We start from the raw sequence: 68581 nt of genomic DNA, 5'->3' as shown, positions 1-68581 counted from the left end.
CGTTGCTAAATGAAACCACCGTAGACTCAAAGTACAAGGCAAGCAGTTCATAGAAATACTCGACACTTGTTCCACATGAACTCCTAAACGCGGTTTCTCCCGAACTCTCAATGTACTTTTTACAGTGGGAAATAGTAGTTCGTGCGGAATGGAGTAGGAAGAGATCTTCTACATCTATGGAAAAGGCAGAGCTATAGTCGAACCCTCTTTTCCTCACATCTTCTATGACCTCCTGTGAGTTCCGGACCAAGAAGAGATCCCTGAGCATGCATCACTTTGGACAGCTACCGCCATCTATGAGCAACGCCGACAACCATACAATCGGTTTGACGATTGTCCAGGTTGTCTGGTTGCCGCCGTCGGTCATAGATGGCGGCACATAATACAGCTCCGCTGTTGGGATGGCTACTGCGCTGCTTTTTTTTCTTCATCAAAGTGTAAAGGCTGAAAGTTCTTTTTTCTCTCCCATGGTCGTCCATCACGTTCGTTTCTTCGATGTCTTTGTTGAGCTACTCCTGCGGGTTGGGTCACGTTACAATAAGGCGAGAGGAACATACATGAACAACGCTAGACGCCAGTAGGTTTTCGAACGTCGAGGGTCGGAAGTTCAAATCTCGAGTGAGATCGAGCACATTTAGGAATACAACACGACCGTCTTCTCGACAAGAATTTCGTTGTGTTCATTCCAAAATGCGCTCGATCTCACTCGAGCACATTTTGTACGGCATGATAGCACCGAACTAACCGAACCATCAAACTGCAACGAACGAAAACGTCTCGTTTGTTGCAGTTCGATGGTTCGGTTCGTTCGGTGCTATCATGCCGTACGGGAGGCACTCACTTGATCGAATGACGTTTTAGCGAACGCCCACGTTTCACCGAATGACACTTTAGCGAATAGTCGGACGCCGCGAAGCGGCGTTTTCGGGTGGGCCAAATGGGTTCATATTTTTGTAATAAGCCGCCGCACACTGTCGCCGCGAAGCGGCGTAAGCGCAACGCGGCGGATGGGTTAACGCGCGCCTCCGTTATTCGCTAAAACGTTAATTCGCTCAAATGTCGCTGTTCGCTAAAACGTCATTCGCTCATGCGATATGGACCCGTACTTAGGAGTGATTTGGTTGCCGACTGGAAACAGCGTGTTCAAACGCTTATATGCTTTAGTGGCTCTAGCAGTATTTTATGCACTGCGAGCGTTCGGTGCGCCGTGTTAGTTTCGCACCGCAGAAGTCGTAGTTCGAATAAACAAGTAAGTAGAACCCCGAAAATGGTGTTTAGCAGACGAATTTCGGATCTCACCGGGGCGCAAACTTCATCAATTCCTTTCGTAACGACAACGCAGCGAGGAATTTTATTACCAGATAGAGATTAACAAATGCATTTTACACTGCAGCGCGGTACAACACTTTGTATTTCTCTTTTAATTTAATTTTTGGGACGGTTAAAAGTGGAAACTTAAAAAATGGGCTTTTTTCTCGGAATTTGAGTAAAACAATAATGTTCGCAAAATCGAAAGATGTAATCCCACAAAGCTTTTAAGTTTTCTTTTTAATTATCTTTCAAAGGCAACCACTCCGCCACCAACAGGTTCAGTAGTTGCCGAAAATATAGGACCATAAAGTTGCCATAGGAAATGCATGGGCTCTTTTATGTTGATATCCTCTTAAGATGCTGGAGACAGGCGACGCTCTGCTTTTATTTTGCTGACAAGGACTATAGAATTTTCGTTTTTATCTGATTTCTGTCTAAGATCAGTGCCTGGCTCTGGTCCCCTGAATATTTTATTTTAATATTTAATAAAAGAAAGAAGACGTGGAAATGTGTTGCGCGCGAGCAGCTCGCTCCAGCAGCACGTTTTCTGAGTTCGACGTTTCTGCGAGCACTCGACTTCAAGAAGAAGCGATCTCGCCTTTCTCATGTTTCGCGAGCAGGGAACTCGTCACACGCAAGGTAGGCAAATGATCATCTCAGACGTTGAATACGTATAATTGTTTCTTCGGGACACTCACAACAGGGACACATGTAAGGCCGCAGGGGCATAAACCGCCTTCCAATTCTGCCTGACGTTTTCTTTTCCCCTATGTATTCTCGTCTCTCATGCACCTTCAAAGAGCGCTACTTTGTTGCTAATATTGATAAGCAAGCATCTGTACGAGAACTACTGATTGCTCGAGAAATAAAGTGACTAGAACCACTAAGTAGGAAGTATTCACTGGAGGCTATAGCCGAGTTCCTCGTTCCTCTAAAATTGCTTATCTTAGAAGCCTTTGAATGCGAGTTCGTTCCGAGAATGTGCAGTGAACAGCGCACGCAAATATGTCGTCCAGTGAGTACCTCCTATAAGCTACGCACGCCTCAGAATAACGACGCTTCAGCCATCCGATTGGATTGGATTGAATTATGGCGGCTGAACGTTTCGTCTTGAGCGATCGCAGTCTAACCGCTCATTCACACTGGAAGCGGATCCGCGTTCGCAAAGCGGTTGGGGACGCGGTTGTATAAAAATCCAGTACAATTGCACGCGCACTTGATGTCATCGGGTGCGCGTGCAATTGCACTGGATCTTTATACAACCGCGTTCGCAACCACTTTGCGAACGCGGATCCGCTTCCAGTGCGAATGAGCGGTAAAAGTCTATATTTATCTACATAAACAAAAAAATAAATTAAAAACAAAAATAAGTGTCCGAAACTTCCCATGGAATCGCAGTAAGCGGTTCTTGTGCCATCCATAAATCTTAAAATTGTACGTTTCAAAACAAAACGATCTCGCCAGCGCTTTTTTTTCAAATCGTAGCAATCGCCAACTTCGCCCGCTGCTCGCTGATCACCAAAATGGCGGTGCCTGTAAGAGAACGCGTTAATGGACTCTTAGCAGTTTATTTGGTGGCTCTATCTATAAAGGGTGTGCCAAGTCACCAGGCCCGATCTAAAATGGACCGTAAAAATCGACGCCTGCAAGTAGCAGTCTAAACTTCTCATCAAAGGTGTATTTCACAGGTCGGTTTTTCTTCAAAGGTGTATTTCATTGGTCGTTTTTCATGTAAAATCAGAAAGCGTAGCTCCCTTTGTGTAAAAATAGGTCCAAGAAACTTACCAGGGTCAACAGCGGGCGGCAACGCAGACAACCAAGTCGAGTTGCGGGGTGCGTTTGGCGCTCGTATGGATAGGTGGCGCTATCTCCTTATAGAGACTGCTCGAGACCACCGAGGTTGATTAAAATGAATATAATCTTTTTGTATTGTACTTTTGGCCAAAAAATAAATGAAAGAACAAAAACGTGATGGCAAAACATCGGCGTTCTTGCTGCCGACGGATTCCGTCTGCGGGTCGTCTGCTCTATTTTGCTGGTCGACTACACCTTCCAACGCTGCTCCCGGTGCCATCTATCAATGCGAGCGCCAAACGCGCCTCGCTTGGTCGTCTGTGTCGCCGCCCGCCGTTGACCCTAGCAAATTTCTTTGTCCCATTTGCTTTTTTTTTTTACAGAAAGGGAGTTACGCTTTGTAATTTCACAATCAAAAAACCTACCTGTGAAATACACCCTTGACGAAAAGTTCAGACTGCTACGTGCAGGCGTCGATTTTTACGGTTCATTTTAGATCGAGCGTGGTGACTTGAGACACCCTATATAAGCAGAGTAATGTGATAGAAAATGTCTAGTCTGGGACACGAAAGGACACAGTAAAAAATACAATGTACAAAACAAAAAGTACACAATTCGAATAGTATCCGTACGTATTGTTCCGTATTGTTCCGTACGTTGGTTTTGTTCGTGGTTTCAAATTCAAGGTGTTCTCGATAATGGTACTCGCTGTAAGATGAGCGGTAGGAAAAATCATCGGTGTTCACACATAAAGAGGGAGATTAAAATTTCATGAATAACTAGTTTAATGACAGAATTATACCGTTTGAAATTTTAACTAACTCCATTCCTTCGAAAATTGAGGCTTTATTGAAAATTTTAACGGTGGGCGACTAAAAAGAGCAGGTAGCCTCGACTGCTTTTGAACCAAGAATGATACAAACAACGCAACAAAACAAATGAGGCGGTGCAAACATTCTGCGCATTCGCTAGCTTTGAACTAGCGACGACCGTACGGCGTTCTGAATATATCTATATTTGAGTCGTTTACTCTATATATTAAGTTCGGAACCATCACACAAGTTTGTTTACCCATTTTGCACGAACTCCTGCTTCCAACAGAAGTGCAGCAGCAGCAGCAGCGAATGAAGTCTCTGCTGTCGCGTGTTCAAGCACGCCATGGCCGGACCTCGACACTTGATCCGACGTGGAGGCTGGTGGGGTCTCCCGCGGCTCCCACGTCCCCGACCGCCGCCGAGATCCACGGACCCGAACTGGCTGTGTCTCCAACGAACGCACCACAGCGCCTGGAACGCGAGAGCTACGCCGCCTACGATCTATCTCGACAGACCAACGACTTGCAGATATTCCGCGGAGCTCAGGAATCCGGTAACCGACAGCTTTGTCGCCAACGAATTGGGGCGTGATCAGGCAGTCGAGTTCGGCAGTTTCGCGATAGCGTGTGTCGCAGAAATGCCGGCTTCGGAGACGTTGTGACGGGAAAATCCTGATTGGTCGATAGGGTCATGATGTCATAGCCACATGACCTCGCGCGGAACTTTCAAACAGAGCGCAACGCTCACGCGAAACGTGGCGTCACGCGTGGAATAAAAGTGATTCAAACATCACATGGTAATGCGGATTAAAGGTGCGATGCAACAATTTTTGTACATTGCGCAAATACCGCTTAGAACGGATCCCTGACGCTGATGACCTATGAAAAACTCGTTCGTTTTTCACCCCCGCGCAATAGAAGTCCCGGAAAAAAATTATAGAAAAACGAGCAGCGTTCACCCCCTCAACTCGCAGCCAGAACAAGCGGCCACGTGATCTGGAGCCGATTATAGGCCGCTAGTGTTGATCATAGCCACGCGCCGGGGTTGGCAAAGCACAGGACACGTGCTGAGTTCCAGACATTGTTATGGCTCGGCTATTGTCGTCGTTGCAGCGATTGGACACGGGCGACTACCCGAATGCTTCTCGAGCTAGTAATTATCACGAGCCCAAATCAAGTGTCCACGCAATGCTCGGGTCAAGTCTATGAACCGCATTCAAATATCGTCATATGGGTGTACTGCGATCCCCACGTTACGTCATCAAATTTTGCCAAGGAGAGATTGAATGAAAATGACCACTTTTGTCCTTGAAATTACACCGCAACCAAGGCGTTTCTTGGGCAGTGGCGTTGCGTGCGAGTATCCTTGAGTCCCACTAGTGCCAGTAAGCTCGTGTAAAGTGAAAAACATTCCAATTGAATATCGTTGCACCGCTCCTTTAAAGGTCGCCTCATGTCTGAAATGGTTTCACTTTATAAAGTAATTGATTTAGCTTAAATAAAAATTTAAAGAATTTTTGGCGGGATCCGATCCCACGTGCACTTCGTTTGCGAGCCAGAAACGCTAATCACTAGGCCATGTACTCTGTACTTCCTGCTCCCTGGCAGGAGGAGCATGAGACGCGAATGAGAAGGCGATGCGAACGGGACCCGATAACGCTATATCCACTCTTAAGGCCCGTTCACACTCTTGCGATCGATTAAGACCGAGTGAGACCAGACCGGTTTTTAAACCTCTTGCGATCTTATAGGACCAACTCCGCCGCCGCGCATCCGGTCCTAAGAAGTCGCAAAAGGCTTAAAAACCGGTCTGGTGTCTCTCGGTCTTACTCGGTCGCAAGATTGTGAACGGCGCTTTAATGGCGAAGCTTAAGCGTCCTCCAAGGTTTTAAAGGGGCCATCCGCGGGTATTTTGAGCTACCTAGAAAATAGCCGCATATTTTTAATACTCTGGCATTATTCTTCCCGGTATGATATTTAGTACCTCTACATCGCGAATATAACTGGTGCGAAAAACGGTTAATGCCAAATTCTACGTTCAAATCTTCCCGCGTTTTCCAGTGAGGTGACGAAGTCAACAGTATGCAGTTAAAAAAAAAAAAAAAAACTTTTTTTTTTTTGGTGCTGTTGAGCGAGTGCATAAAGCGAGCTTCAAGATCATTCATTTAACATCACAAAACGCCACCTAAAGGAGCAAATGCGGGGCGCGGATTGGACACGAGAGTGGCGCCAGCGTTGGGCTGAGACTCGTCTTCCAATCAGCGAGGACTCAAGTCTGAGCCGAATGCTGACGAAGTGCTCGCATCCGGTCCGCGCCCTGCGTTGGCCCCTTTGTCTGACTTTGTAAATTCAGCCGTCCCGCCTTGTTATCTAGCAGGCGTTGCCTCCCCCACACGTTTTAGGATATTATATACTCCGTTTAACTTTAGGTCCGAGCGCAGCGGGCGCTACGAGACGATAGGGCCAACCAAGCAGCGACAAAAGCGTACTTTTTGCACGTGATTGGGTCGCCTGGTGATGCACTCCGTGACGTTGCACCTTTGCCGATCTTAGACTGGCTCTATCGTTTTGTAACACGCGCTGCGGTCGCACTTAAGGTGAAGCGGAGTCTAGTACACAATTCAGGTGGAAGGGGATGGATATGCCGAATTCCTTCCTCCGGCCACAACGCAGAAACTCACCACTGCACTGTAGGATATTTGTTGTTCACAATTAATTAAATGCAAAAAAGGTGCTCTAACACAAGCATTCTGACAAACCGGAAGTGGATCTTTCTCGAGACATGGTATGAACTTGATGCCGGTCTCGGTATCCCACAAAATCGAACAACCGAAATATCTCTCACGTTATCTCATAGCTGTCAAACTAAGCTTGTGGTGCGAAACACTTTTTCGACCTGTCACAGTAGTTGCATTGTCATTCGGTCAAAACAAAGTTGCTTTACCCTTTTTTTGTTTTCTTTTCATGTCCGCTTCTTCTTTTGGCAACAAGGCTCAGAAACAGACTCTGAACACTCCTTAGACATGGAGTAAGTATCGTGCGCATTTCTTATTATTCGAATATTGAAAGCATCATGTGAAGTGTGTGTCCGTTTGTAATTAACACTTGGAAATACACAGACAAAGAGAAATTTGTTGTAAACATTTTCATAAATGCTAAATTTTAAAAATATTATATTTTCTTCACGTGTTGATTGATCCCAGGACCTACCTGTTCTAAAGCACACTTCGGGGGAAGATGTAAAAACTAAAACGCGGTTGCAATAGCAACTATCAAAAATACGGCCACTAATTTCTTGGTAGCAATGAACAATTATTTTGTCCTGTTGCACAGATTTAGAACTATAGTTTTCTAGACCAGCGGACACTGCTACACTAAATTATCCTCAGTTCCAATATGGCAAAGCCTATTTGGAAAGCAAATACCTATTGTGTGTTTCGGTCTTGCATACTCTTTTTTTTTTTTTGCAGAATCGAACGTTAGTTTTGTAGAACTTCCCTTACTGCTACGCGTCTCGCAAAATGAGACAACGCACTGGTTCAACGACATTTAGACATTTAATGACCGTAATCGCCCGTGCCGCCATCCCAAGAAGCCCGGCACATACGCTGCGATGACCCTGCAGATCGCAGCTTGCGTGGCCAGTTCTTGCACTTGGATCCCTCACGGTGGAAAGGACTATAGACGATTTGGCATGCGGGCCAGCTGGTCCAAAGCTCTGGATTCTCAGCTGGTCCAGTAGTTCTTAAAGGGGCCATACAACAATTTGTAAACTTCTTCCTCCTTAAGTTTCCTCCTCAACTCAATAGCGAAAGGAGAAATCGCGCGGTCGTGACGTGCTTGGGCACCGGTACGATGACTCCAAGCTTCCATCATCCTTTTTAAGCACACCATGGAAGTTGTCATTCACAAGCGATGATAAGTGCCGTCACGGCATTTATTGACAATGAACGCAAAATCAAATATTCGTCGACAGATTGATCGTTGACGGGCGCATTGGCTCGAGTGATAAAGTGCTCGCGTCCAATGCGTTCGTATGCTGACGTGCTTTGCTTTTGGTACCGCGGATGTATCATGGTAAAAAGGCGGAAAGCCATCGAAGGGAAGGAGCTTGGAGGTACGAAATAGGCTACTTTATGTTCAAATTTTTGTACGGAAAAGCAGGCTTTTGGCTTTCTACCCTGTTTCTTTTGGTCCGCTATAAGATTTGGGATTAGTAAGATTCCAATCTAAAATTATTTATTCCAGCCCAAAATTAATTTTATTTTAAAGGGATACTACACATAAATTTCGGCGCCTATTTCTTGATCTATTTGTGTTCAAGGGAGCAGTATCACATCAGACACACCAATCTCTCGTCGAAAAAGATACGAAACGGAATTTAAAGCGAATTAAACTATTAGTAAAGAGCACCTGGTGGATGTCGCTAACGCCTTGTTTGTAGTGACACTATTAACCTTGACATGAAGTGACGGTAACACTCTCGCCTCTGGCCACTACGAGAGAAATGGAAGGAGGAACTTCTCTTTCCCCGAGACTCTTTTTTGCGCGTCTCGGACGTCGCTATCGTCCCTCTGCAAGGCTATAAATAGTTAAAGGCCGGCCCGCAAGCAGAGAGAAGGAACCCGACCCTCACTTTCCTTCTCGCCACTGTGAAAGGAGGAAATCGCCTCTCGTTTCCTTCTCGCCATTTTCCGATTTATTATTATTATTTTTTTTTTTGCCAGCTGCCTGTTTTTTTTTTTACAAGTTTGAACTTTGGAGTGGAGGAAATGAAAGCTTCGAGGATTTGAAAATATTATCCAGAAGCCAGCCCGCACACCTGCGACGAGGAGCTGAACCAACCGAGGAGCTGTTTCGAGCGAGCTTGGCACTTGCTCTTCCCAACGAGCTGCATTGGCTCTTTTTTAGCATTGGTTTGGAAGACGATTCTTTGCTGTTGTGAGAGCACAAATGCCTTGTTCTGCTCAAAGAAGTAGTCATTGAAGTATCAATTTTAATATAAATATCTGATTTGGCATCTTTCGTTGTTTAGGCGGATTCATGGCGACAACGGGAAGCACGAGCGGCGTTTTCTATATATCAGGGATGGCGCTCCATAGACCAGTGGTTCTGAATCATCATGGTCCGTAAACCGGCAGAGGTGACGGAGGATCCCATCCGTAGTGGGTCTAGTACTTTTCGGTGTAGAGCGTTTTGCTGCAGGGCATTTCGGTGCGGACTTTTTCGTGCACAGACATTTCAGTGTACGGAGTTTTTGCTGCAAAGACTTTTCGGTGTGGGACTTTTCGGTGCGCGGATATTTCGGTGTACGGACATTTTGATGCATGGACATTCGACGCTATGATTTGCTCGCCGGTATCTCTTTTCCAACGTACGCAGACACGCTTCACATCGTGTTTGTGCGTTGAATTGATAGATATAGTCTCCTCTATACACCAACTCAACTCTCCTACGTCATTCCGCGGTGGTGGCGCGCCGGACGCACTTCCGGTCTGGGGCGGTGGGCAGAAGTCGCCGTGCCAGACATGCATTCCTGTGTTCCTTTGGAAGAAACGAGACAAAAAAACCTGCCTTCTCGTCAAAATGCTGCGTGGGGGCTTTACAAAGAGTGTCTGGGAAGGTTTGAAGATCAGTTTTCATGTGTTTTTGCACCCTCCGTTCGTCCGAGAACGTCGATAGCAGCCGTGAAAAGGGCAAACCTGACGCTGTCGAACTACGATTGCGTGTGCGGGCCTCAATTTGTAGTCGCCAGATGTATTTGCTTTGTTCCAACATGACCGAGAGAAAACCCCCAAGTTGTCCGGACCACCCACGGATTCAGTGCGTCTTCAAATTCACACGGCCGCCTGATCGTTCGAACTTTCGTCTGCTCTTTCAAAGTTGTCTGCTTTTTGTCGTCTGCTCGTTCAAACAAAAGCGGCCCGTAGACCAAACTTTGACCCGGTGATTGCAATAAGAAGTAATTGCAGGCCTCAAAAGACTTAAGTAGGCTCGGTGTAAGCAGTAGATACAAGATGTTGATCATTGGTACCGGTGGCCATCACCGACTTGTTACGCTTTGTCTGTTCCCGCTTCCGATTTTCAGTATCGACGTCGATCATCGCCGCTACCTTCTACACTTTTGCAGCACGAGGGTCGTCGCGACCGAAAATAGCTAGAAGAGTCTCATCATGGTTTTGTACGTCCATTCTGCGGCGGTCATGCAAATACATCGCCGCACGTCAAATTATCTATGCAAAGTTTAGCAGCGTAACGAGCCTTGATGATTTCGCTCAGGCGATTAAAGTGGTAAGACATTGCGATGAGGACGTAGAATCGACAACTCCAACGCGAAAAAGAGTATGCAGACTCACACAGACGCCGACAACGTGACATTCGATTGGTTTGTTGACGCGGGACGCGGTGCTTCTTGCCCGTACTCCATTGCGCGTGCGTTCCAACTGTCGTCTGCTCTTTCAAACTTGGCTGCTTTTTGTCGTCAGTTCGTTCAAACGACAGCGGCTCGTAAACCAAACATTGACCCGGTAATTGCGATAAGAACTAAGTGCAGGCCTCAAAACACTTTTGAAGGTTGGTTGGGGTAAGTCGGCTAAGTGTAAACAGATACAAGAAGTTGTTGATCATTGTTACCAGCGGCCATCACCGACTTGTAATGCCCGATTCTACTTGAGGTTTTCAGTATCGATGTCCACCATCTCAGCTACGGTCCACGCTTTTGCAGTCCGAGCGACGTCGCGACTGAAAATAGCGAGCAGAATCTCGACGTGGGAGTCAGGCTTTAGCGCCCATTCTGCGGCGTCCACGTGAAATGAATCGCCGCAAGTCACATTATTCACGCAAAGTTTTGCCTCGATAGTTTTGCTGAAGCCGCTCAAGTAGTCAGACATTGTTAGGAGGACGTAGAATCAACAATTCCAACGCGAAAAAGAGCACGGGGACTCCCACCGACGCCGACAACAACGCAATTCAATGGTTTGTTTATGGGCGACGGCGGGCTTCTTGCCCACCATCCACGGCGCATGCGCGGCGCCGGTGACGTCCGCTAGGGGCGCTCCGGTTTGTTTGTAAACATGAGTTGGTGTATAAGGTTTTGACTTTATTATTGGTCCTGCGTGTAGGAAACGACCCAAACAGCAAGACGTTTGAAGTTGTTTGTGTATTCAGAACAATTTTGAATATCTTCAAATGCTCCTCCTCCGCGTAATCGCATAGCTCCGATTGTTAATAATAAATTGTGATGACCTCGCACGACAAAAAAAAAACAAAAACAAAAACAAAAAACAATGTAATTATCACTTGTAACTCATTAGGGAATAAAGTAGGCGTGTGCGGGTACAAAATAAGTGTAATCAAATCAAATATCGATTTGAATGAAGTAAACAAGCCGAATTAGGTGAATGCTAAATCTATTTTATTTGGTATCAATTGTTTGCTCATTCTGGTACAAAAAAAAAAAACAGTGACCACAGATCATACACAGAGTATGATCTGTGGTCAACGTCTCCTTCCATGCCGTAATGATGTCGCCGGACGTAAAGAACTGCCTAACAATCGTGCTTATACAGGGCGAGTTTTTTTTTAACGACTAAACATTTTTCTAAAAAAGACGTCAGAGTTACGCAATTGCGGTTTGTGCCTTATCTGTAGTCATCAAATACACCAAATCATTCATTTTTAAAGAGATGTAGTGGACGTGAAGTGGCTCACGGCGTCCTAAACAGTGTTGTACGGAACGGCGTTCCAAGGAACGGCGTTCCTGGAACGCGTTCCTTTTAGGAGGAACGAAGGAACGCCGCCGTTCCATTTTGCATCTCTGGAACTGGAACGGGAACGCGTTACATTTTTACTAGAACGGAAAGAGTAACGGCGTTCCTTTTTTCGCCCAGTGGGGTAATTTTTATTTTATTCCTAACGAAAATTTTGAAAGTACATTTTGAAAGTACAAAAATGTATTTTTACGAAGTGCCGGATCTCGTCAACTTTTTGGCTACTAATCTTATGGATTCTTTTGTGTGGTCATCGCTTGCTAACAGTTTCGAATGCAGAAGAGCTGGTGGACATTGATTCTTTTTTGAGTGCCCGAAACTGCGGTACAAAAAGCAAAACTTTTAGTCCTAGAAAAACACAAAGAAAAAGGGTCGTTTCAAACTCAGCTACTTTCTTTGGTTCCACGAATCCTCATACACCCCAAAATTTAAGGCCGACCTCAGCCATTTCTGAACTTCATAACGAGACCTACAGTTACAACAAAAACACAGGTTGCCAGAAATCGAATGCACCCTTGTATCCCGAACATTGGTCATTTAAAAGATACACACAAAAAAAGTTTTTATTCATTCTCTTGTCCCCCACCTTCAAACTGAACAAGTTCAACGTTAACAAAGAAGTATTTGTAGTTTTCAAGACTGACCTTCCAAAAGCCCCACACTCTCCTTCAGTTGCTCGTCTTGCGACAGCAACATCGAGAAGCAACTCTCGTTTAATTCTAACAAGGGACTTTGTTAAATTGAAGCGTTTGAGGTTGTTGTAAAATGCTCGTGAAATGTGGGGTAAAGGTACATTCGGCTCGTCTGAATCGTCCCCTACAAACATGAATATGGTTAAAAACTGAGATTTTGAACTTAAATATATCAAGAAATAAAACCCTGCTTGCGCTTGTTTTCTTCTCCTGGTGCCTTTCCATCACGACATACAAACTCGTATGTTGCCTATTAATGGGATAGATAAAAAAAACTCTGCTTGATTTAACTAAATATGGTAATCAGCAAAATACAAATGTAACGTATATGCAATGGTACGTTCCATTTATTAAACTGTAACGGGAACGAGTTCCTTTTTCACAGATGGAACTTGTAACGGGAACGCGTTCCAAAAATTAGAAGGAACGAGGAACGAGCTTTCGTTCCTTTTTTCGAGGAACGTGTACAACACTGGTCCTAAAAAGCCTAATTTGGACACGAATCGTGTTACCGCAATCTTTTCGGCCACCGCACTCCTCGCCCCTCCTACAGTGGCGTTCTCACAGCTATGCACATGATTTGTCGCTTTGGCTTCATGGCCACTCACTCACTCAAAATTCGCACAAAAGCAGTTTTGGGGTCAGTTGCGGTGGCCCGATCGCTGGCATGCTTCGGCCGCTTCGGTGGCTAGAACGGCAAGGACATCCTCTCGACGTCATCCTCGCCGCAGCTTTGCTCGTCCTGAGACAACCTTCGTCACGATTAAGGCGGATGTCACGTGCTCTCCACTGGCTGCTCTCAAAGAGTTTGCCCCAGAGTGGGCTTTTTATAACAAAAATGCAGCCAGCAGGCTAAAAATACAAACATTTCATTGTCATTTACGGATATTCTGGATTATATTCAGCCTATTTCTGAACCCGACGGGTATATTTAAAATTTTGTTGAAATGTCCCTTTAAGGTAAATACGCTTCGCGTTCCCATAGGTGGTATTTGTGATCTGCTTTAGTCAGTTTTAAAAATAGATCGCAAATACCTGCAAGGCTCTAAATCATCTGGAGTATACCTTTATCACAATATATTCATTGTTGCGCCACAAATATATTAATTCCTACAATAACAAATCACCACAGTAGCGTCAGTGAAACTACCGCTTAACCATAAGGTTGGCAAAAACATACAGTGGCTCTTTTGGGCGCGTACCATCGACAACAGTATTTCTACTCGTCACCAACAATGCAAAAACAATAACGGTGTGCCGTCAGCGTCAGAAATTATCTCATTAATGCGTTGTGCCAGTTGTCTTATACATACATAATCTGCAGCGCCATTTATATCCGCATGCATATTTTTGGTGCGTAATTTGCGTACTTGGTTCAAAGAAACCGTAAATGCAAACCTCCAGCATTGCAACACTTGATATCTGGGCAATGTTTTTATAGGATGAGGCAATGAGTTTGGTGGTGCAACGGACGTTCGGTGTCTTGGGTTTCACCATGTTTGCGAACGCCATCTTGTGGGCACGACTGGTAGGTATTTTGAAAATCTAACAGCAGGAAGATATTAATTTATATGCAGTATACCGACAACGAGTTCTTCTATACTACTTCTAACCAAACTTAAATGTTGGGTTTGCGTTTTCAGCAGTAAATAACTCGTAAAATCCCTAAATATAAAGTACAACGTAGTATGCGGAAAAACCACTCTTAAAAATTAATGATGATTGAGGGATACCTCTTTCGTTTGGCAGGGTGCCGATATTCCGGTACGACGTCACCAACCAGAGAAGCACAACTATGGCGGCGGTGATGTGAGTTCACGAAACTGACATGGCACATGTTCGCTCCATGTGCTGGAATAACAGCAGACGAAGCTCATCGTGTCACAATTTTTCAAGCCCACGTGACCGCCGCCATAGTTGCGCTCCCATAACTGTGACGTCATCCTGAGATTTCGGCTCCCAGCAATCTTAGCCTTAACTATTAAATATAAGTAAAGCAATGCAAGGAATACAGCGCTTTGGCGTATTCTAGGGAGCTTTCCATGGTCAGTGACATATGCGCCATTTACAATGAAACGCAACCCTAAAATTTGATGTCTCTACTTTATTAAACTTATTTTATTTAGTACCTCTGCTTCTTCCGAACTTTTTTTTTTAATGGGCATAAAAGAACAGTATAGTAAAACATTTCGAACATTTTGTGACGCACTTATTGAAGAAAATAACACCTAAAACAAATACAAGCAATTTTCGTCCTTTAGCGCAATGTAATCAAAAAGCGCAGATGTATGCAAAAAAAAAAAAGAAAAAAAGTGATACTTTAGATTGCGAATGTATTACGTTCCTACGATTATGTCGTAGCCGACAAGCTGTTTGCTAAGATGTTTGCTGCTCTCGACACGACTGAGTATAGCAAATTTACACCGACCACAAGCGAGCAGGGCGTGAAGACCTCCCGGGTCAACTAAACCTGCGGCTTCGATCATAGCCCGAAATCCTCTTTCAGGGGCTTCTGGGAGCGCAGCACCCCGCTAGAGCAATGGCTGGTGGTCCTGTGCATGGCGGTGGTCATCGCCGTCTGCATCATGCTCACCTACACCTTCTACTACGCACGGGAGTACAGCAAGAGTAAGCACCCGTGAACGCGGAAGTTGTTTGGGAAGTTCTATCAGGAAGGAGACAGTCATTATTACTGCCTCGAAATATTAAAAAAAAAGACGAATATAGTCACCGGCAAGGTGAGGATTCCAAGGAGGAGCTTCAGTGGTCTTGCCTCCAGCGCGAGCCTGCTACCTTCGATAACGCTTAGAAGTTTCAGGCACCTCGAACTCGAGCGTGTTGGAGGCCGGGCGTTTGAAAGACGCGCCCATCCGTTCTCATTCTATCAGGGACTATAAACCGTTTTCGTGTGACGGTTGTCACGTTGAAATATGTAATTCGGTTGGGCGAAAAAAAAAAAAACGAAAAAACAAACAAACTAGAGTGAATAGTTTCATAACTACAGCATTGTAAACTAACTCTTTTTAAGGAAATTTAGGCGACTCTCAAAGTTCGGTTTCTCAACATATCGCGCTGCAATTTGCTACAGAGGTGCAAGCATGTGGTGGAAGTTTACACTGAAAAAAAAAGAAAGAAAGATTGAACCTCGTGTAAAAGAATAAGAATAAGTTCTGTTCTGGGCAATCTACGCCGCCACTTTGCAGACGATTCACGCGTAGTGAGACGTGATGCCGACAGAGGGCGCACGCCGCGTCGAGGGAGCTTCGGCCGATTCGGGTTCTTTTGCTCGATTGTCTGCGATCATAACCCGAATGGGCCGGCGTTCCCTTGAATCGGGATGCGTCATCTATCGGCAGCACTCCTCACTACGCGTGCATCGTCCGCGAAGTGGCGGCGTAGATTGCCCCAAAACATGTTTCTTTTTTTCTTTTGAAGAAGGTTTTGTTTTTTTATTCTTTCACTGTAAACTTTCATCACCCGCTTGCAGCTCCGTAGTAAACCGCAGCGCGATACGTTGAGAAACCGATTTTTGCGGCCGCCTAAAGTGTCTTAATAGCGTTAGATTACTTGTTGTAGAAAAAAGAAAGTATAGCTAAGAGAAAAGTATCACTATTGGCGCGAACCCATTGAATTCTAGCTGCAGCTACGTCAAAATTCACCATGGCGGCCGCCACGAAGAAACGGTCTGTAGTATTTTTGGTGACCCCTTCTCAAGTGCCGGGGACTTGCAAGCTGGTTCACTGTATTACTCTGGTGGCCCGAACTATTAGCGATGTGCGCAGCCAAAAGCGTCGCTGTGGTCAGCTTTCCACGATTGGCCAAACCATGGGCATATGAGCACTGTCAGATTGCCAATTTTGACGGTGTTAGTTTCGGATTGCGATGGCTCCTAGCTTCTACTTTGCTTTTTAAACACACCATCGAAATCGTCGTCGCACCCGATGGTAAGTAGCCAGGATAACAACTGGTGACATCACGGCGAGGCAAATCCCAGTTGTGACGTCACGGAGGGAAACCATAAGAGGGCGCCACCGAAACATCTCGGCGCTAATAGAGCCACCAAATAGACTACGCTTCGAGTATCGGCACCCGACTTTCCGGGCATTGCTAATGGGTGCTGCCATTTTGGTACTTAGCGCAGAGTGAAGCTCTATTTGCAATTGTTAGAATTACTAAACCTGAATTCCCGAGCTTTAGACGCAGCATCAGGAAGCTCGAGCGATATCGTTTTCATCTGTCTTGGACTGCTTTAACGACACCAAAGAATAAACAAAAAAAGTTTCCTGCGATTTTAGACGACGCTTCGGACAGTCATGTGCACGTTACTCACATCGGCAAACCTCACATCGCTGCCTCAAGCATGGTCGGCTCCCAATGTTCTACACCTGGGTGGTCCTGGCCCTCACCATTATATCTGAATTGCTATTAGCAGCGAGATCTTTTGTTGATGCCCTCCAAAAGTTCCCTCTCGTGACGTCATTACCTTGCGCACAACAAGTTTGATGGTGTTTGTAATGAACATGGTGGAAGCTTGAAGTCACAGCGCTCTGAAACCAGCACTGCCAGCACCGTCAAAATTAAAGTTCTTACACTACTATTATTTCCTGCGATGAGAAATCCTTTGCCCGACGTCATTGTCAGTATTCGGGTAATCGTGGAAGCCCGAATACAGCGAGGCTTTCGATCGCGCACGTCGCCAATAGAGAAAGGCTCGACTATAAGAAGCAAGGTAATAGACGGATCTCACCAAGCGTTTCACGCATGCGTGACGCCGTCATGACTTTAGCTCTCAAGGAGGCAGGCGACAGTGCACGAAACGGCTCGTGCCGTTATGTGCTCTGCCCCGGCAGAGCTCCAGCGAGGTTGTCCCACGAGCAGAAAGTCTAATGTTCCTTCGATGCATTACGACAGCGGTGGCGTAACGAAACTTGGTGGTGAGATCGGTCTATTGTCGCACTTGTTTTGGTTTCTGAACGTGTCAAAATGCCTATCCCATGCTAATGCGACTGCCACATCGGTCTTCTTTGGTCATTTAAAAGAGCGATGCAATAATTTTTCTACTTTCAGTAAATACCGATTAGAATTATTCCTCGACATTTACGACCTATGAAACACAGGTGTCTTTTCTTCTCTACGCAGCGGCAGTCTCAGAAAAAAGTCGAGAAAAACGAATACCATTTATTCTCTCAACTCGCAGCCAAAAAAAAAAAAAAAAAAAGCGGCCACGCGATTTGCAGCCGATTATATGCCGTCAATGTTTTCAACATAGCCACGCGCTGGGGTTGGCAGAGCACAGGGCGCGCGCTGAGTTCCAGGCATTGTTAAGGTTCGGCTATTCCCGTCATCCGAGTGATTAGGCACGAGCCACTACCCGAACGCTTGTCGAATTGTCGAAGAATTGATTATCACGAGCCAAAATCGAACGCAGACTTTGTGTCCACTGTATGGGCGGTCTTTAAATATCGCCACAGCGTGAATCGCAAAGCTTGGCGACGCGCTCCTGGGAATCGCATTGTTGTCTTTGTTCCCGCAGCTCCCTCATCAAATTTTGCGAAGATGAAACTGAAAGAAAATGTTAATTTTCTTTCAGTTTCGTCCTTGTGTTTTTTTTCGTCCTTGTGTATTTTTTGCGCGCTGTTTATTTTCGTTCTTGGAGTTGCACAGCGACGAATACGCATCTTGGTAAGTGGCGTTGAGTTCGAGTATTCTTGGGTCCTCCTAGTGCCAGTAAGCTAATGTAAAGCGAGAAACGTTCATATCCCAATATCGTTGCATAGCCCCTTTAAACGCAGAGAGGCACAGGCATCATTTACTGTTTCTATCACTTATTCGTTTCCATCCGTGAAAAATGGATTAACGTGATGCTTAGATGTGTATACATATTCAATTTCATATCTGAGAGAGGTCTATGATTTTTCTTTCAGCCGAACGACTGAAGCAGGTGGAAATCGAATATTACGAGTGTGGATCAGCCATATGCAACAACGCAGGTAACCGATACTTTTTTTTTTTTATACTTTTAAGTAGAAAAAAAAGCAGTCATGTTAAGATAAATGAAACCGATTTGTTTTTTAAACATTATAGTAAACTTATTGAAACAATGATTTTTAGCAATAAATCCCGATGATGTGGGAAATGTATAAGTAATAATGAGACCGACTGCAAGCGCAAGTGGGGAGCCGAGCTTAAATACGGGTTTACACCCAATTCCAAACAACTGCACAACATGACATGCCGTCGTCTAATTTCACCCCTGTTGCCGGGCGAGTCACCTCGCCAATGCACAGAATGAGAGAGGTAAATATAAAGTAATATCAAAGACAATGGCGATTATATGTATCCAGATTGGACGAGCTAGAGCTCGCCTTGTGGTGTGTTGAGATTTCCTTGATGCAACGGACGCCTCAACATATCCCCAAGATTCCAGGATACTCGCCCTCAACAAAGTACTGTAAACAATATTATTTCAGCTGAACAATCGCAAAACATTGCTATATTACCCGAAAGAAAAATGAAGGTCACTAATATGATATTATTTAAAACTAATTTGAATTTCAAGAACGTGTACACCAACGCGCGGCTCTGACGTCATAGGACACTGCGGTGGCGCTGCTGTCGGCGCGGCACATGCGCAGACGCTTTCCCTACGGCGAATGTGGTCTCGGTCCACGCATCTGTCTGTCTATGCTGGAAAAAGCGATGAAGAAACTTCATCGTGACGTCGCCGGTGGGAGGAGCCTAATCTCAATCGGCGGCGAACTCAACTGGCAGGGAACTTCATCGCGGCGCGTTGATGACGTCGACGGAGAGTGGCGATTGAGTTGAAACTTCATCGGGGTTTGTCCCCAAAATATGTCCCTAGAGGGAAATGCGCAACGCCGCATCGAAGGGTCTTGTGGGAGCAGCATTTTTAACTTCTGAAAATGTATAATGCGGTACAATCTAAATATAATTACCGGTGTCAAGTCTAGGTCGCATGAATCATGTCTTTTTACTTAAGTGAAACAATTTAGATGATCGCAATGCGTGAGCTGCATCGCGATCGTGATGAATCGTCATGGCCGACGGTGGATGTCGCACGTAAAGTGCTCGTGTGTCTGTACGAAGATTTGCCTCACTTTTGGAATTTTTGCTGTCAAGTCGGACTTTTTCACGTCGCGATTACCACTCGGCAGTCTGGTGGAGGACGTGAACCAAGTGTCCTCGCTGAACTCGAGGAGGAGGACAGAATCTTGGCCCATATGAGAATGGTTCCTCGCTAAGACACGGAAGAAGGCGCATGATTTCGAAGGCGGATGCGCCTCGTCCGTCGCCACACGGCATCTCGGCTGCAGTGTCGGTAAGTAAGTGCATGGCATCTCAATGGGCGATTTTAGCGTACCGTTGCCGTGCGCAGCGAAATTGCTACAGGGAGCTCGCGCTGTAACTTCGAAGCATGCTTTTCAGCGCTCTTAAAGCCTTACCAGCCAGTCGCACCGTGGCCACCGCAGAACACGGTAACGGTCTCCTAAAACTTGCTACTTGTAGTAAACAGACACTGTGTTGTTTTTGGTCTTATTGACTTTGCACGAGTGTGCTGTCTCGTGATGTTTCTTTGAAAGCTCGGATCGTAGCGCTCCAGCTGACGAGTTAATTTCTCTAGAGCTTTTCATGAGGCACTCCGATACCTGAATTCTAAAGTGTAGGCAATGGGCATTACATCAACGCGGAACCAGAAAGGCTGCCAATTTGTTGTGCGTTAACTTGTGTTTGATTTAATGATGCAGGACTCATCTGCTGTGGCCAAAGGTGCTAGTGAGGACCCAGCACAGATGGCAGCTCCACCACCACCAAATGGTAGGTACAAAAAACAGTCTGGATTCATCTCCGTAATACGTAGTTTGCGCCTGTGTCAGGACATGTATTATGCATGAGTGCCGTTGGTAGCCTCATGCTGGTGGCCATTGATGTTGTGGGGTTGCAGCTTTGCTACACTGTGATCATGGTGAACTGCGCTGGCTCCAGTGGCCCAAAGTGACAGCTTTTGCACCCATCTCAGCAATTGCACAAAAATGTGAACATGACCTGCACTGTGCATAACTATGTAGAAGATGCTGTCATTAACATATTGTGCCTGGTCGGTAGCTCCCAAGGTGACTGTAGGTCCAGCCGTGTTGATGTTTCTAGCAAGGTGACACCTCAGCAAGACTTACAAAAACTTAAGTGTACACATGGTGCAGAGACAATCCACACATGGTTACTTGAGTTTTGTGTCGGGCAAGACACAGATCCAGCTATGAGACTGTGTCAGGAAAAAGACGGTGACTCCGGTCCTGTTTCCCAACAGCTACCTGCTTCCACCAAACATTCCCGGCAGCACCACATCTACCCACTGCCCTGAAATTGACAAGGGAATGACACTAAGACAAAACTGGCTCACGAATTCCAAAACCGGTGTCTGCTATTTATATAAAAGGTCCACTTCTAAAAATATTTGCAGCAAAGGGCTGTGGAAGCAGAACGCACCTGGCTGGGCATTGTCTGTCGAACTCAGCAAAATCATCGGCGTGCAGTTTTGTATACTTCTCTTCATTTTTTGCACTCAGGTATTCACGTCCTCCACCTTTCGCTAGATATCACAATCTGTCACAGTTGAGAGTAAGTAGCAGATGGTTCTCGCCACTACACAGAGCAATATTTTCTGCGTACTGAACTGGACAAACACGGGCAAACTTTGTCATCATCACTTGACGGTTTATACTTCTGCCTAGGCTTAGCCCAAGTGCCTGCACTAGCACATATTTTCCCGCACGTCTCCGAGCAAGCGCGCCCGTGGCCGAATGGTTCTCGTACTTGGTTCCCACACAAAGGGCCAAGGTTCGATTTCTGGCCGCGCATGCACATTTTTGTTAATGTCCCGCACATCCACCAAAATTTCACGAATGACAGATGGTCAGGTGACGAATGAACAGAAACTAAACGTTTAATTTGGCAAACTTGTGCCGAAAACAAAAATACAAAGAGGTAGCATCACAGGCATCGAAGGTCGGCGGAGTGGCACGATCGAGCGCAAGAGCGAGACTCTCTCTGTATCGCCACGCAGAGCCCCTCATGTATATGCGTGGACTTCTGAATCAATCGGCATAGAAAGTTCGGAGCATAGAACATTCTGACTTTGAACAAGCAATGGGATTCTTGAATTAAACCAGAATGCAACATTTACAGAAATAACAAAAAAGTGCATGTGCGGCCAGGCATCATGCCTCAGCCCTTTGTGTGCAAGCTAAGCACAATAACCATTCGGCCACGGGCAAGCTTGCTCGGAGACGTGCATGGCAATATGAGCAGCCTCTGCCATTAACCACATCTGACATGTACCAAGTGGTTGTCACCAACACGGTGCCCTTGGAAGTACTCAAAGGTCTTGTCTTTTATACTGACATGACATTACCTGCAAACCATGTATGCATGCTACTGAAACTGTGTCATGTCAGCTGTGCACCAGTCATCAGGTAGAGCTGCAGCGGAAAAAGATAAGCACAAGCGACCAACGACCGGAGCAGCAAAATCGCGACACACGGTGGTGGCAAGCATTGTTTGGAGAACCGTCGAAAGAAAACCTGTGTCATATGGCACTAATGAATTATTCCAGGCCAAGTTTCTTCGTCCTTGCTTTATTGAGTTACACCCAGAGCAGCTTGGGCTCACAGTCTTTGTTGTTTGCTCAATGCAATGCGGAAGAGCTGGACTTCCACAACACCAAAAACATTGACGGGAACAACAGTTAACTTGTCATTGGGAATCAGTTATGACAGACAGTTATAGCATAAAGGAAAGTGAATGCAGGACTCTTCTGTTTTCGCTCCTTTTCATTTTCGGACCTTTGTTGTGTTTCGAAGTGAGTGATTTCCAACTTTTCGCTTTCCATTTTTCATGTGATGGACAGAGCAGGCCTGTCTGTTGCAAAGTAATTGGATCATGCTAGGTGCACATTGCTCAAGGCTGCTTGCTTCATAGGTTGCGTGTTGTACTGGAAGACCCACAGCATGAGCTTGCTGGTCTGAGCAGTTCCTTGGTTAGGGAGGTGCCCGCATAAACAAAATGCCTTACAGGAGTCTCGCATTCTTGATATTTCCAGCACTGCATAAGAGTTCTAAAAGAAGATAAAAGCAGTGGTATGCCATACACTACTGCTCACCACACCCCTGGGATTCTCTTGTTCTATGCAATTTCTGTAACATAGTCTTTAAAAATGCTTGTTTTTATAAACATTCACCCTTTTCGTGTACTTTGTTTGCAGGCTGTGGAGGGACAAGCAGCTGCAGATAGCCAGCAGTCATCTTCACTGACCACACTCGTGCTGCCCCTCATGGAGGTGCAGAATTTCCATGCACAATAAAACATGCTCCCTAGGCACCATTTTGCGTCTGTCATGATTTCAGTATAGCATGGAAAAAAGGTTTGCAGCACTACATTGGTCATACCCGACAAAATTGTCATACATCGAATACAAATTTTGGGTCAGGAAATCTCGGTGCAATTGTTTATGTGCCGGGACTCGTATCTCGACTGCAGATGTCGATGTATATTCCATATACAGGGAACCAGAAATTTCACAATTAACGGTGACACGGCGGTGCAAGTTCCATCGTCCAGATACCAGCAACCACAGTTAATTCACCTTTTCTTCCTCTATGCTTGGAACAATATACTGTTAGAGCCAGAATGCTTATGCAGTCAATGGGAAACAAGATGCCACCCATGAGGAGGCCCTCTTTTATTCTCTATTCTAATGCCTCGACGTTTCGCTTGTGCGGTTTGCATTTTTGCAAGGTTACCCTGCCAAAAACATTGTGTTAAAAAGCTTTTTCAGAAACATCAACTTATTACAAACTTCCATTTTTAGGTGCTTGAACCGTCTTTTAGGTAAACCACTCTGCAGCCAAAGGGACTTACCGTGTCTACTTGATTTGGCAAGTTACAAAGTATGACAAAACATTGCAAGCGGATACACACAAGTATATTTCGCAGATGTGACGAGAGACAAAGCTCGTAGTAGCCTCAACAGCTGCCAGGCTTCAAGTTTGAGCAGGGAGACCCTGGTAGGCAGCACATACTTGCAGAGGTGGCCACCTCTCAGATTTTCAGCACTGCACAGCGTGTCCTCTGCTGTCAAAGCTTACACCGTCCTCGAGATCGGACTCTTGGGGCTCAAGGGAGAGGCCCCAAAATAGAGCTATACAAGCCCGCATTGTGCAGAAAGTCAAATGATGTTGCTGTGCCTAGCACCTTTGCAACCACCGGAACCTGCTTTTCAGCATCCTATTCACTGCTCTACGACAGAATCCTAAGCAATGCTTTTTGTTAAGCTTGGCCTGAGAACAGCAGAGCATCCATTGGGGTTGCGAGGAATTGGTGTGCAAGCATGGCTTCAGGGTTTTGTCGCTGTCACCTGCACACAACAGTGAGGCGGTATCTGACATGAATGTTTCATAACCTTTTCAGTTGTCCAAAAGCACATCAAGACTAGATAGAAATTCTATATGCTAATGCAGCCTCTACTTGGAGATAGTAGTTGCATAGCATCCCAAAAAGGCTGAAAATGTAATAACAAAAAAGTTGGAAAAAAAAGTGGAGATATTCCACTTGTCTTGCACAATACCCAAAATTATGCCTTCAGAGCAAAGAGGTGTCAATTGAGTTTATAATCTCTTTATTTTCCTTTATATACAAAGGTGGGAGATGGGGCATATAATGTCAAACGTCAAGCTGCATGGCTTGCAGCTTGACGAGGCGCCCTACCCGGTGTGGCAGAAAAGCAGCAGAAACGTTTCAGACAACACAAGCAAAGAACAAGATACTGTACCAGTTTGAACCTGCAATCGTAAAATGAAAACGTACACAACGTGCTGCAGCAGAACAATTTCCAGATGTTGAGGCCCGAGACATTTGGATGATACACATGCAATCACGAGTAAGCTTGAATCCGTGCGACTATCTCACACGACACTCATCACGGCGAACGAGGCACCCGTTTTCTACCGAGAGCTCTCGTGCAAGCGCATTGAGAAAATGTGTATTGAGCACTTATCGACAACACCGCTGAATTCGCATCGCTGAACTTCTTGGTCGTCGTCTTTCCGTCTTCACTTGGCGCGCGAAGCCCACCCACCTTCAGGCCCGGGTTATCGATTATCGCCTCTGTAGCATCCAAAGAATGCGACTCGCAGCACACCGACGCACGGTGACGTCTTCGTCGCAGCAAAATGTGCCGCCAGCAACGCTCAAAGAGAGAGCACTTGCTGCTCGGCGGTCACCATATGGGGCCCCTCGCGACGCCGCCAAAGCTTCCACGGCAAATGTCAGCACCAGCGAGTGTCGGGCAGTATTCCCCGATTACGTCCCTCACGAACCTTGAACGGCGAACACATAAAAACGTAGCGATAGTCCGCTTTGGCCCGCCCCGCCCGCGAGCTTGAACGTCGCCATCTTCATTGACTTTGGCAACTTTTGCTGCCCAACTACTACAAAGTTATCTCCATCGCCAAACTCCATCGTGACGACATTTTGACGTCACCGCGAACTTCATTATTTCACCAGCATCGCTCGAACTCCATCGGAATCCGTAGGGAAAGACTCAATCGCAACGTCACATCACGTGACCAAAAGGGCAGCCAATCAGCGACCGATTGAGTTAACTTCATCGTTGAGTTTGCGATCTAGCATAGACAGACTGAACTAAAGTTTTATTGTCTTCATAAAAAAAGAAAGAAAAAACTTATTCCTCAGAAGAAAAAAAAAATAGAAATAAAAAATATCCCACAAGCTGGCCCGTAGTGGGAATAAGGTGCACGACATTGCAGACTTTAAAATCCAAATCCAAAAAAAGCAACAAAAAAAAACTAGACTTTTATTAATATTATTATTATTTTTTAGAGAACCTCCTAAAATAGTGTGCCGTACCGGCTGTAGTCACATCTTTTGAATTTTCGAATTACTTGTTTTTCGTGTGTGTGTGTGTTTTCACAAGGACGACATGCCGCACTTTTATATGCACAACGGTTGTAGTTGGTGTTATACGAAAATAATTGTTCTTGAAGAGAGAACTAGCTCGGTAAAAACCATGAGCGAAAATGGCAACGCTTGATGTAACACGGACGTTAAGCCCAAAATTTGTCTAGTTTGAGAAACGTTTTTTTTAAATTATAAGATCCCTGCAAAACGTATTCGACATATTCTTCGGGATAGTAACCGACATTAGTGAGATTTAGCCGGGCTTCCTTTCTGAACATATTTAACATGTTTCCGTGAGCTTCGTTCTTATACTGTTTGATGTTAGTTATTATACCCGCAATTCTGGCCGCCGTTTCAGCAGAGTGAAAAGTCCGGGTGTTCATCCAAGCTGGGACCAATTCCAGATGTCTCACTGATCGATGCAGTCTCCTTCGCGTGATAATGAGCTTTCAAAAAGGCTTTTTATGGTCGGTGAAAGATGTTCCGCTTCCACGCGAGTTTCCCACCTTTGATACACTTCGGTTGCAGGATATAAACATCTCCAACTTTCTTCGGCATCAACGCCTTGCGCCCTCTCTCGGCAATTCTGTGCTTAATGCACTAAAATTGGAATTTTGTCTGAACAACGACAATCATCGCAACGTTCCTCGGAAATATTTTAGATGACAGTCATAAACTATCAAGAAGGAGCAATTAAAATTTAGAACGCGTATAGGTTTTATTTCATGGCTCTATACACTTTTTCTGCAGCATTGAAAAAAAATTCTATAGGCCGCATTCTCAAACTTATTAATTTCTCCTTTGCTTGACAAAAGATCGTAGTGTTCCTTGAGAACTACTATTGCCTGGGCATCATGGAACACAATTAATCAAGTAGACTTTTGATATTTAATTAAATACTGCTTATTTCAGGACATGGCACTTTGGAAGCCGATCACTGAGATCTACGGTCTACGAACGACGAGGCTGGAAATATGTCTAAACCTAAAACGATAGTCTATACGCTGTGGCACTGAACATAGCGAAACGTCATGCCCGAAGTAACGGCAAAGACTTTTTTTGTTTAACGTAATTTATACCTCGCCATTCACTATAGAACTTAGCGCTCTTTCAAGTGCTTTGCAGGAGCAAAGACGCTCCTCATTTCTTAGAGTGTCAGCGACAATAGCTATCAAGCGCCTACATCCGGACGACAGGGTTAGGCAGCATCGCGATACATCGCTTTGTATCGCGATAGTATTTCAGAAATAGTTTAAGTATTTATATTTATGTATCGCGATACAATTGTTCAATCAGTATCTGTATTTTAGTGTCGGAATAAATGTTTGGTGTATTCCTTGTATCGCGATACAATCCCGGACCAATGTATCTCGTTACAATGTTCGAGAAATCAGTGACCTGCTAGCGAAAGCTCAAGAGATTGTTTCCTTTCTTCTTTTGTACCGTAAATAGGTATTTGAGACTTTGTTATCATGCAGACCAAGGTTTGTTTCGAACATTATGGCCCCGACATTGGTGACTCCCTTCCCCCTGTTTCGTACATAACATATGTCTTCGGGGGTGCTTCAGTTGGGCAACTATTTTTTCCAGGATTAAAACGTTGAAGGCACTGCGGCTACGAGCCTTATAACTGTACATTGCACCGAATCGATTGGTTCTTACAGCTTTATGTTAAAAGAAAAATTGGCAATCCTACGCGAGAATAATTTCGGGCTGAAGAACGTCCAAGTTCAACTTCAATAGTTTCCGTCCGGTTGGTATGAGTTTCCTTTTTCAACAAAGGAGAGCTTTTTCGTCTTAAAAGGACACAGCCTGTCAACGAAGCCTACTTATTAACGCCTCCAAGCGAGGTCTTCATACACCTAGGAAACCGTAAAAAAAATATTTGCATGTTTTAAGAATTTACTACTGTGAAACCGGTCTTTCTTCGTTTTAATATGATCCCTTTGACACCTGTGGGACGCTTAATCTCGTTCGCTGACGTGACTATTTGCCCAAATCGGCAGTGGCTGACCGACGAGATATTTAGAAAGCTACTTTTCCTCAAATGAAGTCAAATGTATCAGCAAAGTAGCATGTTTACTTTTATATTGCTTTCATAGGAAACGATAAAATATGTAACAAAATGTTTTATTTTTCTTTACAAATAGTAATTTTTGCGGGTAATAGAAGAGTGGACATCACAGAAAGCCCTTTAAAGAAAAATGTATGTGAGTGCCATTGCCCCGGCAAAATGTATTCCTGTATTTGAATTTCCAAATACTTTTCTATTTTTCAAATGTATTTCAGTACGTGCGACGATACTTTTGCGCGGATGTATTTCAGTATCAGTATTTTATCTGTCTTCGTCATGTATCCCTGTGTTTGTGTTTTTAAGCACATTTAAGAGCATCTCTGACCAACCGTGCCGGACGACACGAGCTATCATGCACCTCTACATTCGTACGTGCATGTGCGCGTGCAGTGATTGAGCTGAAGGAAACCCTGAACTTCGAGATGAGCCCGTGCAAGAACTTCTACGAGTACGTGTGCAGCCTCTGGCCCAGTCGCTACCCAATGCCCGACGACGCGGGGGTCTACTCGGCCAGGGACGACGTTCGAGAGCGGCAGCGGAAGAAACTCATCCGTGAGTCGAGTTGCCTTTTTGTCCTATTCCAAGAAGGCACGCGGAGTACCGTGTAAGGAATATGCGGGAGATGAGAGCATGCTATTTTCGGGTATTGACCGAGCTCGAGGTGTCAGTCACGCGTCTTTCGGTGAGAGGAGCAAACTTCGCTCCATTTTCTTACCGTATTTAAGGACACTGTCTACCTCAGCCTGATACTCAGAAATAGCTGTACAAGCACGAGCTGAAAGCTCGGGAAAGCGATTATGGGCGACCTGATCGACCAAAAGTGTCGCTGTAGTCGGCTTTCCGCGATTGGACAAACCCGCACTATAACGTGTTTTGAGAAACTATACGACCCCCCAAACACACACACACAACATTTTTTTTTTTGCGAAATTAATCTAGGTATTGCCGAACACCCATTCCTCTGCCAGATGTACCACTGTTTTCCAATCCGATCTCAAAGCTTCAGAATTCAGAGTTACCTTAATCAAAAGCTATAAGTGATTTTCTACAAATTTCAATGGGGAAATTGCGGCCGACGTTGCTGTCGAACCAATTACCGGAAACACTGTGTAAACAGGCCCCATTTTCCCATTGGAATATTCTGTAAATCACTTATCTTTTGTATGATACAAAGCTTATTTGTAGATTTTTTTGTTAATTTGTACGGGCCGCTGTTTTGTTTGGGCGGAAAATGAGCGGTCGGCAATGCATATTGCCGAATAGCTTATTTGTGCAAAAAGAAAAAATAAAAATAAAAACATTTTTTGGGGGACTCGTGAAGGGGGGGGGGGGGGGGGGGGGGAAGAGGGGGGGGGGGCGTACGGTGTACTCGCGGATGATGTGCTGTGTCTACGCTGTCAAAGCTATGGGCGCATGGGCTCTCGAGCAGCTTGAGCGCAGATCAAAGCTGTGAACGAGCACTTTTCAGTTCTTCTGAAATGCCTCAGAAAATCGTGCATGAGTATAATTCTGCTTTCAATGACGGAAATGACAGCAATGTCAGTCTGTCAACCTCGACGGTGTTGGTTGAAGGACGCGATGACTTCGAGCTTTTAAGCTTCCAGTGTGCTTTTTACACACACCATCAAACCTGCCGTTCCCAACTCATGATAAAATGTCTTGATCATATCCCTTGACTTCAAAGAAAGAAACACCTTGGTCGTGGCGTTACTAATATAAACCAAAAGAAGGGAAAAAAAATCGCACAGAACGGGAGCTAGCTCCAAAAGCGATCAGCTCGACCTGCTGGAGTCATTTGTGGTGAGGAGTGCTTCGTCCTCTTTTGCAGGATGGTACCGTCCGTGTCACCTCATGACCGATTGGGAAAGAGATCGAACTATAGGTTGCGCTTTATCTCGAGTTCGTTGTCCCCACAACCCGATGTTTACCAGCACAGCACAAAAAAGAAATTGACGCTCACCTACCGCGGTCTGGGCACGAGCTCCTCGCTCTGACCAGTGCTTTAGTCGCACGAGGAACGGTCTTCGAATCGACATCTTCGATTTCTCGGATGAAAAACAAACAAGAAAATACGGTTTGTTGTCCCCACAGATGAAGCGTACAGCTAAGGGCGTCACTGTTCGATCCCCTCCCCAATACCAAACAGTAAACAAACAAAAGCCTGTGCCCTCATTAGAAAAATATTGTTAGCGCCGTCGCTAGTTGGATCCATTCTTTGAAGTTTAATTCGGCCCTTAAATGTTGGGGCGTTTTGGTCGACCATCCAACTTGCTCTGGACAAAACTAAAGTATTATTTTTAGCAGTGCTTTTGTTTCTGGTTTTATTTGTATTTCTTTACTCTTACTGGTAGTCGTAGGGGATCACATGCAGTGTACATCAAAAATTGACCATTAAGTAAAAGGTTTACTTTCTATTTACTTTAAACCCCAGGAACTGCGTGCTGAACTTCGTGATTTCTTATATCGACCATTTTCTTTTTTTCGCAGCTCCTCTTATCAAAGGCCAGCTGGAAGACCAGAGATTCACCGATGAGCGCTCAGCCGTGCACCTCTTCCAAAGCTGCAACAACATCCGTATGTAGCCGCGCGAGTATTTTTAATTAGTTGAACGTTAATGATTCTCCGCGAGTAGGATGCAGTCCAGAGGGCTTTACACACAATCGATTTTTGTTGTAGTTTAGATTGTGTTTTACGCGAGAAAGCTTAGCTGTCACTGGATCTTTTATGTTTGCTTCGGTTTTTACATAAGCTCAGTTACCCTTGACCACTTCTAAGCGCGTGAGCGTTTAGCGCTCTTTTAAATGATACAGATATGCCGATAGGTACTGTCCTTGCTTTCGCGGGCAGCGGTATTCGCAACTCTCACGACCAAACTGGCGTCTGTCACATCGCTGTCATCTCTATGATCGTCGTTGAACAGCAGTAAAAGGCAGGGTCTACGACGCGCATGGAATCCTGGTTTTGCGATTTATAAGAAGTATCATAGTCTTTTTTTTTACGTCAGAAAGGTGTAAGAAAGCACCTTTATAGTGAAGCCGAATGTCTAGGAAAATAGGAGCGCGATTCTCACACCGTGGTACCACCATCGCTCGAAGTTGCAAACATATGAGGCGTTATAAATGTTGTCCACCACACTCCTGTTCCCCTTTCATGCGAGCATAAACATATAGTAAAAAAAAACAAAAAACAAAAAACAAAAAACATTTAAATCTTTTTTTTGCCGCAGCCAGCAAAAGACTATACTTGAAGGCAACTATGTCAAATCAGTGGGTAAATGAAGGCCCCTACTCACAGTTGCGTTTGAGAGTGTTTGAGTGCGTCTGACCGCGTTGCGGCTAGGAGAAACCAGGACATCCCTGCTTTCCTATGTCTCGTGCCATGCTATTCCTTCAATGGAATCCCACGCTTTATGCGAAGCACAGATATGCCGGTGACTCGCTTTTGTTTCTCGACGCAACGCAGTCAAACGCTCTCAAACGCAACTCTGCGTAGGGGCCTTGAGATTGCTTAACTCTTCCATCCCATGGTGAATGTCTGATCGTTATTTACGAGGCGAATAGTTGACTCGAAGATACCTTCTACACGTACACCCGGTCCTGGCGTGACGCAGGGGGTGCTGCTGTCGGCACGGTACATGCGCAAAGGTTTCACGCGAGTTTGGTTTCCGCGCACGCGCAATGCCCACATCCGGTGTGGGTAAACGCTGACTCGATCGTTAACATCGCGTCGGTCTAGATCTCTTACCAACGCGCACGAGTGATCTCGAGGACCTCTTTGGAACCAGAAATGCGGGCCACCGAAGGGGTCCAACCCGTGTTGGACATTCTTCGCGGCATGGGTCTCGGCGACTGGCCGTACTCGCCGGGCGCCGGGCTGCCCGGCGCCGAGGCCATCGTGGAACTGGGAGCGGCCACGTACGGCTTCCCGTTCTTCCTGAGCCTGCGCGTGGCGCCCGATCCCCGGCGCTCGCGCGAGAACCTGGTGCACGTGGACCTTCCCGAGATGGTGCTCCACTCCAACTTCCTGCTCCTCCGAGACGTGGGCGGCTACGCGGCGCTGATGAAGGCGTACGCCGCGTACGCCGTCCGGACACTCTCGCTGCTGGGGGTGCACGGGGCTCCGGAGCAGGTGTTCGCCGACGTGCTCCAGTACGAGATCGCCATGGCGGAGGTGAGACGCGGAAACACTCAAGTCACGTTTGGCTTCTTATTTCGAAAATTCTGAAAACGGATGTGTCCTGTAAGAAAAAATTGACGTGAAAAATGCGTGTATTTTCACCATAAAAAAAAAATTCAAATCAACCTCGTTTTATTTTTTTTATTTTTGAGAAGTGTGTTTGTTTGTTTTTTTTCTTCTGGGCGCGCGCGCGGTTGTTCAAGGATCCCTCGCGGTCTTATCATTCGCATGTTACTAATCGAAACCATGCGTTTGCTTTCTCTAGTTAGAAAATTAATTCCTAAATTTTAGATAAATATTTTGCTAATTAGTACATTTTTGGAACTCCGACGTCCGCCGTGGCTGGTAGTTCGTTTCCGAAAAGACTTTTTCTTGTTTTCTTTGTGAAACACACCATTTTTTTAGGAATATTTGAAAGTCTTCGCAGGAACCCCCGGTAATTTGAAAATACCGCGCATCTTCCGAAGCCCGGGGAGAACATACCTATATATCAAACACCAGAAGGCGGTATTTTATTTCAAAACGACTGGTAGCATACAAAAACGCGCTCTTGGGACACAAAATGCAGACCATCGTGTGTGAGTGGCCTCTAGATTTGTGTACACCGCGGCCGCTCGCTCCGGCGAAGCAGCTGACGTCGCCACTACGCGAGAATCGACTTTTTAAACGAGTTCTGTAGCAATATAACGATGCGTATAACTAACGAACAATACATGTTACCTTTTTCAGCATGCCAGCCATCGCACGCTGAGGGAGCTCACAGAGTTCAAGCCGGAGAACATCGTATCCCTGAATAGCCTCGAGCCTTTGCACACAAGTGTACGACACTGCAAAGTATACCTGATGCGTTACCCAGTTGTCCTTTTTCTATAGGCCCGAAGAGGACAAAAAATAATCACTCTTCCTATCTCAGCTATTCGAGTTTACACTTTCAGTCCTCGATGTATCAAACGGCGAGACGAGTAACCATGTTTTATCACGGAACAGTGGTCCCGGAAATAAGTAACGACGTTCTTTAAAGACGTCACGTTGCCAAAACAAGGAACCAAACTGATCCGAATGAAGCACTACGGCTTGGAAACACCCAAGTGTCAAACGTGGATTAGACGTTAAATAAATAGATTACCGAAATTGAGCGAGAGCGTGCAGCTTCCGCTTTTATTGGCATGCTTAAGGCTGAACGTCATTACACGAATGGAATGAGGCCTGCTTCGAAAAAGAAAGGGCCGGCCCATTCAATTATATAAACGTACGTGACAAAACAATGAAAAGTCTATTAGTACTTACTGATTGTGTTCGTCTTTTACGGAATTACAACGACGACGCACCTATGAGCGCTGGACGCCCGACGAAGGAACAACCTTAACCGCCCCCAACTAACGCTCTTAGCGATGTAAAAAAAAAAAATCTTGCAGTTTTTTGGGGGTTATTTTTGGTAAAACGCATGTAGGATTAAATGGTACGGTCGTATTTATATCGAGACCTGCAGACTCATGCTCCATCAAGTGACATGGTCCCGTGACGCGTCACCTGACACAACGCACCACGTCACGTGTTACGTGACGCTAACTTTAAGACGGCTCTTCCGAGTCACTCTTTAACTGTCTCTTTCAACATGGTCTCAACTAAAACGTCTTGTACTACGTTGAAAAACAAACATTTCGTTTTCTTCTGTTCTCAAGGCCCTGCTGGCCAGGATGGTGCGCGACATCTACCAGATTGCCGACGTTCCGATCAGCCACTCGGAAGAGATCCTGGTTTGGAACATGACATTCGTCGGGGCCCTGGATCAATTCTTTGAAGGCGAAAAACAGTGAGCCACAGCGCACCCCCGGGGAAGTTGAAGGGAAAAATGGCTGCACCTAATCTATAGGGTTTATTTGAGCGCCCATATGTTCGTGCTTTCCACTGTCTCAACACATCGAGTGAGAGTAAATATTAGACTTTATATTTCCTCGAATATGGAGTTTATTAATAAAGCGTAAAACTAGAGTAACTGTTTACCAGATGCACCACACACTTATTATCGTTTTTCTACGAAGAAATGTTGTTAAATGCATGTAATGCTCATGCAAGTCTGAGAAACTCCTATATAAAATGGAAATATCAATATAGCTAAGATTTTGTCTAAAATATAATGTTCTTGTTTTTTTTTTATATTCAAGTTTATTCATTTACACTAAAACTGCGAGCATTACATAAAAAGTTGTTGTAAGCTCGTGAATTTATTAATGAGAATTTATTTATTTATTTTACCCTCAGGGCACAAGGTATTACAGAGGGGAGTGGGAACAATAGTAATAATGATATAAAAAGAACCAATATATACAATACTTAAAATACAAGAAAGATGAAATCGGTAATAGTTGTACAAAAGAGGGCGTCGTCATTAATTCAGGTGAGATATGCGGATAAGCGGTTCCAGACTTTCGAAATTCTGGGAATAAAAGAGTCATAATGAACGTTACAGTGGCCGAATGGGACACCGACATTGTGACGACGATCAAGGCTTGCTGAAACAAAGGGGGGAGGGGGGGTATTAGTTGTGATATGAGGTGAGGAATAGGGTGATATATTTTATGAAACTGACAAATACGAGAAACTGTGCGACGATGTGCGAGGCTTGGGAGTAAGAAACTATATTTCATTGATGTTACGCTTGTGGTGCGTTTATAAGTGACTAGTATGAAGCGTGCAGATCTGTTCTCAACACCTTCAAGTGAATCAACGAAGTAGCTGGTAGAGGGATCCCAGATGGAAGCTGGGGGCACACTCTAGCTTGAACCTAACTGTACTTCGTCTGACCCTACGATAGACTAAAGATAAAAGCTGCGAACCGCGAAATCTAATCACGAGCCACTTAGATATTACGTGGTGTTTCGCTTCAATGGACGTATCGGTGCCTGCGACTCGGACTACTGATGGAAATGGGCGGACAGAGGTTCGAATGAAATAGTACTCAGGGACTCATCCATTTTACATTGCAAAGAAAGCCACGACATACAGGCTCTTTCAAGTGTCGAAATGATACTCGAAGCCTTATTCGTCCACCCCTAATCAATGTTACGCATGTCATAGTTTAGCGTGGAACGTGATTGGACCTGGCGTAGGGTGAGACGAAGTACAGTGCTTTGTAAAGAAATAGTTTTGATTTGATAATATTAATTTGAGGCAGTGTATGATAAAAATCAATAAAACAAAGATGAAAAAAAAAATGAAAGCCGTTTACAACTCCCTGTAACGCCGAATTAGAGCGCAGCTCTTTAGGAGGTGGAGGGAAGGGTACTGAGGGTCACGTGTTCTCGGGGGGGGGGGGGGGGGGGGGTCGCGTGATTTGGGGGTGTGGTCACATGACCCCCCCCTCCCCCCGGTTACGTGACCTCAGGGGGCTCACGTGACCCCCCACAGAAATTGTTCCGCTAGGTTTAGTGGGAAAATTTTTCCGCTAGATTTAGCGCGGAATCCTTTCCGCTAGATTTAGCGAGGAAATTTTTCCGCTAGATTTAGCGGGGAAATTTTTTCGCTAGATTTAGCGGAAAAATTTACCCATAATGCACCGCGTGGTGACGGCGACGGCGACGGCGACGCCGCTCAGGCCGGAAACGGGTGCCTAAGAACTGCGCTCTAAGTACAAAAAACGTGGCTAAGCCTTGTTAGAGTATGATAGAGCTGTGAATGTAACAATAAGTTGTACGTTTGAGATGCATGTAGATATTTTTTTAGCATCTTATATGTAGAAGTAGGCATGCAATACAGTGATTTTGAGACGTTTTGGGGAACAAAATGGCTAAATACGTGCACTGTTTTTTCGTTATAGACCCCTTTCAAAGGTCGCGTGCCGATTGCTACAAGGTCGGAACCACAGCACAATGGCGGAGAAACCGGCACCGCTGAACTTGCAACTGCAGAAACTAGAAGAAACACAAGCACAGAAACACATACTAAGACCGTAATGTCAGAGTGCACGCCTCCGCTTGATTGACTCAGCTGATGATAATATACGTACTGGCATACAGCTAGCGCCGTTACGTTGAGATTTTGACGCTGCGTGTTTGCATCCATCGTAGCGTAGCATTGGTTGGGCTGTGTCATTTGTGTCCGCCATTGTGCAGGGATTCCAAAGCTTCCAACAAAGGGCAGACTTTCCACAGGGGTCTATTATGGAGAACTCACATAATGGACGACTTTTTTGTGGAACGGGGGTGTCCATATTTACGAGACATCACTGCATATGTATATTGGGTTATGTAACCTGACTTTACTTCTATTTAACTGGTTCCACATACTGTTATACTTATCCCGCTGATTGTTCATAGCAAACAATAACATAACAGCCGTCAAAGCAGTAGTATGACCAAGCGAAGCCCTCATCCCTTTTCACTTAGCAACGCGAACGCCGGAGAGGAGGCTAGAGGAGCTCACCTCCTCTCCAGCCGTATGTTTTTGTTTTTTTTCTTTTTACCATTTTATTCAAAAATGTTTTTAGGGCTCGAGGGCAATACAGAGGGGAGTGGGTTCCTTGTAATAAATAAACAAATCAAACATGAACAAAAAAGGTAAATATACACACTGAGCAAATGCTATGAAAGTAATATGTGTAATTGGTGCTGTGTCGATATTTAGACAGCGAGTAGCTGGTCAGCCATTTCAAAGTTGCGACGAGTCACTCGCTGTATAGATGAGCAATTTAGCCAGTGAAGTACAACCGCTAGTTTGGGGTCTTTAACGTGCACCATGCAGTAGTGATACATGACCGCACGCTGGTACGATGCTCATCCAGATCGAAACGGGCAGGGTCGGGTTTTGAACCCAGGATCCCTAGGTTCTGCTGAACGAGCTTTCGCTCTACGTGCTCTGGGTTGGTGTGCACTAGCCCACTTGTTACCGATCCCCCATTAATATATGTTAAGAGCTTAGTGATGGCTGTTTCAATATTGGCGGCGTTGGTTATAGAAATGGTAGGTGCGGGAAGGCGACTCCAATCGATGAACGTTGGGATATGTGATTTAGCCAGACGACTTTTCCCGACGTTCAGGCGCTGGCTGCTCAACTACCTGGGCTGGCGGGTGGCCGAGGTCCTGGGGCCGGCGTCAAGTGTGGAGCTGCTGGGTGCCCGGCACGCCTTCTTGATGGCCAAGTACGGCGCCGACGACGCCCCGCAGTTGGCCGTCCACTGCTTCGAGGAAGTGAGCCGCCTCCTGCCCATCCCCATGGGCCGCATGGCCTTCCGGGCCCAGGCCGACGGCGCCACTTTCCAGGTGAGCAAACCGTACGGTCGGACCCGCGCTTCAATTAAAGGGACACTGAAGAAGATGTCGAACTTTTGGTTATGAACGTATTGTACGACCGGGACCGCGAAGGTTTTTTTAAAAACTCTTGAATGCGTGTGTTGTGTGTATGTGCGCGCGCGCGTGAGTGTGTGCGTGTGCGCGCGGATGTATGTGTGTGCGTCTGCGTGTTCCTGAAAATGCGTGCATGCTTGCGCGCGCGTGTATGCATGTGCGTGCGTGTGTGTGCGTGCGGCCTACGAGGTGGCACCTGAGGTGTCATTTTATTCGTTCCATATTGTGTCACGACTACAGTTTCCATTTATTTTCTATCGCGAATGGTCGTGGCTACGGGTACTTTAGTTACGGAGCATGTTCTATTGGGTTCTGACTCTGTGAATTTTTTCACAGATGCATAACGGCATCAGCTCTGGAAAGATACCATCAGCAAATATCCATCGCCAGCCGGAAATTTGAAATTCGAGATCTCCCTTTAGGATGAAGCAACTGCCGCTCTTTGCTTGATTCCGTAAAGGTTAGAAAAAAAGAAGAAAAAAAAACATTACGCAAAGAGGGGGCCAGAAGAAACGGAGCACACAAAAAACCGACTCATATTTTGTCTGTCCTCGTTTCGTAACGCTTTAATGCCCTTCACCAGCATTTACACTTCAAAGTCTTTGTAAATCAACTAAGATATTTGGATAGGTGTCCCCGAACTTGACCTGGGTATCGCATATTATTTAGCTTATAAATTAATGCCACTCGTGTAAACAAATAAATAATTTAAACACGAGCAAAAAAATAAAACAGGAGCTTCCTGAATAATTGCCATTGAAGCGTAACAAGTAGCACTACTCTTGTCATTTTTTTTGCCCACTATGGTTACCTGGACAACATTACAGGTTTTTCGTCTGTTGATTAGGATCTTAGGCTTATCCTTTTTATTGCGTTCGGTATAGTGACGTAATACAAGGTCCGAGAAGTATCAGGTAGCGAGAAAACAACTTTCTTAAAAGGGATAAGCCTAAGATCCTGATGAACAATACGCAAGAAATAATTATATCAAGCAGTTTCTTACCGGAAACCCCAAGTATTTAGGCGCAATCTGCGTTAAACAGACACCATACCACATACTAGAAATGGAAAAGCAACGAAGTACCGCATCGGCGAAACGGACGTATTTGAAACCTCTGAATTTACGTGAAGGTGTTCGCGTGGTTACCTGGGTTGTATAAGGGTATCTTAGATTGTATAAGGGTATCTTAGAATGATATATGGAGTGGATAGCCACGAATGACATGCGCAGTCACAAGAGACAGGCTTCGCATTGCACTGACACGTAGCCAAAGTTTGCGTCAGTGTGTGTTCGGCTAGCAGTATGGTCTGCCCATACGTATAACATATATGATACGACGCAAAATAAGGTCGTATGCATCCTCACGCGTCCTCAGACAACACGTCCCAGCTCTACTTCGTTTCAGCCTAAGTCCAGACGCAGCCCACGCTCTGAGGTAATGGGACCAATCAAATAGCGTCAAAAACTCAAGTCATTAGGCTTTTTTTCCGTTTATGATTGGTTCAGCGATGATAAAGAGCACGTACAGCCGGCACGGAATGAAACGCGAACAGTGGGTGCATGGTTTTCACTAGATGCTGCACCAACTGAACCAGATGGGAGCTGCAAGAAGATGACTCCTCATTCGATGTGTTAGACTCTTGCTCAGTGCATCCAAACCTTCGGTGTTGCGTCTCTAGGTGACTCAGCGTGGGTCGAAAACCATGCGCTCCTTGTTCGCGTTTCATTCCGTGCCGACTGTACATAAACATGACGAACACCATGATGGTGCGCTTTCGACGCTGTCTGCTTATTCCCATCAGCTCGTAGCGTCGGCTGCGTCTGGACTTGAGGTGAAATAAAGTATGGAATAATAAAAGCCCGCGCTCTTGGAACTTCAATGTCATCAGAGTGAGGTCGAGCGCAGTCACCGATAGGATACGAGTACTACGTCAGTGTTCGGCTAGGCCTCGTGACCAATCAATGTGTCGGGCTCGGGACACCACCTTGACAGAAGGCCTCTGCATGATCTCCTCTCCCTCTATGAAACGTCATCAGAGTCAGATCGCGCTGACTCGGCTATTGGGCCCGAGCCCGACCTTCGACGCGCTGATTGGACACGAGCCCCGGCCGAACACTGACGCAGCACTCGTGCCCAATATCACGCCTCGATTGATCTGACTGTCTTGACGCGTACAGAGGGCTTTCTAGGTTGTGTTGACACGGGCCCCAATTCCCGAGTTGGCGCTATCCGAGTATGATGCGGTTACGTGGAGGTTACGTTGAAGGTCCAAGGAAATGAGGCTGTTCATAGGCCTTAATTATACTATGTAGTGTTATCCCAGAACGTCGTTCTTGTAGATTTTCGTATGATTTTAGCGACGAGGCGGAGCACAGAACTCGACCTGGAGGAAGCGTAGTAACGACGGACAATGGGCAATTTCGCAGAAGCTGATATCGCGTATGGTTGCCGAAATCCGGGCATCGCTCTTGCTGCTGCTGGAGGGAAGCGACATCCGCTGGCTCACGGACGAATCGAAAGCTATTGCCACCGAAAAGGTGTGGAACTCGGTTCTTACACCCTGATAATTTCTCAACACATAAAGAAAAGTACGCGTTTTTGTTTTTCGTTCGTTTTACAGATCCGGAAGTTGAAGCTCATACAGCAGCCCTATAACAGCACACTAATCGACTGGGAAACGCCCGTAAGTCAAGATTTCCGAAGTGTTGAAAACTGGGTCAGTTGGTACTGGTTAATTGTAAAACAAAGCGTTCAAAAGCAGGACCCAAGAAGACGGCGATAGACAAGTGCTCGTTTGTCCTGTGTGTGTCCTTTTGTCCCTGTTTTTGGGCGCTCTGTTTAATAATGAGACACTAGTACTGCCGCTGATTGCCTGTTAAAAGGGGGGGGGGGGAGGGGCAATTTAGTGTAGTCGCTGACATTGCTGCTCCAAAGAGTTCTTTCCGGCTTCATATTCAAACGTATGTGCTCTAAGCGATCTGGAACATAGTTTTGTGACTTGTCTTAGCGGTTGTTCTCAGTTATTTACTTTATTTTTATTTTTCACCTGCCACTCGGAATTGAGCAAAATGTATGCGTATATTCTAAGACAGACGAACGCAAGAGTAAAAGCTCTCGATCGGCACAGGTCGGAATAAACAAGAGTAAGATTGTGCTATGATACGCTCTAAAAATCATACGTTAAGCCAGTGGTTCTCACCAAGTGATGTTTCGCGGACCTCTTGTGGATCGGCGGAGATGATGGAGGACCGCATTCGTGGTGAGGGGAAGGGAAAGGTATAGGATCATTGTTTTAATGATTTAATAAGTGGATATGACTAAGGGATGGTGTGAAGTAGACTTTTCCCATTGACATAAAAACCAGAAAACTCACCCGAAAATTGGAATGTTCCTTCTCAATCGGATAAGAGACAACTTTTCTTGCCGAACTTGACTGACAATTGGCAAGGCTTCGCGGACCCCTAGAATGTTTTAAGCCATTGACTGTGCTCATCGTTTGACGAATATAAACTATCCTGATTTTGACAAACTTTGTTTTTTGTTTACCGTTCATTCCAACCGAAGTGGCGAGAGAGCATTGAGCGGGAGTTTTACTTGACTGCTTCATATTTGGGGATTATCATAGTCCCTACGACAAGTTTCTTTGACTATGGGTTAACTTGGCATGCGGGCGTCGCGGCTAGAATCTCGAGAACGTTGTATGTATTGTATAAACAAATAACTTGAAAGTTTATTAATAGCAACAAAAACAAATCAAAATAAATATTACAAAAAAAAAACGAAGTGCGAATAAAGCGTTTAAATATTTGACTGAACATTGTTCGCAGGATGTGCTCTTGTACGGCGAAAGCTACGTGAACAATCTGATCCTTCTCCAGACTTCCAAGGCCACCCAGGAATGGAAAGGACTCAGTAGGCACAACAGCCTCGACACGTGAGGAACTAATATAGCCGTCAGCTGTTATGTTTGGATTGCCAAACTAGCGTAATTGTAGTGCAAACTTTACTCAGATATTTCACAGAAAAGTACGCGAAATAATCACCACTAGAGGAAAAAAAATATACAGACCGTAGATATTGATTGGGGGGGGGGGGGGGGGGTACGTGTTTTCGAAAACATGGGGCCCTATGAGGCTCCAGAAACCGAAAACGGGCAAAAATGGGCTCAATTTTTTTATTGAAATTTTCCGAAAATCACTTATAACTTTTGTATAAGGTATGGGATCGGGCTGAAACTTCGGCATTTGGTTGTGACCTCTAGCGCTACCTTTGGGCGGAGAATGAGCGTTGGGCGATGCCTATTTTATTTTTGCGGTGAAAAAAACCCATGTAATTTGTTTTTGTGACGCCCTGTAGATGTCCGAGGGTGATCACGACTAAAAGGTGAAGTGCACACCGTGGCATTCATTTTAAGAAATGCCAACAGAGTGCGAAACTCAGAGTTGCTAAGATTGTTGCTTTCGGAGGAATCCTTGAGTGAATCTAATGTGTACAATTTCGAGAAAAGTGGAAATTCATAATCTTAACGCAACTGGAACCTCACTCTTACTCTTAGCTGATGTCGCTCAACTGGTCAACTGGTTTCAGGGCTCTGTAGTTTAGAGCACCGTGATGTGATGTTATTATGGACACCTTCGTTCCCCCGAAAATCATTCATAATGTGAGTTCTTCATAATGACCAAACAAAAATGCACGCATTCACCCAGTTCGACCCCGGAATTGTTTTTATAACGGTGTATTTATTTAAAAGCCGACCTACAAAACGTTTTTCCGCAGGGTAGAAAAATCCTCTCTGTCACTCTTTCCCCCTCTCCCACTGCTTTCTTGAAGACGGAGGAATTCTTTTGTTGCTGCATCTTGGAGATAAAGTGCGCAGGCGAGCTGGTAGTAGATAATCACACTCTTTAAGACGTCCACGGGGCACCAGAAGACGTTCCCTTCTGTGCCTGTTCCTTTGACGAAAAGTTTTTTTTTCCTTTTCTGCACCTTAGTTTTAGCTGTGAAACTATATGACGCGTCTTGGATCTGGGCAAGCCGGGATAAGATCACTGAAGTTGAAGCAAGTAGGCAGGCGAGCTGGTTAAGGGTAGACATAGTAACGCTGGAGCTAGTGGACAAAAAGAGGCGGACAGACACGAATCCCGGCTTATCCACGACACAGATAGCGGCTTATCCAGCCCCAACAAAAGGAGTTTCTCTCCGTTAAGATTGCAAGGGCAAGGGGAAAATAAAAGGGGTGGTGAGGACGATTTTCCTACCTTGCGGAAAAATGGCTCGGAGGCTGGGATTGTAACATCTGGGGTTGTTCCAGATGCGAAGTTAAAATGGTCTGGAACGGTTGGTAAAAACTAACTTTTTATTTAGTTGGGATAGGGCCGAAGACGAGTAGCAATTTTCGCAATCTGGTGCCATTCTGTTGAGAAGTCTCCCTGTGCAGTATCTCTTGTGACCTCGCGCAGTATTCGTTTTTGTACCTTCGTGCGTACGGTTACCTCGCAGTGGCGTGAACTGGTGAAATCGCGAGGCAATACGGCAACCAGACGAGAGAGCAGTACCCGCGGTACAATAGTGACCCATGAGGTTATTATTTAGTGTTATGCACTCTGGATATTGCTCGGAACTGATGCAAGCGTGCGGCAAGTTCCGCTCACGACGCGGCGCCTAAATCGGGTACCGAAATCCGATGCTCTCAGGAGCCGATGGAGTCGAGTGGAGAAATGTTCTCACGGGAGCCGCTGTATGTTGGTGCATGCGTAACCGCAGGCTCAGGGTCTGAATTAACGAGAAATTGTGTTAATAAACAGGGTTTGCAATTTTTTTTTACAATGTAGCATATTTTTTAACACTGATGGCTTATTAATTGAGGACTTTGCGGACTCGGATCATTAAGTGCGTATTCTGATCGTTGATGCAGGGTGGCGGTGCCTCAGCTTAGAATGAGCGTGTCCTATGACGTCTATCGGAATGCCATCGGTAAGTCTGAAACATAATTTATACTGTCATGCCGAAATATTATAAATTTTAATACTTAAGAGGATATCACAGATCCAACACCTGGATTTCCTATGGCAACTTGTTCTTGGCCTCTTTATGAATATAATGAGTGTTGTCAGCTTTTTGGCCCGCAATAATTACATTCTCAGCCCCTTAGCTAAGATAGGAAGGGTTTCGTCTATATTGGTTAAGTTAAATAATGCCTTCAGCCTTTTGGCTAAGATTAGGGGCGTTATCAGCCTTCGGACGAAAATTGAAAGTGTTATCGGCCGGCTGACCCCATGCCAAGAAAATTCTTAGCCTCTTCAGTAAGAACATTAGTGAAGTTCACACGCTCTGTACAAATGGTAAAAAGTGTTATCAGTTATTTAGCTAAGATCAAGTATGTTTTCAGCGCCTTGGTTCACATTAAAAGTGTTTTAAACCATCTGACAAAAAAATTTGCTCTCAGCCTCCTGGTTAAGATTAAATGTGTTATGAGCACTTTGGCTTAGATGCGTGACGTTTTCAACCTCTTGGCTCAGATAAGAAACACGTTCTCAGCATCCTGGATAAGTAAAAAAAAATGTTCGCAGCCATTTGGCTATTAAATGGAGACGTGCAACCTCGGTTTTCTGCAGGGAAGATACTTCTCTTAGCGCTCCTCTCTCAGATACGAGGGAAGCCAAATTGGGGCAAGGTAAAAAATGGAGAGGATACAAAAAAGGAGGAGGCGGGCAGAAGGGGAAAGCGTGAAGTGTACGTCGCCTTTAAGCGTCAGTAGAATAGAGTCGTTGTTGTGTTCGTATCGGCTTCTTTATTTGTACAACAGGTTATTGGCTTCCAAAACACAAAATACACATTTTCAAAGTCTAAACGATACAATAAAAATAAAAAAATAATAAAAAAAACGCAAAAAAAGTGTGCTTTAACACCTTTTTTTTTCAGTCGTTCCGGCTCTGATAGCGAGACCCAGCATTCTAACACCGGAGCTCAGCCCGTAAGTCCACAATTAATTATCCAGAGGGATTCACCGCTTCAATACAGGGAACACACAATAGACCCTTTCCGGAATTCAGTCGGGCCACCTTGATCAGTATTATCATCTGAAAAGTGGCATATGTGCAGAGCTGGCAGTAATGTAATTACTGTAATGAAATTACAGTAATTTAATTACTTGTTTCAGTAATTAGTAATGTAATTCGTTACTTTTTGTAGCAGGTAATTTAGTAATGTAATGAATTACTCCAGCGACGGTAATTGTAATTAAATTACCTAATTGCGTTTTCGCACCAGGCCTATTTTTTGTGTCCACAATACACAAGAGCGCTTTTCTTTTTATTTTACATTTTCTTTTTCCTCTACACCTTTCCAAAAAGCGCTCTTTGGCCGCCGCTAGTGTGCCTCAATGCCTTTCTGTTTAGGGTGATGCCATCGTTTGTAGTACCCGATGCCGACAGCACGCGCTCACAGGGAAAATACAAGGAAATCGAAGGAAACAAAATGTCGCCATAACACAGTCAGCGCCACGCGCGCGTGCAGGGACACGCTCTTTAAAGAGCTTCAGAACAAAAAATAAAAATAAGCGTTCGAAACAAAATGGTCAGATGTCATCACCCCAAGCAAAGCGCGCATGAAGGCACCCTAGCCGCCGCTATGTTGCTGATGCTAAAGCGGCTGGTGCGACTCTCGCGCCCGCTGTCAGCTAGACATTTTCTGCCACTCTCTTGAACTGTGAAAACCCGCTCAGCGCGATTCTCTACCTATGTTTTGCGGTTTTGCATTCGACGTTTTCTGGTCCCTCTTGAAAGTTTCCGTTTACTTTTTCTGGTGCATGCTGCATACCCTCTCTGTGTTATCTTCCACTGTGAGAAATAGGGCTGGTAAGTGCCTGCCATTCGAGCTTTTCTGCTCGACATTCTCGGGAAACGAAGGAGGGGAAGTAAGTCGAACTAAGGCCCCTGGTGGAACGGCCCTCGACGCGATTTTGCGAACAATGACAATTGTTCTCCCCCCTCCCAGAGATAATCCGCGTAGGGTCCTCAGTCATCTCCAAAAATAGTTGTCCGGGTTGGGGTGGGAAACGGATCAGTCGCGTGCGTTCCTCTGTCCATCGGTAAACATGTTATTTGTGAGCGTGAAAAATGCATGCCTTTCGGCTATCTTCTGTTGTAAATTATCTTCGACAGCTAAACGCTTTGTCGTTTGACACGCGGCTAATCGAACGGCGCCGTCAAAACTTACCATAAAACAACAACAACTAACATTCCAGTCGCATTCGTTCTGTCGCGCGCGTACCCAACAAAAAAAAAAGTTTACTGCTTTTTTTTTTTCAAATGTGGTACAATGCTTCCCAATGTCCTCGGGAAAATACATGCAGCATGAAACACAAAATGCAGTGGGAAAACACGAGAATTTTGCCGCCAGCAGTGTTTGAAACTGCGCCTACACAGGCTGCGCCTATCGAAATCGCAGTCCACTCGGTTAGGGTTAGCAGGGACGCCGGTGAGAGTCTAGCCTCAAATCCAGTGACTGGGCTCGAAAACGGTCTGTTGCCGCTGGGGTCGAGTGTTTCTTGGAAAGGTGTATAGTCTGAGCGTCTCCGTTCGCCCCTAAGCTGGCAGTACGGTGGAAGCCACATGCTCCCCCGACCAATCAATCTCCTGCCGCTTAGCGCTTGACCCCTTTCTCCCCGCACGAGTATAGGGAGAGGGTGTAACCACGAGAGGGATTTTAGGCGCAAAAAGAAATAGTGAAGAAAAATAAAAAAAAATATATTAGGTGACTCACGGAGGGGCGCATCCTCAAGATAGGAAACACTTCGGGCTGTTGGAAACGCAAAGCCGAAGAGGAAATTGGGACAAGGCGAACACTCAAGTGCCTGGCTTTTGAGTGTTCAAGCTGGCATGGCTTGCAGACAAAGAACTGGAAGAGAAGAACTGGAAACTGGTGCAGTGCCAGTACAATGCTTCGCTTCCCGTGCAAGAACACCTGAGACCAGAGCCGGCAACGGAAATTTCTGATCCAGACGATGATTTCTTCAGCATCAGGCGGACAGAAGCGCATCGTACAGACGCTGACGAATTCCGCCGTTGGAAGCACAGCCATACCACAGAACTTTCAGTTTTGGAGAGCTTTCCGAAGATGAAAGAGCTCTTCGTGCGGTTCAACCCTGGGCTGCCTTCGTCTGCTCCGGCCGAGAGGTTGTTTAGCATGGCAAGGGACACGTTGTCCTGCAAGAGGGGATCTCTCTCCGACTAAAATTTTGAAGCGCAGCTTCTCCTGAGATGCAACAGAGAGTTCTAGCTGCGTGCCATGAACTGTGTAAATAATGTAAATAAAGTTATCTGTAAAAGGAAGTTATCAATAGCTCCTTTATATTTAAACGTATACAAAAGTAATGCGAAAGTAATGTCATTACTTTTAAAAGTAATTTGTAATGGTAATAATTACTTTCTGGCTGTGGTAATTTGTAATGTAATTTAATTACATTTCAGCAGTTTTCAGCAAAGTAATTAGTAATGTAATTTAATTACAAAATATGAGTAATTTGGCCAGCTCTGCATATGTGCTATACTAATGGCGGCCTTCTGTCCACTGATGAAGGAAGAAGTTGAAGACGCTCCTAAGCAGATGATTCGATGCATATACATTCTAGACGTTAGCGCGATGTGAATCTTGGATGCAAGAGCTGCGTAAGCATTCATTTCTAACTCGGGCCCAGTCAATCTGTTAGTTGCACAAACTCGGCTTCAAAGCCCCTTGACGCATAGAACTTTAATCAAGGCGTCTACGTAGGATGGCGCTTCATTCTGACTGGTTGCATCTTTTCGCCCTCGACTCTGAGATTGAAAGAGAACTGTACAGTGAAGGCGCGCATTCTCGTTTACAGTTGACTTGCGAAAGTGACAGTGCCTTGTAAAATACTGCAGACCACAGGTTCATTGCAGCCATTAGTACGGTAAAAGTTAAACTGCCATTTGAGTCACCAGATGGCACTGAATTCCGGAAAGGGTCTATAGGCTACTGCTCACAACTTTACAACTGCTATGCTGCGCCGATTATCTCAGGGCTCACACTATTCGTTTATTTATTTACGAGATAGAAACAGAGACGTATACGGAGCGCAAGTTCATCTGCTTCTTTCGCAGAGGCTTCGGTGACGTTAGAACGCCGCGGACTCTGATTGCTCTCATTGGAAGGATAGTGGGTATACTCAAGGCAGCTAACACTGAAGTCTTCCCACTACCCTTCCAGCCAGAGCTAACCAGAGCTCGGCGTTCTGACGTCACCGCAATTCCTGAGCAAGAAGCAGACGAACTTGCTCTCCGCATATGAGAGGAGGGCGTTGACGAGAGGCAACACGGCTACACGACGTGCAAGTCTGTCAGCTCGTAGCGCACCGGGTGCGTTTGTTCGCTCACCCAGTGCGCCGACATGCTTAAAAAAATCGATCTCAATTAATGACGGCGTGCGCTTAGGTGCCTCGACATTGAGCGCTCTCTACGCGTTCTTTATGTTGCTCCCTTGATTAGCGTGCTCCGCCTTGCGCTCCGATGCGCCAAAGACACATATTGGAGCATTCACTCGCTGTGCTGTCACTGATAGCTTAAAAAACGCACGGCACGACGTGTGCCTTCAGGGATCTTATATTCGCTGCGCGGCCGACGAATGCGGCCTTTGCCGATAAAAAACGCCGATGAAGGAATCAGGATGCAAAAATCATGATTATAACAAGCCACTCCTTGCGTTTGTTTCTTAAAGTTAAAGAGGTCCTTGAATTTGAAAGAAACAATAAAAGTTGTAATGTGGACAGCGTGAACATTACGCGGGTTAAGTTTTCTTCCGATCTTATTAGTAGGTGTGTCGTAATAGCCGATTAAAATTTCGACGCAGACCCAGCCACTGCGGCGCGCCTAGGGTTATGACGAGAGAGCGGAGAGAAAAACTAGCAAAAATGACGTCATCAGCGGGCACCCTTGCTCGCCACTAAGCTGGCTCGGGGATGCCGTCGGTGACATTCAAAACGCCCTGGACTGATAACAGCTAACGGCAGAGTGGATCGCCGGATGCCCAGCTGCAATCGCTACACGAATTTATTTTCAAAATAAATGCGGTTTACCCAAGACAAGTGCGATAACTGATTTGAAAAGACAAAAAGCTATACATGCTTTGCACTGACCTCGCATCATCCATTTCGCAGCACGACGGAAAAGAGAGAGGGGGAAGCTGCTTTTGTACGAATTCTGAGTGAAGGGTTAATCTTCTATGATCTCCTAGAGGGACAATAGCGACGTCTGGGCACGTCTGGGAGACACAAAAATGTAGAGTCCTTCCACTTCACGTGAAGATAAAAGACAAGCTAAGCTGTTATCTTTACGTCCTCTAGGACGATGCCTAGAGGACGACGTCTAGGACCACCTTAAGGACGACGTCTAGAACGACCTCAAGTACGACTTCTAGGACGACACCAAGAGGACAACCTCAAGGATTACTTTTAGGACGACCACGAGGACAACCTCTCAGACGACCTCAAGAACGACTTCCAGGATGAATTCTACAAAAAGCCTTACCACTCTGGTGAAAACCAGAGTGGAAAGGCTGGAAAGGTTCCGCCATTTATGAGGTAATAAGACAACCGGCTTGGGGCCAGTTGTCTGGTTGCCGCCGTCGCTCATAGAAGGCTGTAGCTGTCCAGAGTTTTGTGTCGACATTTATTTGCCCGCGGACACGATACTGGGGAAACTAGCTCTTAACAGTCCCGTTGTACAAGGGAACCCGGAGAAAGGAGAGTTCCTCCTTCCCCTCTTCTCTGGTGGTGGCCGGAGAGTTGGCAAGAGGACGTCAGGCGCAAATAATGTATAGCAGTCCACTCCTAACTCAGATTTCTTGAAAAGTCAAAAATACTTGCCGGTAAAAAATATTGTTCATTGGGATGTACCCGGAAAAACTCGGAACTGCCAAGTGTAAAAACCCGAACGTTTCATTTTTTTCCTCTATTTTATAACCGCTGGACATATTTTGCAATTATTGTTGTTGTTTTTTGCATCTATTTTTTTTTAAAGGTCGCAAATTTGTTTTGCACATTTGTTGGAATGGGCCATAGACTTGATTTTTTTTTTCAGGCTTATTCTATCGTATCCGAAACCTGGTGCTCAAAATTATGTTGTTATGAATTTGACAAATGTAATATTATGAACAGAAGCTGTGCGTTTATTTTTCTGGTTTTTACGCTTGTGTGCGACCTTGGTATTTTTGGTTAATATTGGTATTTTGATTTTGGTATTTTAATAAATATTTTTTCAGCGTGTTTTCTTTTTTTTGCGGGGGGAGTTATTCCTGGCTGCCAATTTCCAAACGGGCCACAGGCCTCGTCAAGCTGCCTTTGGCAGCTTTCTGTATGGGCACCTTGGCTAGAAGACCAAAAATAAAAGCGATTGATTGATTGATAAACAAGTGTTCACTCTTTTTATTTGTACTGCCAATATACGTATATGTTTATTTGTACTGGCAAATAAGGTGAAAAAATATATAAAACGCAGGCATGTTGTTGAACTAACTCCATAATGACGGTGTGTGCGTGTTTATCCTTTATTTATATGTTTCCAGCCTTGTTGTTTTATTATGGGGTACAGTTACGTTGGAGATTTCTTTTTTTATGGAATCCATTGTACCAAATTTTGTCAGAAAAAAATGAAAGCCGTTTACAACTCCCTGTAACGCCGAATTAGAGCGCAGCTCTTGAGGAGGAGGAGGGAAGGGTAGTGGGGGGTGGGTCAAGTGACCTCGGGGGGCGGGGGGTCACATGACCTTGGGGGTCACGTGACCTTGTGGGAGTCACGTGACCTTGTGGGAGTCACGTGACCTTGGGGGTCACGTGACCTTGTGGGAGTCACGTGACCTTGTGGGAGTCACGTGACCTTGGGGTGTCATGTGACGTCGGGGGGGGGTCACGTGACCTGGGGCCACGTGACGATGCCGATGACGTCATCAGTGACGTCACTGAAGACGCCATCAGTGATGATGATGATGACGATGCGGATGCCGGTGACGTCATCAGTGACGTCACTGATGACGTCATCAGTGATGATGACGATGTGGATGCCGGTGACGTCATCAGTGACGTCACTGATGACGTCATCAGTGGCTATGACGTCAACGGGGGGTCACGTGACCTCGGGGGTATCCCCAGGTCACGTGACCCCCCCGGGGTCACGTGACCTGGCTAATTATCGTGACCCTCGTGAGGGTAACCCTAGTAACCCTTGTGAGGGCAACTTTCGTGACCCTCGTGAGGGTAACTCTCGTGACCCTCGTGAGGGTAACTCTCATAACCCTCGTGACCCTCGTGAGGGTAACCCTCGTGAAGGTAACCCTTTTGAGGGTAACTAACCCTCGTAACCCTCGTGAGGGTTACGAGGGTAAGTAACCCTCGTGAGGGTATCCCTCGTGAAGGTAACCCTTTTGAGGGTAACTAACCCTCGTAACCCTCGTTACGAGGGTAAGTAACCCTCGTGATCCTCGTGAGGGTAACCCTCATGAGATTAACCCTCGTAACCCTCACGAGGGTTACGAGGGTTGCGGTTACGCCGACGGCGACGCCGACGCCGACGCCGCTCAAGCCGGGAACGGGCCCCTAAGAGCTGCGCTCTAATATAGGGAAGCACAGTTTATCTCAAGAAAGAGGTATTCGTTTAAGTTTTAAATGTGCACTTTCCCTAAGATCTTGAAAGGCGCTCGTGCAAAACGGCGCAAGCTAATAGACGTTCTGGGTTCTATAAATATCTCCAGCAGGGATGGGCAGTATTTCAAATACAAGTATTTGAAATACGTATTTAAAATACTTTGTGTATTTTGCATTTGTATTTAATTACAAATTAGGTAATGTATTTGACGTGTGTATTTAAATACTAAAACGTGGGTATTTGAAATACAATTGTAATTAAATACAATTTTGTGGGCGAAAATACATCCCTCAAATTTATTGTCACTGTCCAGAGCAGGAATAAAACTACGTTCTGCACTGAATGCAGTGTCTCTCAATCAAGCACAAGCATTTAGTAACTTTGTGATTAGGGTGCTAGTCCAAAGCAAGAATATTGACGAAATCGACGTTCACAGGCAGACTGCCTAAATAATTAAGTGCCTGTGACAACTTGTGGTGCTTTACAGCCTGATTTCCATCCATATTTTTGCCTGGAACATTCTAAATGCGCGGCTCGTCCAGATTTTCGTAACTGGTGCGAGTTGAAACAATAAAATATTCTCTTGCTAGTGCTGCGCGTCTTGGTCGTCTCGGTTCCAAAATGTAATCGACAAAAAAGCTGCTTGCAGCTCTATACGTTTTTCACCTATTACGTCCAAGGTGATTATATTTTTTTGTGATTATATTTCAATTATGTTACTAGGGCCTCGCACACTAACTCGCGAGTGTGCGATGCAAAATTAAAATGAGATACCCAGAAACCCGTTGCAGGTGCCCTGAAGTCGCTGACGCAAATTTTGAGGAGTGTATTTGGAAAAGTATTTGGAGCAGACCAAATACATTTGGTTGTATTTGTATCTTGTATTTAAATGCTTTTTTGGAAATTTAATTAGATTTGTAATTAAATACAGTTTTGACGAAGTATTTTGTATTTGTATTTCGATACATATCTGCATGTATTTTGCCCATCCCTGATCTCCAGTAACATTGTCATAATGACTACCCCAAACAACCATTTACCAGATTTCCTCTACATTCGCATGCGTTTACGTCGTTTTCTATGGGTTCTGGTATACAACCGTGTTTTACTACGGATTGAAAAAAAAAATCTTCAATGGGTATCGTAGCATTGCCCGCTAAAGAAGCCACGGGTACAGCCATCGTACTATACATACCAGCTATACAGCGGCCTTCTAAAAATAGACCTATAGTTACAACACAAGAAGCGGTTACCTGACATCGAACACACCCTTGTATCTCGAATATCGGTCACTTAAAATATACACAAATATTAACCTTTATATCTTCTCCCCTTGTCTCCCACCCCCTCCCCTTCAAATTGAACAACAAATCCAACCTTCACAAAGAAGGACTTGTACTTTTAATGACTGACCTTCCGAAAATCCTACCCTCTTCTTCACTTGATCGTACTGCGGACACAAACATCGAGAAGCAACTGTTCCTAAGTTCAGACAAAGGACTTTGTTGGAATGAAACATGTGAGGTTGTTGTAAAGCGCTTGTGCAATATGGGGTAACGGTACATATTGCTCGTCTAAATCACCCACTAAAAAATAAGGTTAAAAGCTGTGATTTTTAAAGGTGAATATATCAACAAATGAAACCCTCCTTCCACATGTCTTCTTCTCCTGGTGCTGCATTCAAATTCGTATGTTGTCATTATGATTTGAAAGATAAAATAAAATAAAACTTTGCTTGATCTAACTAAATATGTTAATCAGCAAAATACAAATCTAACGTATTTGTGATGATACGTTCCATTTCACATATGGAACTTGTAAGGGGAATGCGTTCGAAACATCAGTAGGAACCAGGAACGAGCTTCCACTCTTTTTTCTTAAGGAACGTTACAGCACTGCTTGGGAGTTGGGCTATCGCAACCGAATCATCGCGATATTTAATTGTGCTCGTAGGGTGGTCCATACTATTTTTAGTATTTTTTTATTTTATTTTTTTAAGCTTGAATCTCTGGCCTTGCCTTGCGCTTTCGAACATGAGCATTAGAGTGATAATAATTTTGGCTAGTACATTGTTGATGTAATTAAAACTGATAAAATTAGATGCTTGAGTGATTCAACAAGTAAGCTACTATAGACAGGGCTAAGCAGATGGTCAAGTAGTATCCTAAGTTCAGACTTAAAAGAAAATTCAATAGTAATTTATTCTTGAATCTTTTAGCTCCATCAACTTTGGCGCCTTTGGATATCTCGTCGCCCACGAGATGTTGCGAGGCATCATGTTCAGCGGTAAGTCGCGCAGTTGCGCGATTTCTATTCATTGCTGTATCGAAAAGCCAGTGGTTCTCTGAACGGCCGCTCATTGCGTTGTCTTCGTTAGAGTGTTCTGACCAACGAGGTAGAGGGCCTTAGAGCAATAATTTGACAGCTGAAAGTGCCACCGATTGGCCGCCGTCATATTGCACATTTTTGACCACTAGGCACGTGACCTTATAGTTTTAAGTCTAGATTTTGACGAAGTACTGCGCACAAATAATTGCTTATTGATATTTTTTAACAGGACCAACGAGATAAGTTATATTTCATTTGATATAAGTCAAAAATATGTTTTAACGACGAAAACTCGGGCAGTATCGCAATGCCTCCGCTAAATGCCGTGAGTCGCGGTGCTGTATCTTGGGTTTTTATCTGAGCTAGATACTGATCTCTGGGGCTAACAGTATTGAAAAAATAGTTTATTTATTTTTTTTAAGCGATCGCAATACAGATTTAGGCTTAGTTTTGTGTAAAAGCCTCAGGATTTGGTACGGTCACGTGTCTAGTGGTCAAGATTGTACAAAAAGGCGGCAGCCAAGTGGGGGTCACTTCCTGGTGAACTGTATACCAGTTTATCGCTCTAAGCCCCTCTACCTCGTTGGTTCTGGAGAAATTGACACTCTAATTGGCTGTGCTGTCAGGCTATTAGTATAAAAAGAACAACAGACAAGCAGGAACTCCACATAATTTTGTAAAATTTTTTTTGCAATACCCGAATTTCGAAAGTATAATATTTATTTCAAACCACATCGCTCGTGAAAAAAAAAAAGTCCGTAGAGGTTATGCGAGCTAGCGGAATCAATGTGGATTTCAATCCGTAAAAGAGAAACAAAGCAACTCTACAAGGTGCAATTTCAAGCGCAGCTGGTTTCAAAAGATCCTAGCTATTTTATGAAAAAAAAACTTCTGTGACAAATCCGAGAAAAGGAGGAGAGCGCAAGCACAATAATCGGCACAAAACTTGAGAGAGGGCCTACGTGCCCGTACCTTTAACTTCATAACCCAAGAAAGCTGACCGCGAACATAATGGTATAGCGTTTTCGAGGTCTCGGACATCTTACAACATGCATTTTATTGTATTGATATAGTTCAGTTCAACAGTTGCGAATTTAATGCAGCGTTGTGGAAGATAAGGGCGAGATCACATCACTTTAGAAAATGACCTCGTCGCAGTAATGCTGAGGGAATAACGAGGAAATTGTGCGGCTATTCTCTGGCACTCGTGGCTCTGATAATGAGGCACGGAAGTTGCAATATGGTTCGTTATGAGGTAGAAAATAAATCAAATTATATTATCAGGTTTCCAGTTTTCTTAAAAGATTTATCCCGTTTCGATCTACATTACTACCTGGTTCGTTGAAACAAACCCGTAAAACCGGAGCAATAACACTCGCGATTCTTCAAAACGGCATCTGCAGGGAGCGTAATCGACGAGCAGGGCAGTTTGCGGAACTGGCACACTCGAGCCCGCTTCGACATCTTGGTCAACTGCTTCGGGACAATGCTCAGGCACACCATCACCAACGAGATCATGAACCGGGTACGCATATAAGTGCTTTCTCTCGCTCCGTGCGACCAAAGTTTTACACGAAGTCCGACCACAGGCGACACTGCCTATCACGCAGCTCCGTAAGTGAATTAAGCGTCCTGTCGCTCGCCGTCTTTGTGCGTTTGCCGTCAGCGGCTAACCCATAATCACGCACGGCGAATGAGTGCCCCATTATTCTGCGCTTTCTTGTGGGCGTGTTTGGTCTATAGACCGACACACTGTTTACAAACTAGCCCGCGGTTGCCCACACCAGGTGTGGGCACTGCGCGAGCGCAGAAACCAGATTCGCGTGAGGGGAAGCTTCTGCGCATGCGCCGTAACGACAACAGCGCCACGGCAGAGGCGTGACGTCGGAGCCACGTGCTGGGCTATAGCTGGGGAAAGCCAACGTACAAAGACGACGAGCACCGTAACGATGCACTTTTTTGATGGCTGCATGATCGGCTACATCGGGCCGTGGAGTCGTTGCGGTTGGACAAAGTGCGATACTGTTGTGCAGAACAATCAAGGCCTGCACACTAGACTTTTTGACGTGATCAAAGTGAGATCGAGCGAAAACACAAATTGAACTCAAGTGCTGCTGCGTTGGCGTTCGAACGGCCCTCGTCTCTATCCAATGCGTCGAACGACGCTCGGTTTCGGGGTCGGGCATAATTGCCGAGTGGGCACAATCCTACACTCCGTTCACCCTTAAGCCGAGACTGTATACAGTCAGTCAAAGTCAATGCCACAAGTACGACCATCTACAAGACAAGGCCGTACTGCTGACTTTTTTTTGTGTCATCAGAGAAGGCCAACGCTGGACACAGGTTGGAAACAAGTGCAGCGTCAGCGCTCGGCTTCGAGTCAAATTTGAGCCAAACGTTGACGCAATCGTCGTGTCCAATCTGTGTTCAGCGTTGGCCTTCGCTAGTGACGAGATCTCTATCGGCACTACGACTTTATTATCTAGAGGGCGTTACTGAGCCAATGCTACATGCGCGAGAGCTCGAGGTCGCTGCTTTCGAGCGCTCTTCCAGCGGCACTCGGGCTAGAATATGCACGCCTCAAAGCCAGAAGCGCCGGCTAGATCCCGCTTGTAGCTTTGGGCGCAGCCTCAGCTTAAGAGTGATCCGAGTATAGGGTGATGATCTCCCAGGTAACTGGGAGATTACTTGAACAGATAAACGCATGACTTTTCGTTATATTCGCGTCCGGGCGCAGAATGTTTTTGTATTGTCTTTTGTTTGATGGTTTATTATAGAACTGATTAAGAGAATAGGGGGGGGGGGGGGGGGGCTGGTATTCTGCAAGGTGTAATTATTGGCACATTAGCTTACTGAAAAAAGATGAGAGACTTTGGCAGGCGGTATTGCATTTATTTGGTCAATAGTTTGTATTGAAAAAATATCGTTTTCGTAGTGTTGTCCGCACTTCTCTCTACAGCTGATTTTAACAACACTGAGTCACTCGGCCTTGATATTATGCCCCGAGTATACGGCTGACCTTCTATTTAACTTGTAGTAGGATTTCCAGTGTTTGTTTTTAACGTAAAATACGTTTTTGGACATAAAACCTCCCCTCCCTGCTCCGCAAAACGGTAACGCGCAAAAAACATAGGTTCACGTGCCGCCACCAGTCTCGTCACCACTGTCCGCTAAATTTATAGGGTTCCTTTGACTCTACACTTAATGTACCTATATCACGTACAAGAATTTCGTCACGCACAATAAACATATATGCTGTCATGTTGATGGCAGGTTTAGAGTTTCATGTCGGCTGTACCTCGGGTATAAAATTCGAAAAATTCCGATTTCGAGAACCACTAAGTGAGCACGATTAAAGTTCGATCACATTTGAAGAGTCACGTGTACACAAAACCTCAACTGCTACAGTAGTGGTTTCGATGTATACGCAAATAGATCCTTCAGTCGAATTCATCAGTTATTGCATTGAGATATCTCATCCCTTAAAGGAGCTGTGCAACGATATTGCCACGCTCGTCGGCGAGCCACCGCGCGCGTGGCCGAGTGGTTACCGTGCTTGACTGTCGCGCAGAAAGTCTGAGTTCAATTCCAGTCAGTGGAATGCTCTTTTATTTGTTCTTTCATTGCGTTCTCGTGAGTTCGAGAACATTCTCGTCAGATCGAGTTCCGAATGTTCCAGTCGCCGAACAATCTAGGCCGATTGTTCCAGAACCCAACGCGCGTACATAAGGGACTCCGCGTGCTGATCTGCGGTCAGTTTCGCCCCAGCCTTCGACTTTGTTGCTACGCCGACTTCGACGCCTGCGACGCTCTGTTATTATCTTTTGTACCCTTTTATTTTTTTTTTTGGCACAAGTTCGCCACATTAAATGTTTATTTCTTCCTGTTAATTTCTTGTTTATTGGTCGCCACCCGTGACAATATTCAGTCGGAATGTTTTTCACTATACACGAGCTTACTGGCACTAGTGGGACTCAAGGATACTTGCACGCAACGCCACTGACCAAGAAACTCCTTTATTGCGGTAAAATTTCAAGGACAAAAGCAATTATTTTCGTTCAATCTCTCCTTTGCAAAATTTGATGACGTAACATGGGGATCGCAGAACACCCAAGTGACGATATTTGAATGCGGTTCATAGATTGGACCCGAGCCCTGCGTGGGCACTCGATTTGGGCTCGTGATAATTACTAGCTCGAGAAGCATTCGGGTAGTCGCCCGCGTCCAATCGCTGGAACGACGACAACAGCCGAGCCATAACAATGTCTGGAACTCAGCGCGTGTCCTGTGCTTTGCCAACCCCAGCGTGTGGCTATGATCAACATTGGCGGCATATAATCTGCTCCAGATCGCGTCGCCGCTTGTTCTGGCTGCGAGTTGAGGGGGTGAACGCTGCTCGTTTTTCTTTAATTTTTTTTCTGGGACTTCTATTGCATGAAGTGAAAAACGAACGCGTGTTTCATAGGTCATTAACGTCAGGGATCTGTTCTAAGCGGTATTTGCGCAAAGTACAAAAATTGTTGCACAGCTCCTTTAAGTCTTTGTGCCAGCTTATTTGTTTGCGTGTGTGTGTGTGTATTTAAACTTGGTTCCTTATCGAAGCGACATGAGCTGGGTGTCTCGCACGCACAGGTGCGGTCTAGCAGCGTGGCACTATCCCAGATGTTTAACCGCGAGTTGATCATCGGGTCCACTGCACTTCCAGCTGCCTTCAAGGTATGCCTTATTGCTTCACATTGAAGCTCTATTTGTGGTAGACTTCCCGCGTTAAAGAGATTCAATGAGCGCGAGTTACGTTCGCGACTTTAAAGGGGCACTGAAACCCCAAAGGTCGTATTTATTTTTATTGTCTAAAACGATGCAAGTTGCAGCCATAGACACGCAAAAAAAACCGCATCGCCAAAAAAATTTTCCCGCACGCACGCGCACCTTTTTATTTTTGGCGTTTGATTTTCCCGCCTCTCGCCTCCTCGCTTCTTTTGATCGGTGACGTCAAAAATCAGGAAATTTAGAAGCTTTGTAGGCGGCATCTTTATAACATTTAATGACGGCAATCCTAAAACATGTTTTTTAACGCAATTGCGAACGCACTACGGCCCTTCTTTTTGAAATACCAAAAATCGGGAGTTCGTTGTGGTGCCGTCTCCTGGATTTGTATCCTCCAACGGAAAACAGGCGACACCGCTCAAAACCGGTCCGCCGCAACGCCGGCGCTAGCCGGCGCTCGCTCCTTTCCTCCTCGCTTTGGGTCGCCATGGCAACAGCAGGGAGTGGTGACAGGAAAGGAGACTCTCAGGTCTCCGCAATTTTTGACGTCAAGGCACCGGCGCCGATCGCGCGGGAACTTCGAATTCGGCATTTGGAAATTGTTTTTTTACTTCACGAATACTGAATTCCCAAATTTCAAATTTTGAGGGTAATGTCCCGGCATCGTTTTCGACCGTTTCGGATAATAAAAAAAATATGATTTTGATGTGTCAGTGCCCCTTTAAGGCGTATAAGGGCATGCTGGTGCCTAGACAAACAGGGGAACGCCCTATTAACGAATTTAACGGGGGCATGTGGAAAGACTCGTGTTCCATCTGTTATAAACTTTATCTCTTCTTGGGCAACGAATAATTACAGTTAGATTTAGTAATAAGACAAAACAGTTTCTTTAATGTCGTTGTGGTGATTATACAATTTAGGAGGCCTGATACAGGAAAACAAGGAGAGACACTCTCAGGGGCCGCTTGCCACCCGCTTGCTCGCACACCACCTAACACCACACTCGTCTCTCCCCGAACCTCGTGGCCTCGCCGTCTGTAACTTGGTCCTCTAGGTTTCCTTCCTTTGGGTGGATGCTGGGGCTCATCTCTCACACCTGAAGCTGACCCAGGCCTTGGCTCTCAAACTCGCTGGTTCGCGAACACGTAAACCAAAGATCCCATGTCCTATCGCAGAAATAATTATGGCACCAGGATCTCGGCGACTCGGAGTCTTGAGGAAACATTAGTGTAGGGCACGTAGAAAAACAAGGATGGTCTGGGGGGTTTTACTTACACTCACCACGGCCGGACTGGAAGCGCGCGCTCTCTTTCTCTTCTTACGGCCTTTGCAATTGGAGCAATCGCCAACTCCCGCCGCAGTTCGCGGGGGGCGCTGTCACCTCACCCCTGGACTACCCTTTGCCGTTTGCACAAAGCGCGTCTGACAGTGTATCTCAACGCTGTCGCAACTTGCGGCCGAGATTTTTATAGCCTTTGACGCCTGATCCTTGCGTTTAGACCCTCAGCCACTATCTAATGAGCTTCTGATGAGCCCAAAACGGTGAATATTTGACGCACATCTCCGAGATATTCGGGAGTAAAAAGTAGTAAGTAGAGACAGCGAATGCGATTGCGGAAAACTATACTCGTCTTTACCTCCAGGACTTCTGTTGAAACTAAAGAAGAGGAGGAGACGGACCCCTTCTACGTGAAGTAACTTTAAATGATAAATAATTTGTGCACTCTCGTGGAATGTAAGCAAGCCCAATCTATCTATCGCCGTGGTCTGCATCATCATTTCATAGGCCGCACATGAAGTCGGTCAGCTGCTCTAGACGAGGGTGTAGTAGTCTGTACAATTTTCGCACAGTGCACATTACAGCCTAATGTGCTTCCTCGAGGGCTTGTGCACCATACCCAGCAAATTTTTTGTTTCTGTACCTCACCGTCTTTGCATGGTTAATCAGAAGTGTTCTGAGGAACCGTTGCCAAAACAGCAACCTACGAAGCTCGAACACCAGCGCAAAGCAGCTCGAAGGGGCTCTCCGAGTGGGGTGAAGTGGGGTGAGATGGTTGCGCCCCTGGCGACAAGCAAGTGAACTACGTACGGAGAAAAAACGCCATTGACTCTCGGGCGATTGCTAGGCCGTAAAAAGGGAAAGAGAGCGCGCGCTTCCAGTCCGGCCGTGCACTCACATACCACACACAAGACATAAACAAGAGGAAAGAACAGCGCCGTATATTCTAATTTCTGACACATCGGTACCTCAAATTTGTCCCAATCAGCTTACGTAACGCCGGGCATGGTTCATTATATAGATCTTCACGGTTTGTCGTGTTATGTTATTCGGCGTTCTTATCGACAAACGCCGTACTCTCCTTGGCTGTTCAGGGATAAAAGACGCTAAGAACTCGCCATGCTCCGCGTTCCTTAAAGGCTGGCCTGCGTAATCGTCTTCTGCCTGGCAGAATACCGGTTCCCAATTTTCTTCTTTTTTTTTTTTTTTTTCACGCGCTCTTGCATCCTTTTTTCCTCCTCTCCCCACAGGTGCGGGTCTCGGAGCCACTGCCCACAGAAAGGAGGAGAATGTCCCTGTTTCTTGAATGGAAAGAAGCAATTGAGGGAGAGTTTCCTCCTTTCTGGCTGATCGTCGGCCAGCGGCTTTTGAAGCAATTTGGAACCATCTCGGCAGCATCCAGAAATCGATCGATCGCATTTTACAGGGGGTAGTTTGATCAAATCGTGTTTTCCTAGAACAAGATTACTAAATCCCGGATCACACTGCTCATACATCACACAAAAAGGCAGTTTGCAAACACGACTTACCTCATTATCTGTTGCTCGAATGCCGCGTGCCAAGTTTTTTACATGAACTCATTGCCATGCGCGGCATTCGAAGCACGGATCTCGCGGTGACTCGCCTTCGAATCTGTATACCCCGGCTTAACGGGAAGGTCACGCTGTCACTTCAAAGCACTCTCTGAAGCACATACGCACCCGGAGAGGTATCGGGAATGCAAACACAGTGAGCTCAATCTTCCGATATCGGCCTCATTATTAAATGTGCAAAAATATTTTTTTTTTTAATTTTTTAATTTTTGAAGTTTGATTGTAATTCAGATGGGTGTACTGATCTTAAAGGGGCGTCAGATTAACATAACGTGAATTGGGGGTGGTATTGGAACAAAATAAAGCTAAAATCATAGATGGGTAATTTTGACTATTGTTGGGCCACCGGCAACCATGCAGCGGCGGCAGCTGCGATTAGGCTCAACTTAACTGAGCTGATGCTGTACGCGAGTTTTCTTCTAGCAGTAAATATTACAACATTAAGTCTAATATCACATTATTTATTTTGACGAACTTTACACCTGTGAGAGAAGCCTAATTCCTTTTTAAAGTACTGAAACGTGTATCGAATTATTTCGAACGTTGACTGGAGGTGACAATAGCACGCGAGGAACGTATCAGTGCAGAACGTCTAAAATAATTTTTCCTCGGCCACAATGTTTCTTATTAGGAAGATACTGAGCTATGTATTGGTAGAAAACCTTATGCTACTCATCCTGAAGGCGGGCGAAAATAATTTCATAATTTGATAGTTTAAATGCACAAATTTTGTTAAATGCTACTACTCCTAGCGATCGAGCATGCCAGGAAAAGTTCGTTGCTATCCGCAGACTCTACTCAATCGGTTTGTGATTTGTTTTGCTGTTCGCAGGCTTTTCGCACTTTCATGGCGCGCTACGAAGGCGAATCTGAATTCAGCGCGCTACCAAGGGTCCGCTTCACGCAGAACCAGTTATTTTTTCTATATTTTGCCAAAGTACGTAACATACTCGTTCGATATAAAAAAGTTTTAAAATACAAATATCACTGCCATAACGTTCCTCGATGATTGCAGAGCTGGTGTCACACCAAGAGGAAGACCTACGAATCTTACTACATTGAGGACTCCAATGAGCCACCACCCGACCTAAGGTGAAAATATTGTTTATGTGTAAACATGTGCCCATCAAAAAGTTAAAATATCGTTTTAACTCCAGGGATTATTTTCATCATTCTTGTCCAGCTCGCTTGCACCTTTGCAATTAATTGCATTCTAATTAAAATATCGTACCGGTAAAACGAACAACCACAAACGAAGAAATAACAAAACTAAAAAAAAACACAGAAAGAAATATTTTTATAGTCTTCCCGTTATTATATGAAAGACTTCCCACGATAATTAACAAATGTTGAGCGAGACTAGGTGGCTCTGTTCGCTAGCTAAAGTGCACGAAGTCATTAGCACCCAGAGGTTTTATTGAATTGCTACATAAGGTGGTTCTATAATAAAAAAAAATATATCGAAATAAAACAAAAATGGTTCCACAATAAAAATAAATTTGCACAGGTTAGATAGTTTGCTTCGTGCTTATTGTTCTTTGTTTGCTTTAAACTTTTAAAAAGCAGGAACATCGCGACGTTGGTGCAGTCAGTGCATCTCACACGCATTCGAGTCAATTGTTAGATACAGAATATGTCGAATACTGCTTTTAGCAGTTCTTCTGCAAGCGAGATAAGACCAATTGCTACTTGTGAAATGTGCCTGCAATATAGCCCAGCAAAACGTTTCATAGAAAATAAATATGTTGCATCAAAGAACTAAAAAGTGGTGTCTTATGTTTTGGTAGAGCCTGCGCCAATGAATGATTACGTTTACTGTTATTTGTTTTTTTTCAGAGTCAACCATATTTTGATGGATTTCGAGAAGTTTGGAAAAACATTTGAGTGCCAACTGGGAACCGTTATGACGCCGCATTTCAAGTGTGGCAGCTGGTAGAAGTGCTTATTGACAAGCCAGTTTCACGCCAGGAAAGATATAAACGCCGAAAGACTCTGAACACACTGCCTTGATACGACCAAAGTTATGAAAATAATGCTTTGAATTTAGCGAGGCTGCTCTATATTGCACTAGTTGTGCGTAAATCTGCCATAGCGTTGTGTAGCTTCAGGCTTCGTCTAGTTTGGTGGTATATCTAAAATATTAATTATATTAAAAGTAACAGTTGTATTATTAGAAGTCTCAAAGTTTTCCAAAGGTGCAGCAATGAGAATGATCCCTGCTTATCAACGTTTTTTTTATTTTTTTTATTTTATGGATTTATATTTATTACGAATTGTAAATAGTAAAAGAGCTTCAGTGCGTCGACATGTCGGAAAACATATAACCTCTAATAAAGCATTTCACAAGCAACGTCTGCATTTTATGCCCTAAAATGTCCTCACAGACAAATTTCGCCAGATTCGGTGAGGCGTGTTGTAATTTGCTCGAAAGGGTCGAATGTTCTTGTAATCGGCTATTATAAAAGTTTCTGCCATGCTATCGATCGCAGATGGCGAAACGCAGATCACGAAAGCATTCTAGAAAGATTAACGCATGCCTGCTATCAAGGTTATTTTACAGCGGAGCTGTTAAGGGCTAGGTTCCTCAGGATCGTGTCCGGCAAAAACCAGTTTTGAGGGTGTGCAAAGGGCCTCGAGGGTGTGCCTATGTGCGCCAAACCTTGCCAACATTGACATACTGGCAAAAGATCGCACAAGGGTTGCTCGAGAAATTCTCGAGGCCCTTGCTATTGACGCGAAGGGGGACCATTGCGTGAGTGCACCGTCAATCGCGCTGCACCAGAAGGAATTGGTATACCTGCGAAGAGCCGCACACTTGACAGGCATATGAAAGAAGAGGAAGAGCGGGAGACGAAGGTTCAGATATAGAAGAAGAGGAAGAATCCGTTTAGCTGTAGACTATAGAGAAAGAGGATTTCATTAAAAATAGTTGCTAGTCCAGCGGTGTGTCTGCCTTTTTTGTTTGTCTCTCTGTGTGTGTCCGTAAAACGTTCAGCTGGCGCTTTAACAATCATGAACCAACTAGCTCAGCTTCAAGCCGTCAGAAGAATGGATAGTTGGGCCCATTCACTGATATCTATGACAATAGACCGATCTCACCAGCTAGTTTGAGTACGCCACCGCTGCCGATATGCATCGTGGGAGCTGTAGTCTTTCTGCTGGAGGTCTGGAGGTCCTCCAGCAGTGCGGTGCGGGGAAGCGCGATCTCTCGCGCAGACCTCCCTGCTGGAGGTCTGCGCGAGCAGACCACGAGGCAGTATGAGCTATCTCGTGAACTGGCGTCTGCCTCCTACGAACTACAGTTACGGCGGCGTCACGCATGCGTGGAACGCTTGGTGGGATCGGTCTATTGCTGGATCGCGCTTCCCCGCTTCGAGCCCATTGCGCGATTGAGGCCACCGGTCGGCCATCTTACGAGGTCCGCTAAAGCGTTGTCAAGGCGGCGGTCACGTGACCTTTGCCTCTGTTTTCATGTGACCTACACACGGTAACCATGGTAACTGTCTAGGCTCGACAGCGCTAGAGAATATCTCGTAAGATGGCCGACGGTGGCTTCATTTGCGGTGCGGGGAAGCGCGATCCAGCAATTGTCATGGAGATCAGTGGGCGCGTTGGTGGGAATTCATCGTAAAAAACAGAGTGCGAAAAACAGACGACGACAAAGAAGAAGCACACGTAATGAGCTCAGCGCTTGTCACGTGTGTTTCTTCATCCTCGTCTGTTTTGCGCGCTGTTTCCTACGCTCTTAACAGTTTCGGTTTGGACTTAGGATGGGTCGGCCGCGCGCCCTTTCGGGAAAAGAAGACTGGCTGCGGAAGGAGCGGCGACGTACGCAGCAGCGCGAATGGGTCCGCCGCAAAGCCGCTGTCTCACTTCGACTTCCACCGCGTTGAGCGCTTCAGATTTCCTTGCCAAAGAGCACATCGCTCGCCTGGAAAGCCTCCGCCGAGAACAGAACCAGCGATGTAAAGGGCGCCAGTGGGCCAACGCCACGGACGACGATCGTGCCACGGAAGCAAAGCGTAAGCGCGAGGCCCGGCGACGACTGCACTCCAAGCCTGCTGAACAGTTTCCGGGAGCGACGGCGAGGTTCTGGAGGGCCGTTTGGCGTCTCGTGCGCCGTGTGCGACCGACCCTGGTTCTCCGGAGACGTAAGCGCGAAACACATGTACGACGAAACCTTCCGATCCGACGTACGCATTGCCGGAATGACCTTGGGGGGCAAGGGTTTTCGAAGCATCGGAGAGCGTTGAAAGCCCTCGCCTCCGACCGTCGTATTATCCACGATCGGCGGCGTGTCGGACGAGAAGAAACGGGAAACGGGCGCGTGCGCGTTGCGGCATGCACACAGCTCCGCTGGTCTTCCTTCTTCACGAGAGTGGAGAGGCCGAACGCTCTTTTAAAATATGCCACATCATTTCGTGAAGGATTACCGCTCCCCCATTAGGCGGTAAAACCTGGGCCGGCTTGCTAGAAACAGCGTCTCAGCTGAGACTAGGGGAAAGAAAGCACAGCCAAAAGCGCATGAGCTGAGCGGAACCCAAACCGCGTCTGAAGACGCGCGCGCGCCCCAGCCCTTGCAGTGCTGTTTTTCACCCAGTCTCAGCTAAAACGCAGTTTTCTTTTTTTTTATAGCAAGCCGGTTTTGTGGGGGTGCGCATTATTTATGAAACAAGGGATTAAAATGACGGTACAGGGCGTAAAACCACTACATCTTGATCGTTATGCCGGACGCCTCGTCAGGGAAGGAGAGCGGCTCAGATATGTCTCATAAATTCATATCTAGAGACACTGCATAGCGCGAACGAGAGCCACGAGACGGGCAGCGTTGTATATCCTATGTCGCTTTACTCAGCAACAGGAAAGCGCATGCTTCGCACGCGACGCCTCTGTTCCATGGTACTTGTTCAATCTCGCACTTGGCATGGAGAACATTCCTAGCTGTATTTCATTGTCGAGAAGACAATTTCGGTTTGGTGAAATATATATTTAAATGTTGCAGAACGTGTGTGGTCAGCATCAATACTACCACATTTATATCTAATGTGTCATCAGCACGAGTCATTCTTAAAGCGTTTGCTTCCATAGAGGGACAGCAACATGATAGGCCGTTCCAACTAAAGCCGCAACATCCTGGGAAAGTAGCACCATTGCTTTTCTCGCCTGCTAGCACGATACAAACAGATAACATACAGACGACCAAAACATTGTAAGGCAATTGGCTGATCGGTCCCTGTTGCCATGGCAAGAGCCATTTTGGTTTTTTTTCAAACCTTCGAAAGGGTCGTTCGGAAGCCGTCGTGCCAAGATTGTTATAGAGCGCTGTCGGATTGAAAGTGTTCCAAACCAATTTAAGGGTCCTTGGTACTGTGTATGCAATCAACCATATCAATCATACTTATCTGCACAGATTGCAATATTGTTTTCCCGCGGATTTCAAAAAAGGAAAATCATTTTAATGCCGGCAAGCACCGACGCCATATGTGGCAGTGCGGAGATGTGCGCTTTCTTCGCCGGTGAAATGAAAACAAAATCTGGGTATGCAAGAAATGTCTTCAATAAACAACTTGTCACCCCGAATTTCGAAAGACTACTTCCGAAAATCCATGCATGCAACTGGACCCTTTTGGCCACGGAGAGGAATGGCATGATTTTGATCTTGATTGCCCTGTTGATGAAGTAGTGCATCTCAATAGTGCACGAAAGTAAAGTCGGCGCTCACTTACACTGCACGTTTTCATCTTTGTGAGAGCCCGGTTAAAAGACGGACCTTCAGCGGCCTTAATGATCTGCCTAGACTTAGCCAGGAGTTGGAGTAAGGCCATGCCGCGTACCATACCTTTCTGGCAGCCTGGCTACAACTCCAGAGAGCAGCATGACACTCCCGGGTCACGAATAATTTAAGAAGCCGAAGACATTAAGACGATGAAAGAGGATAATAGGCCAAGTACACATTTTATTCTTCCTTTGTTTACCTGCGCGCAAACTCTGATGCGTCAGGAGCCCCCCAAGACGTGCCCCAGCATTCTATCCGTATTGGCAGGCCACACTATAGACGCTTTGCAGCAGCTGTGCATGGACGCCGCCATAACTGACCTTCAGTTTTTGCTTCCTCTTATTCCGTTTACTTCACTTCATTATTACCATAGCAGGCCAGGTTATTGCCATATTAGATTCAACTGTGTCCTTTTCTAAAGCATCGGCCTTTGTAGAGGGTCGTCAACTACCGTTTCAGTTGCTCGGCATCTCGGTAAGACAAGAGAAGGTCAGCAATGGCGGCTGTAATTTGGCGCGTGTGTAAAGCGTCTATAGTCAGATGCAACCTGAGAACAATCTTTTAGCTCCACCCACAAGCGCATTGCGCCCATCTGAAGTGTTTCCGCCGTCGAGAAAGTAGTTCGCTAGCAACGTTGCTTTTTCTCCCTCCAGGAAACGTGTCTTAAACTACTACATTATTTATTTAATTCATTCAGGACATTTAAATAAGTTAGAATACGTTTTTGTCAACGAAATAGCTGTTTAGTAAAGAAAGAAAGTCATGTCCAATGTACCGTCTTCCAAATTCATTTTCTGTCCAAGATACTGTCTTACATACCGTCTTCCAGCGCCTTCGATTGAGGGAAAGCCGCTGGGGAAAGCGAAGCACTTATAGTTCCTGCAAATAATAAATATTTAGTGATTTACTTAGTTTTGTGGGCTTTGCGCACGAAATGTGTGCCTTTATTTTGTTGGATGAACAGAAAACAAGAATAATTATACTTTTCGGGTTTTGACAAATCGGCACCCTCCCAAGTCATCGACACCCCCACCGCGCCCCGCTCTCTTTGTCTTCTGTCATGGATCCCACTGAGGTGACATCGGAAAGCGATTCCCCTGATTCTTCTTGGACGAAACAGCCTGGTGCAGCCTTACCGGCGACACCAAAGCGGCTCTTCAAGAAGCACAATCCAACGAAGCAGACGACGTCCGGCGTAGCTTCTCACCTTTCAGCAGTGCCAAGCCTCGCGCCCGCTTCGAAATTTTCGTTGGCGATAGCGTCGCCGGATTCTCACGTTGTCGCGCAAAAACTGCTGCAAACGCAAGCCGATACCATTAAGATTTCGTGGCGTAACCTCGGGCACGTAAAACGCGGTGCAAAAAAGCAGAATAATTGTCACGAGAAACTAGCGTCGCGTTGCTAAGGCCAGCAGCCATGTTGAGCTTTTTTTTTTTTTTCAAAAGGATCGCGATTGGTCCACAGAATCGTGACGTCAAGAAAACGATTGGCTGGCGTTTCTCGGCGTAGGATTACATTTTCCTCTGAGAGACATTTCCGGTTTTTTCTTAGCTTGCAACCGACTATAGAGCACTGCACGGGCCCGGGCCAGCCCGAAAGCCCGAGCCCGGCCCGGCCCGCGGGCCGGGCTCGGGCCGGGTAGCACGTATTTTCTCGGGCCCGGGCCGGGCTCGGGCTTGAACAAAAAAGTTCTCGGGCCGCGCCGGCCCGGGCCGGCCCGGTCCGTGCCTGGACAATCTTGTGCCGTAAATCATAAATTGTTGTTGATAGCAAGAAGTTTGCTCATTATTCTTTTAGGTTCATTGAATACAAAAAAAAAAGCGAAGTGTAAATTCACTACAGCGTCGTTAAAAATAATAACTAAAAGACGTCTTGAAGCTAGAAAGCCTTCAAGCTTTTTCCGTGTGAGCGAGGGTTCAGTGTTATAAATTGTAAACAAAATAAAGTCCCAGTCATATGCTTGTCAACCTGTCGGATTCATCGCTCTCAAAAATATCTAGTTCACTATTAGGAAGATTTAGAAAAAACATACGCAAGCGCTTTGGGTACCGTAAAAATAGCGTTGCGATGTAAAACCTATGGCGATGCTATAATTTTAGCTTGCCCAAAGTGCTTGAGTATGTTATTCTAAAACTCCCTTATTGCACAGAGCGCGACACTAGATTAGCGCGAACAAGCGATCGTCGTGTTTTTATGTTTATCTCATAGAATCAA

At 45.5% G+C, this 68581-nt stretch overlaps 1 protein-coding gene across 1 annotated transcript; it reads left to right on the top strand.

Moving 5' to 3' along the window:
* Window positions 1–14175: 14175 nt before the first annotated feature.
* On the top strand, window positions 14176–62578 carry LOC121048703 (endothelin-converting enzyme-like 1). Its single transcript, XM_040505340.1, has 20 exons — window positions 14176–14189; window positions 14887–15008; window positions 18305–18370; window positions 27838–27999; window positions 29935–30021; window positions 31232–31617; window positions 32353–32457; window positions 33306–33436; window positions 36659–36881; window positions 39394–39504; window positions 39588–39650; window positions 40795–40901; window positions 42882–42940; window positions 43889–43940; window positions 52844–52911; window positions 54357–54478; window positions 57586–57669; window positions 61424–61528; window positions 61607–61683; window positions 62428–62578. Exons 1-20 carry the CDS (start codon window positions 14176–14178, stop codon window positions 62525–62527), a joined length of 2244 nt encoding a protein of 747 aa, XP_040361274.1. The 3' UTR covers window positions 62528–62578.
* The last annotated feature ends 6003 nt before the right edge of the window (window positions 62579–68581 follow it).

This window comes from Ixodes scapularis, unplaced genomic scaffold, assembly GCF_016920785.2.
Source record: "Ixodes scapularis isolate PalLabHiFi unplaced genomic scaffold, ASM1692078v2 PGA_scaffold1__304_contigs__length_218370807, whole genome shotgun sequence".
Taxonomy (NCBI): domain Eukaryota; kingdom Metazoa; phylum Arthropoda; class Arachnida; order Ixodida; family Ixodidae; genus Ixodes; species Ixodes scapularis.
The sequence above is the reverse complement of the archived record's forward strand: the minus strand, read 5'-3'. Positions and strand labels throughout refer to the sequence as shown.

Coding starts and splice junctions, on each gene's coding strand:
- LOC121048703 (XM_040505340.1), top strand. Junction 18,371..27,837: donor AGCCATATGCAACAACGCAG/GTAACCGATACT, acceptor GTGCGCGTGCAG/TGATTGAGCTGAAGGAAACC. Junction 33,437..36,658: donor TTCTTTGAAGGCGAAAAACA/GTGAGCCACAGC, acceptor CCCGACGTTCAG/GCGCTGGCTGCTCAACTACC.